At 45.6% G+C, this 72,089-nt stretch overlaps 2 protein-coding genes and 1 pseudogene across 2 annotated transcripts; 2 read left to right on the forward strand and 1 right to left on the reverse strand.

Moving 5' to 3' along the window:
- Positions 1-11,052: 11,052 nt before the first annotated feature.
- On the reverse strand, positions 11,053-22,442 carry LOC142578388 (uncharacterized; annotated as a pseudogene).
- Positions 22,443-28,056: 5,614 nt separating this feature from the next.
- Positions 28,057-30,685, forward strand: LOC142575505 (ixochymostatin-like). Its single transcript, XM_075684921.1, has 2 exons — positions 28,057-28,108; positions 30,486-30,685. Exons 1-2 carry the CDS (start codon positions 28,057-28,059, stop codon positions 30,683-30,685), a joined length of 252 nt encoding a protein of 83 aa, XP_075541036.1.
- Positions 30,686-57,440: 26,755 nt separating this feature from the next.
- Positions 57,441-60,087, forward strand: LOC142575497 (ixochymostatin-like). The gene is made up of 2 exons (XM_075684909.1): positions 57,441-57,492; positions 59,888-60,087. Exons 1-2 carry the CDS (start codon positions 57,441-57,443, stop codon positions 60,085-60,087), a joined length of 252 nt encoding a protein of 83 aa, XP_075541024.1.
- Positions 60,088-72,089: the final 12,002 nt, after the last annotated feature.

The following is a 72,089-nucleotide window of genomic DNA, read 5'->3' on the forward strand; positions in this document are numbered from 1 at the left end:
CGCCCGGTGTTGCACCTGGGTCGCAAGCCCCAAGGGTAGCGTTGGCCTGGCGGCCTGAGGTACAACTGGAAGCATCCGAAGGTCCCGGCAAAGCATGAGTCGACTGGTAACAACGAAACAACTTGTTTATTCTAACATCGCAAAGAGTTGGCGGTCAGGTTGACCGAAGTAGAGAGATGGGAGTGCACTTTACTCAACAGAAGAAATCGGAGCCCTCCTTTGGCGTCCGGGGGCAGCTGCTTTTATACTCTCGCAGTTGAGGGCACGAAAGTACCCCTCTATAGACGAGCACGTGACTGTGCCGCTCGGCTACAATGGGATAAGGTGACGCAGCCGTCGTGCCGGCGCCGTTCGGGCACAATGGGGAGGAGAAGGTGGCTCATACTGTCGTGTCGGCGCCGGTCGGGCACAATGGGCAGGAGAAGGTGGCTCACACTGTCGTGTCGGCGCCGGTCGGGCACAATGGGGAGGAGAAGGTGGCTCATACTGTCGTGTCGGCGCCTGTCAGACCCCCTCGCTTCACAGTTGTTGGGAGCTCCTCTCCCCGGCTGCCACGCTTCGACAAGCGTGGGCACCAATATGCACATACACTCACACACGCACATGAAGACACGTGGCATCGGAACATGCCTGGACGCGCTTGGCGGGGAGGCGTAGCGGCGGCGCCGAACGGGCCAAAATGTCTGCCGCTTTGTTGCAGCCGCGCCGGCTAAACCGCGCGTCGTAGGCGAAACGTAACAGACCGCCCCGCCGGGGGAAGGAGATCCCGATGGTCAGGGGACTGCATCCGCTGTCCGGAGGGATGTCGCTCGATGATGCTCATAACCGAAGTCGGGCGTCCCTCGACGTTTCTTGAGCGCAGCGCACAGAGAAGGCCTCGTTCTCTCGTTCAGGTTCGCACAGGACACTGCAAAGTGACTTCGGGAGAGTTCACATTTTTGTTCTCGTTCCCGGCAAGCGTTAGAACTACGCTGAAACTCAACCGCTCAGTCAGCAAGCACGGCACAACCCTCACTAAGCCCTGCCAGGCTCTTTCCCCTTCTATACCACTGCCTAGTTCCTTACAGTAGTCTAGCAGCACTCAGAACGCGTCCACAAATTGGAAAATTGCACTAGAAAGCATGTCATCACTTTGAAACACTAAACAAAAGCAATATGTTAAAAATCCTGCCTCAGGAAGAAAAACATCAGTAACAAACAATTTTGAGGCTGATTCCTACGTTAGGGGCTTCGACTTAAGCCATCGGCGTTACCGTTGAGACTCCCCTTTTTGTAACGCACCTCAAAGGAATATTGTTGCAAAGCGAGGCTCCAGCGCAGGAGGCGGCCATTTTTGGGAGAGATGGTCTGCAGCCATTGGAGAGGGCAGTGATCCGTCTCAATGATAAACCTCGAAGCCGGCTAGATAGCATGACAATTTCTGAACGGCCCACACGAGACACGCACACTCTTTCTCGGTGGCGCTGTACGCCTGCTCACGACTGGTCAGCTTACGACTAGCATACAGGACGGGGTGTTCTACTTCTCCATTTTCCCGTTGGCACAGTACAACGCCCATGCCTCGCTCACTAGCATCGCACTGAACAACGAACCCTTTTGTATAGTCAGGCGATCGTAGCACAGGCTGGCTTGTTAGGGCACTCTTTAGGGCGCTAAAAGCTCTTTCCTTTGTCTCGTCCCAGACGACTATTTGCGGCTCTGTCTTTCTTAGAGCATCCGTCAGGGGAGCCGCGATATCAGAGTACCTGGGGATGGACCTCTGATAGTAGCCGGCGACACCTAAGAACGACCGAATATCGGTCTTCGTGCGCGGTTGCGGGAAATCTCGCACAGCGGCCACCTTTATTTCAGAGGGGCGGCGACGACCCTGACCAATCACGTGACCGAGGTAGACAACCTCGGCCTGTGCTAACTGGCACTTGGGAGCCTTGACTGTCAAGCCCGCTTCGCGCAGGCGGGTTAGCACTGCCCGCAAGTGTGCCATATGCTCAGACCAGGATGCGGAGAATATCGCTACGTCGTCTAGATACGGTAAAGCGAATTCTTGCTGTCCCCGCAACACTTTATCCATGAGGCTTGAAAAACAGTATGGCGCGTTCTTCAAACCAAAACTCAACACTTTAGGACGGAATGTTCCCATTGGTGAAATGAACGCCGCATACCTACTGGCCTCTTCTGTAAGTGGAACCTGCCAATAACCCCTGACAAGATCTAGGGTGGAAATAAACTGAGCGCTACTAACTTTCTCAAGGCGCTCCTCGATGCTAGGGATCGGATAAATTTGATCCTTAGTGATGGAATTAAGCCTTCGGTAGTCGACGCAAGGACGAGGTTCCTTGCCCGGTACCTCAACTAAAATCAAAGGGGAGGTATAATCACTCTCACCTGCCTCAATAACACCGAGCTGTAGCATTTTCTTTACCTCAGCCTCCATAATATCGCTCTGGCGGGGTGACACCCGATACGCCTTGGATCGTACTGGCTCTGGGGAGGTAAGCTCTATATCATGAGTAAGGACAGAAGTCCTACCAGGCCTCTCAGAGAACAGACCTTGAAACTCTTGTAAGAGCTGGTGTAGTTCGGTTTTCTGCTCAGGCGACAGCGATGCTCCACTGACTAAGTCACTAATGACCTGATCGGTGTCTTTCCTGTTCGTCACTGAGCCTAGTCCCGGAAGCTCGACCGGAAGCTCTTCAGGAACGTTTACCATCATGCACACCACTGCTTCCCTTTGTCTATAAGGTTTGAGCAGATTACAGTGGTAAACTTGCTGTGCTTTCCGCTTTCCTGGCAGACTCACCACGTAGTTAACGTCCGACAGTTTCTGAACAATTCGTGCTGGGCCCTCCCACTGCACGTCTAGTTTGTTGTTTAGCGATGTGCGCAATATCATGACCTCATCGCCCACCTCAAAACGACGGGCCCTGCCTGTCCGATCATAATAAACCTTGGCCCTCTGCTGGGCCTTTGCCATTGCTTCACCTGACAACTCCTGTGCCCTTCTTAAGCGTTCGAGGAGCTTAAGCACGTACTCCACCACGACTGGGTCGTCGCCCCTGCCTTCCCACGATTCTCGAAAGCATGCGAAGCGGGGACCGAAGCGAGCGACCGTACACCAGCTCAGCTGGCGAAAACCCCGTAGCCGCATGCGGCGCGGTCCTTAATGCAAACATCACCCCAGGCAGACACAGCTCCCAGTCAGTTTGATGTTCAAAACACAATGCTCTCAACACGCGCTTCATGACGGAGTGGAGCTTCTCAACGGAATTCGACTGTGGGTGGTACACTGAGCTGTGTAACAGCTTTACCCCACACCTTTCGAGAAAAGTTGTCGTCAAAGCGCTAGTAAACACTGTGCCCTGATCTGATTGGATTTCCGCAGGAAAACCAACTCGCGCAAATATGGACAGTAGTGCATTGACTATCTCAACTGAGCTGAGTTCTTTAAGCGGCACTGCTTCAGGGAACTTTGTCGCTGGGCAGATCACAGTGAAAATGTGTCTGTACCCCGTGGCTGTTACCGGCAGAGGTCCCACTGTATGAATAACGAGCCGTCTAAAAGGCTCCGTAATGATAGGTACCAATCTCAACGGCGCCCTCGATTTGTCCCCTGGTTTGCCCACCCGCTGACAGGTGTCACATGTCCTCACGAAATGGTCTGCGTCCCGAAAACACCCTGGCCAATAGTACTCTTGCAAGAGACGGTCCTTAGTTTTCTTAACTCCAAGGTGTCCGGACCACGAACCCCCGTGCGACAAGCGCAACAGATCCTCACGATAGCATTGAGGCACGATCAGCTGACCGAACTCCACTCCTCTGCGGTCTAGATACTTCCGGTACAGGACTCCACCTCTTTCCACAAAGCGAGCATTTTTCTTGGCGATACCTTCCTTGACATTGCAGCGTATGTTTTCTAGGCTGCCATCCTTCTTTTGCTCGGCTATCAAAGCCGACCGGCTGACTTTTAGCAACCTATTAAGTCCGTCTGACGTAGGCGCGATGAGCAAATCTGCAGATAGCTCTTCTAACTTTCCCGCATCGGGAATTTCCTCTCCAGTATCTGGTGCCTTTAACGTTACAGACTCAAGTTTATTCAGTTCGGGCGTGCTCCGAATATCAGCTTGCTGCGCCTCTGACCCTTTTTCGTTGTTTGATAACGTCGGCCCCGCAACTACCGCCTTTGCAGCGAGCTCCCGAACCTTCGATCTGGTTAAGGCCTGAACACTAGCCTCACCAAACAAAAGCCCCTTCTCGCGCAGGAGGTGATCGGACGTGTTCGAAAATAGGTACGGGTACTGGGGAGGCAGCATAGATGACACTGCGGCCTCCGTCTCAAGCGCTCCGAAAGGTCCTTCGATAAGCACTTTTGCTACGGGCAGACACACGCTATGAGCTTCCACGGCTTGCTTGATCCATGCGCACTCGCCCGTGAACATATGGGGTTCTACGTAAGACGGGTGAACTATATCCATTGTAGCTGCGGAATCGCAAAGCACTCGGCACTCTTTCCCGTTCACGAGGAGGTCTCGCATGTAAGGCTCGAGAAGCTTCATGTTCTCGTCAGTGCTGCATATTGACAAAAACACAACTTTTGGTTTTGTTTCCGGACACTGCGCCGAAAAGTGACCCGGCTTCTGGCACGTATAACAAATGCGCGCTTGCCTCGTCTCGAACCGCTTTCTGCGTTCGGCTTCGGCTGCCGTTTCCTTTCGTTCGTTTTGCCGCCGTCTCCGTCGTCTCCTTTCATCCGCACTACGTGTGTCGCCCCTTTCTCTCATGGGCGTGAACTTCGGCCTCTCAAACTTCGAGCCAAATTCACCCTTTTGACCGTCCTTAGCTCCGCGAGCCCGACGCGTCACAAACTCCTCGGCTAGCTCAGAGGCTTTAGCCACCGTACAAACGTCTGGCCTATCCAAGACCCAGTACCGCACGTTCTCAGGTAACCGACTATAAAACTGTTCCAGCCCGAAGCACTGCAGAACTTTCTCGTGGTCACCAAACGCTTTCTCTTCTTTGAGCCACTCCTGCATGTTTGACATAAGCCTGTACGCAAACTCTGTGTATGACTCACTTCTGCCTTTCTCATTTTCCCGAAACTTCCGACGGAAAGCCTCCGCTGACAGCCTGTACTTTTTTAGCAGACTCGATTTCATTTTGTCGAAATCCTCTGCCTCCTCTCTATCCAAGCGAGCGACTACGTCGGCCGCCTCGCCGGGTAACAAAGTGAGCAAGCGCTGTGGCCACGTTTCCCGAGAGAACCCCTGCTTCTCGCACGTTCGCTCAAAGTTAACCAGGAACAAACCAATGTCCTCTCCAAGCTTAAACGGCCGCATCAGGTCAGTCATTTTGAACAATACGCGTTCTCCTGCACCGTGTGCCTGACTTCCATTACGAGCGCGTTCGATCTCTATCTCGAGACGCTTCATTTCCAAAGCGTGTTGACGGTCGCGCTCTTGTTGCTCTCGCTCTTTCTGTTCTTTACGTTCACGCTCTTCTTTTTCTTTTTGCTCTTTAAGTTCGCGCTCCTGTTTCTCTTTTTGCTCTTTAAGTTCGCGCTCCTGTCTTTTTGCAGTCTCCCTCTCCTCAATGGTCTCAAGGCATTCCGACAGCTCGTCATCCTCAACTTCTAACTCAAGAATAGCCCTTAGCAGTTCTGGTTTTCTGAGTTTGTCCGAGACATCCAGACCCAACTCTCTTGCAAGCTCCAGCAATTTCGGTTTGCGCAACGACTTCAAATCCATGGCTGCTCTGAATGCTGCTTTCTCTACTGCCTACTATTGTCTTGCCGCAAACTAACCCGGCAGCAACGACAACCACAATTACCAGCTCTGTTTCTGACACTAACAAAAGCCTGGCAAAGCTCAGAAGAAGAAAGTCCCGCACTCACCAAACCTCGCAGCCAAGAATTCAGCGCAGTCGTTCCGCTGCAGGCAGCCAGTCATCACACAGGGCTCGTTGCACTGCTCCCGGATCGTTGTTGAGCTGCTCAGCATACAGTCAACTGCATATCTTCGCTGCTGGCCTCCGTTGTCGCGATCTCACCGCTGGCAGACAGTTGTAATCGCACCGCTGGCGCGAGTTGTTGGGAACTCGGCGCTGACGCCCGGTGTTGCACCTGGGTCGCAAGCCCCAAGGGTAGCGTTGGCCTGGCGGCCTGAGGTACAACTGGAAGCATCCGAAGGTCCCGGCAAAGCATGAGTCGACTGGTAACAACGAAACAACTTGTTTATTCTAACATCGCAAAGAGTTGGCGGTCAGGTTGACCGAAGTAGAGAGACGGGAGTGCACTTTACTCAACAGAAGAAATCGGAGCCCTCCTTTGGCGTCCGGGGGCAGCTGCTTTTATACTCTCGCAGTTGAGGGCAAGAAAGAACCCCTCTATAGACGAGCACGTGACTGTGCCGCTCGGCAACAATGGGATAAGGTGACGCAGCCGTCGTGCCGGCGCCGTTCGGGCACAATGGGGAGGAGAAGGTGGCTCATACTGTCGTGTCGGCGCCGGTCGGGCACAATGGGGAGGAGAAGGTGGCTCACACTGTCGTGTCGGCGCCGGTCGGGCACAATGGGGAGGAGAAGGTGGCTCATACTGTCGTGTCGGCGCCTGTCAGACCCCCTCGCTTCACAGTTGTTGGGAGCTCCTCTCCCCGGCTGCCGCGCTTCGACAAGCGTGGGCACCAATATGCACATACACTCACACACGCACATGAAGACACGTGGCATCGGAACATGCCTGGACGCGCTTGGCGGGGAGGCGTAGCGGCGGCGCCGAACGGGCCAAAATGTCTGCCGCTTTGTTGCAGCCGCGCCGGCTAAGCCGCGCGTCGTAGGCGAAACGTAACAGAATCAAGTTCACGACACCATCGCGGTCATTCAACAAGGGCTCCATATGAGGAAAATTCATCTTAACAACTTCAGGTAGAGAAGTGCAGGCAGAACGTTATTAAAAATGATTTAGAAAACACTTAATTGAGTGCAGAACAACATTCTTCTTGCAGAACAACAACACCATCTGCATCAGAAGCCTTGACAATTTTCCAAATTTTTTCAGTATTATCAGTCAGCAGAGATGGAAGTGTGTTGTAAAAGAAAACGCGTTTAGTTTTTTTTATTGCGTTTTTAAACAGTGAAGAAACCTGCTTATACGCACGCCAGCTATTAGCTGTGTTCCGTTTTTTAGCGTGGCGAAACAGCCGTTTCTTCTGTTCAAGATATGTTTTAGAGATCTATTAAACCATGCTGATCGATGGTTACACCGAAAAAGTCGGAGGGGTATAAGTTTTTGTACTAATTCATGAACTTTATTTTTAAGAAGTGACCACTTCTGTTCAACGCTCTAAGTGTAGAAGTCCAGTGTATATTATTTTCCAAAAGCTTCAAGTTGTGCGTTCATTGATGCGTAGTTGGTCTCGAATGTATTTTTGTTTGCTATTGGGACGTTTGGCGTTTCCTTTAAACTGGAAATGAATAAAACAATGATCGCTAAGCCCGGGAAAATGCTTAAGAAGATTGGGAGCGGTAGTCTAAACTAAGTCGAGGATGTTAGCACTGCTTGGTGTAGTTCGAGTTGGTTGAGTAATCAGCTGAGTAAGATGGAAATCAAAACACAAATCGAAAAATGCCTTGCTCTCACTGGATAGGACCAGTTTATGTTGGCGTAATTGACATTCCCCATTAAGAAAATTGGCGAGAGTGGAAACCTTGTTACGATGGTATTAAGCAGGTCGTGAAGTTCAGCGCAAAAAGTAGAAAAAGCGCTCGGTGGGCTATAACATGAGCAAAAAATAACATCCCGGTGGTTGATTCTAATTCTTACGCAGACTGCTTCTAAACCGGAAGAAAGAGGAATGTGAAACGAATTGAGCCTGTCAGCCACTGCGATAAGCGCGCCGCCACCTAATCTAGTACCACGGTTACACGGATAGATACAATAATGTTGTTGGCATTCGAATAATTCTTTGTCGGATATTGTTGACGATAGCCAGGTCTCTGTTAAAGTGACAATGTCGGCAGTGCATGCATCGATTAGGGAAGATGTGTCATCACGTTTATTTACAACACTACGAATGTTAGAAAAGAGCAGATTACTATCAGGTGCAACGCGGGCGTGTCCGAGTTTAGCTATGCAGGAGCCTCGATTCATGAGCTTCGATTCTTGACTCGATCTCACAGACACTGTTAGTAGATGGATGGTACATATAAGCCTTCTTTTTTATTATCAATTTGTTGTATCGTACTGAAAATTGCTCACCGCTAGCTTTTCCAAGCTCGATTAGTTTTTTTGCGCGCCTTGCGGGTAGAAATGCAGAAATCTTCACTTACAGTGATACCTGTCGTTTTTATTTGGGATTTTGAGGAAAATATTTCGCTTTTGGTATTAAAACTGGTGAAGTTTGTTATTATCGGACGGCATTTATTTGGCGAAAGCCTTCCCAGTCTTTCGTAAAGAGATACTGTCTCATTTGACAGTTCCATTTTGAGCGGTGAAGAAATTATGTCCCGCACTTCTTTTCAGAATCAGCCCACGTTTTTGTGCGGTCATCAGCAAAGTCATAAAATATCAAGTTATCGCGTGTTGACCAATCTTCAAGTTCGTCAGAACGACTGTGAATGCAGGCCGTTTCCCTACCCACAGCCTCAGTTACTGCTCGGGCAATTTCTACCTCGGCACAGTTTTCAGATGCTGCTACTTTTTCTTCAACAGCTGTCAACCTGTCCTTTAAATCCGTCATTTGCTTTTCTAGATTCATCTTAATTTCCTTTACTATATAAAGTTCTGAGAGCACCTCTGCATGATTTTTGTTCATTTTAGCATTAAATGTCTTCATCAAAGAAAGAATCTCGTTAGATTGCTAGTGTCCTCCTTCGGAGGCCCAGGATTAATTTCGACATCACCCCCCAAAAGCAGAAGTTTCATGGCATACGCAGAGTAACAAACAATGCTAAACATGCTGTTTTGGCATGGAAAGAGCAGCAAGCTAGTATTGCTGGAGCGTTTACAGTGCAAAGGAGGGCCAGGATTGATCTGCACCGAGAAAGAAAGATTTGGGACGCCGGCATTGTAGCCGCTCTATCCTGCCCACCGAAGAAGAATGAGGAGAGCCCGGTCTTTAAAGGCCGCCGATCCGACGATGTGAGGGACCATGGCGATGCCGAATCCATGGTAAGTGAGGTGACGTTCCGAGGGTTTTCCTTCGATGTGGCCGGGCAACATTGTTCTGGCTGTAGCACTGGACTGCGCAGGGGCGAGCGGCACCAAAGGTCTGATAACGCATCAGGCTGCGGTGGTGGCTAGCCGATGACACACATCGATACCATCTGCATCGAGAAGCAAAGAAAAGCTGCATTCGATTCAGTGCTGGTTCACAGCACCACTTCTGCAAAAGTGCCACTGGTGCCGCCGCGGTGCAAATTCAGTTCCGTGGTGCAGGTGCAACGCGTCAGCAGCGCCACGCCTAATAGGTGCGGCAGTTTTCAATCGAGCGTGTGCAGGCGCAGGCCTCGTGGTCAGCACGCCGCCATGAGCGAGTGTTGACGTTTGTTGCAGTTGTAGTTTGGTTTTTTGTACGCTCGTTTTCGTGCATTATACGAGACTTCAGTTAGATATCGACTCCACCATGGACGACTGTGAAGAATTACTTTTTATGGAGTTCAGGGACTCTTTCGATGATGAAGATGAGGAAACAGACGCCATGCTGACATTCGCCGCAACTCACTTGATTCGGACAGACCGGAATCGAATTTCGAAGTACTACGACAACGTAGTTGCACGGTATTTCAACTTCGAGTTCACAAGGCTGTTCCGACTATCTGTCGGCTCTCGGCACGCTTTAAGTCTTCTCTGCATTTCCCAACGCCTCGAGGAGGGCGGCCACAAATTCCCGGCGAGAAGACATGCCTTATCGCTTTAAGTTACCTGCGGGCACACAAAACAGCATGTACCGAATTGCCGTCACGTTCGATGTGTCAGAGTCGTTGGTGTCCCTGTGCGAGAAAAGGGTATTGGACTTCCTGTTCGATATCAGCGCAGATGTGATCGTGTGGTCAACGGTGCAAGAACGACTAAAAATCAAAGAGCTACGGCAAGGGCCCAAGAAATACCATAGGGTGCATCGACGGCAGCCACGCAGAGATCAATTGAACAAGTGAATCGACGGCGTCGCAATATAAGAGAAAAAAGTACCCGTCCCTCATAATCTAGGGGATCTGCGATGCCGACAGCCGCTTTCTGAACGTGTCTGTCGGATTTTCTGGATCGGCACATGACGCTCGTGTGCTAAGGGAGAGCCCCTTCTTCAGTGACGCCGAGCAGAAGTGCGGTGCCGCCTACATCTTAGGAGATTCGGCCTACCCGCTTCTGCCTTGGCTGGTGGCACCATATAAAGACAACGGAGGGACGTTTCCCAGATGCAAAGAATAATTCAACAGAAAGCACAGGCAGCAACGCGTCGCTATTGAACATGCCTTTGGTCTCCTGAAGCAGAGATTCTGTAGGCTGTACTTCGTTGACGCGGGTACCATTGACAGGCCGTGCCAGATTATACTGAGGGCATGTGTGCTCCACAATCTGTGCTGCAACAAGCGGGACAATCTCAGTGACCCCAGTGACCGTCCCAAAGATGACGACATGGAGGAGTCAGAAAACACCAGTGCAGTTGCGAGCACTGCAGCTGCCCGTGCAGCATGTGAGCAGCGGAGGAAGACCATAGCTGAAAACTAGTGCTGAATTGTGCCACTTGCAGTGTCAAAATTGTTCATGGGTAAAATACCCTTGTGTTCTTTCTACACCATGACCGAATTCTATCTAAGAGGCAAAATAAATGTATTGACATGATGCTGTGCCTTTCTCTTATTCTGGCTCTCATGTCGCTGTTCTGGCACATGGCTCGCTCCTGGCTTTCTTGCTGGTTGGAAATGTGTACAGTATTTTAAGCAAAGTTCATGTGCAACAAATGCAGTCTACTATTTATTTTTTTGCTTCGTATGCTGAAACAAATCGTCCCATAAGCTTCATTTTGGTTTCGTGTCGGGCAGGCCTCTACTCTTTTAGTGCATCTAACTTCTCCAGGAGCAATGTGATAAGTGGCCCGTCACTTCTCCTTTTGGGAGGATGCCTTGAAGTGCAGGGTACTGCGTCAGGCTCAGCTTCGGGCTCAGCTTCAGGCTCAGCCTCTTCCTCTTGTGGCTGTCTGTAAAACAAAGAACAATATGGTGGTGTCATACTTCATAAGGCCTGATAGAAATAATGGCAATTTGTCCTTAGAAGTGCAGTAACGTCCCTGCAAAACTGTGCGATTTATAGTGCTCTCTTCTAGATATCATGCCAAAGTTCGCAATTGATACTAGTGTTCTCTTCGCAATATTGCTACACTGTCGATGTTAATGATTTCACATCTGATGATAACACTACCGTGAACTTTAACACCTCATCCAGCTATTGGCATTTCTGTGAGGAAGTTTAGGCCACATATTTCTAAAAGCATTGTCGTGCTGTTTTTTGCCTTTTGCAAGGGGCCACTTCCCCCAGTATTGTGTAGTCAAAAGATAAAATTTACGTCTCTTCGAAACACGGTCGAGCAATCCTGAGACCTGGGGCATAGAGCACTGTTGGGTTCTCGTGGTGCTCCCTTTCCAGGCCTTCTGCAAGTTCCTTAGAGTAAAACATAACTAGACTTGTAAAACACCAGCAACAAAAGACACGAAGCTGCTAACTGTGTTACGGTAGTAGGCGTATAGTGCAGCCTTTCAATATTTGTATAGCGGAAGTCTTGCTACAAAAGGGTCAAGAAGTGACACCAAGTCCGTGCAAAGATACACCACCGAAGTCATGGAATCATGGTTCCTTTAGGAGTGAATCAGCGTAAAACATCAACAAACAGCAATAGATGCAAAAGGTTGGTAATTTTAGGAAGGTTCAAATTTTTTTATGGTTAAGGGCTGTAAAAGGATTAATAACAATTGGGATAAGCTTCTGTGGGTACTGCATGCTTTCATAATATGGCCGTGCAAAGAAAACGATAGCATTCCTTGTTTGTTGAAGTACTGGCCCTAGGAAAGAGGTGACACCACATGCAAAACCAAAAGGTACAGATCCAATTCCTGTATAAAATTTAGTTCTTGCAGTAGCGCTGTAAACAAGTTCAAACAGAGTAATTAAAAAAAGATGAACAGCTGCACTGAAGTTTTAAGGAATATGGATACTCACATTCATATTAGTGTTGAATTGAGGCAAGTGGGAAAGTAGAGAACACTTACTCTTCGAACTCGCATCTTGTTGCTCCCCGCCCGAACTTCTCGTTGTGCTCCTTCGCTCTTTTGTAAGCGCGCTCGAGGGACTTCACTTATTGTGTACTTGCAGAGCTGTAAGCAGACATCAAAATTCTTCGTTCAGCGCATCTGCGAGTTGCTGCCACAGCTCCTTTTTGTATCTGCAAGACAAAACAAGGTTCTGTTTAACACGGGCACGTATAAATAAAGTGGTATTTGTCTGTACCGGAACCCGCCTCGCTCCTTCATCTCCTTATAAGCTCTTATCAAGAAGAGTGACCTCCTGCGGCTCCACAGGGCTTCCTCACAGTGACTTTTTTCTGCCGTCCGTTTGCGGCAGCAGAAAGGCCAGGGAGCGACTCACTATTGGTATCCTCACAGTCGCCCTGGCCACCGCTTGATGACTGTACGCGTATCATAGTAGCGCCGTCTGAAAAAAAATAATAACATTAATGTTCACATACACGCGCTGCCAATCCACCACCGTGGGGACCAGCGTTCCCCACAAGGCAGCAACAACACGGACGGCCACAACTAGGCCTTTGACAAAGTGGCAGCTACAACACAAACGCAAAGTTACTTGCTGTCGCGTAGATTTCTGCGCCATTCTCCCTCACGATGACGCCGGACCCATCTACGACAAGGCAAACTTCCCGCAACTAGCCGTTGATTTCAAGCAGCATATCTGCGTCGTCTGCACACGTCGCCTGCAGGCCGCGTCCAAGAGTGCACAACTTTCTTGCACCTCCTTCGAAGCTGGTTCCGCGGTTCCGTGCACCACAGCGGCACCACACTTGCACCTCGCTCAATCGAGGACGGCGGTTCAGGGGGCGCTATGAATCGAGGACTTGAGTGCAGCGCACCATGAAACGGTGCAAAAGGTTCAATGAACTACGGCTGAATCGAAAGCAGCTAAAGATTTGGGACATCCGCATTAGAGCCGCTCTTTCCTGCCCACACTGCGTTGACAGGCATGAGGCAGTGCATAAGAGTGAAGAAACCAGGGGCGAATTTCACTGAGAAGTTCGATTTGGAATAAATACATGACGATAGGAATTTGGTTCCTGAACACTCCGGTCATCTGCAAAAAGCTTACTAAAATTTCACCGACGATTACGGTATTCCCTGATGCGAAAATTGAGCGTAGTTCTATACGTGTTTTGATTTCGCGATATATTGACGCAAGAGACAGAGAGAAGTCATAAGGGAAAGGCAGGCAGGTTAACCAGGCTGAGCCTTGTAGTCTACCTTGCACGGGGGAGGGGCAAAGGGGATTGAAAGAGAAGGAAAAGAGTCGGTCACACTTTCAACAGTTACACAGACTAGCGTTCACCTCTGAGTTGGTCACAGGCGGTCATACAGGCTGGTGCATTTAAAAAAAACGCAGCAGCGCCTTTGTAGCCTTGCACATAAGACGCAGGAGGCCACGGGCCCAAGATCTTCTCCTCTGTAAAGCGCCTGTTATCTAAATTCCCCTAAAGTTGTCCGAAGGGCACTCGTCTCGTCTTCGTATGTGGGGCAGTCAACACCAGCTTCCCGCGCGAACGTCACTGAAGGGGCCACTCTCGTTGGTCCCGGCCGTTCGCAGCTCACGTCTTTCATATGCCGCTCCGCGTTCGCTCTTTCATCTTTCGCTGTGCTCGTACACTCGGTTAGAACGCCGACGCCACGGGCGCCGCCGCTAGCCGCAGGAAGGGGAGCTCAATAGCTGCGCTCTAAAAGAAGGCGCACTCGATCCTCGGCCTTCTTAATTATCTGAATCAACTGCCGGAGCCTATGCGGTGCATTGCGTACGGTTTCTGATGTGTCTCGCGCAATACTCAAACTTTCTTTTTCATTTTTAATTTCAAATTTCGTTTTTAATTTTAAGCCATAGGATGAAATAGGGTCGACTTTTCTAAAATTATAAAATTTCACTGTAATCGGTCGCTTATTTCCAGCAACGAAACCACCCAGTCTGTGGGCTCTCGCAATGTACGTGACACCCAAGTAGAGGTTATTCTTTGCAAAACTTTGCAACAATACAGTCGGACATTCCCAATTTTCGGATTGGTCATTGTCGGCAAGCCATAGAACAAAATGTTGGATCTTCATGATCGATATGCCAAATCGTCGATGTTGTCTTGCGTTACGGATATCTTTCCTAGGTGAGTGGAATCTGCCTGCGTATTCACTGAATCAATTTTTGACTGCAAAATGTCAACTCGACTGAGAATTTTGGTAACGTTTACATCTTTGGGTAGGCAAGAAAAATGCGTAGCTAGCGACATAAGTTTCGCGTCAATTTGAAATACTGCTTCCGCGAAATATTCATACAGTTCCGAAGTGCTGTTGTCGCAGTTTGAAGAGGATCGTCTCGACGACATAGACTCGAGATCTTCGAGATCTGATCCTCATTTAGCCAGACTGCTCGCCATTTTTTGCTTCAATATGGAGACGAAGGACCACATTCACAGCCTCTGAAAGGTTACCGTTGTGAGCGTCAATCCTTTGGACGCCCACGAACATAAATTTTAGTTTTTAATTTTATTATTTATTATTAAATAATTTTATTATTATCAAATTATTAAATAATTTTGAGGTTAGGTCATGTGACATAGATAGGCCTATACATCTCCGTCTGACAATAAAGGACGTCACAAAAACACAGAGATCGCATGAACACATTTCAAAGAATTACAACTTGTGCAGCCAGTTGTCCACTGAGCAGTTGCCATGTATCAGGGCAGTGTAAAAAAAAAAACTTTTAGCTTTATCTCCCCCTCTTCCATCCCTAAGTGTAAAATAACAAACCGAATTTTAGGTTCTTGTTAACCCCTCCTCACCTTTCTCTTTCCTTCCGTCTGTCTCTCCGGCAAGTAGTAGCAGGAAATCAATGGTGAACGTACCAGTAAAAGGTGGCCTCCTTCGGCGAGAACTTCTACCAGCGTGTATGTACATGAGGCGTCACATGATGCGAATGCGTGGAGATTTTAGTTTTCCCTCGGCGAACGCCTTTGGTGGCCGCCGATGGTTGTGGACGCAGAGTTTCATACAATAATTACTGGCGAGAACTCCGGCGCTAGTGTCTACGGGTGCTGCAATGGCGGTGGTTCAGCCAGCACTGTAACTTGGGAAGAGCGTGGACATGCCTAATCTTCGTCCTTCTGGCGTCAAGCGGCTTGGAGACGTCGTAAACGTGTCATTTTCGACAATGTACTGCATAATAAGTAATTAAATAAAGAGTAGTACAATTTTCCAACCGCAGGATTCGAACACAGGACCTCCAGCACAGACGCCCGATAGTGAAACCATTACGCCACGGACGAGTGCCACGACCAGCTACATATAACGCCCTTATGAATTTATCACGGGCAGGCCACTGCCTAGAGGCGCATGGCGCGTTTCGATCAGGCCACCTCGAGAAACTGAACCGCTGCAATTAGTAAGCATTGTGCATGTTCGCAGCGGCTTCTGTACTTAGAAAAGTATAGAATGGCCTCAAATTTGCGACAATGAAGACCCACAAAGCGTAATAAACGAATCCACAAGAACGTCTGAATCCACAAGCACGAAGATCAGACAAATCAATGTACTTCCCATCATTACCATGGTGGGTCGACGGCTGCTGCGCCTGAGTTCCCTCTAGTATTGTGTAGGAAACTCTGTGGTTGTGGATGCCCTTTATTATTTTCACGTGCCGTCGTGCCCTCGAAGGTAGCTATGTACATCGCGAAAAATGTGGTGTCCCTCGTTCTCACAGAGAGACAAGACGGGAAAGCCTTGTCTGACAGTCAGAACGTGTTATGCAGCGCAAGAAGAAAGAAACAAAAAGAAACATAAAGCACAGTACCAAAGCGGGCAACAACTCCAGTTGAAAAAGCTTTGCAGCGTATCACGAGCCCGAAATTTTATGGTAATGCAGCCACGCAACATGGAATAAACCATGAAGTAGTGGCACGACTGCAATTTCAAAAGGATTGTGGACTTGTTGCTGATCAGCGTGGAATATATGTGTGTAAAGAAAAACCATGGCTGTCTGCAACACCTGATGGAATTGTAGTATCTCACTGTGCAATTCTTGAAATCAAATGCCCGTTTACACAGGACTGCAAGGAAGTCATACGGAGTGGGAAGTACGATGTAATAGAAAAGTAAGGGGTACATACCTTAAATAAGAATGGCCCTAGCGGATATTATTCCCAAGTACAGTTCACTATGTTGTGCACTGAGAAGCAACTTTGTTTTTTGTATGTATGGTCACCAAAATCGGCAATTATCACAGAGGTACCATTTGACTCAAGTTATGGCACACATGAAATGCCACGGCTTCAAAGGTCCTATTTTTGTAAAATGCTTCCATGTTTGCAAGGAATGAAAATTGAAGGTAAAGTTGGCCTGTCAGAATATGAGAAATTGCAGAAATGTAAGGACAGCCGATTTAGCTGCAGTGCTAAATGTTCTTGAATGTAGAAAATATTTTCCCGATTGCTGTGCTACAACATACTGTGCATGAGGGAAGTTTTGTTGAGTTCTCCTGTATCTTTAATTTCATTTCATTTATTTACTCTCAGGGCCATTCGGGATTAAAGAGAGGAGTGAGTATACAAGAATTCAAGAATGCAAATGGGTATGCAAGAATACATTTGTCGTAGGCAGGTTAATGAAGATGATCATATACAGTAGACTTGACGGGTACTGCGATGGACACGACGGAGGCAGGAAAGTGGTTCCAGTCCGCGCTTGTCTTCGGAACAAACGAATCAAAATAAAGATTAGTCCTGCAGCTTGGGACGCCAATTTTGAACCGGTGGTCCATGCGGGATGAAAAGTAAGTAGGAGTAATAAAGAGTCATTGCTATAGAGCGTCATTGGTGAAATATATTTTGTGAAAGAGGCATAAACGAGAAATACGACGGCGTTAGGAAAGTTCAGGAAGATCTTATGTTTTCTTCATAAGTGTTGCACTGGCTGAACGAGAATAATTAGAAAGTATAAAACGAACAGAACAATTTTTGATGGATTCGAGGGCTCGTATGAGTGATTTGATGTGAGGATCCCAAACGGAAGAAACATACTCTAGTTTCGGGTGCACAAGAGTATTATATAGAAGTAGTTTTAGGGACACAGGAGCCAGGAAAAAATTACGGCGAAGGAAACCAAGTGCGCGGTCAGCATTATTAGTGATATGTGCAACGTGCGTTTTCCAGATAGGTTGGCAGTAATATATACGCCAAGATACTTATAATCAGAGACTGAAGTTAAAGAAGAGTTATTAAGGAAGTAGGTGCATGAAGACTGGTTAGGCGTCCGCGTTATTCTCATTGCTTTGCACTTACCAATATTTAGTTTCATAGACCAGGTGTAACACCAAGTGGAGATGTTATCCAGATCAGATTGAAGAGTGGCTGCATCAGAAGGTTCAGATATTTGTCTATATAATATGCAGTCATCAGCATAGAGCCTAATTTATGAGTCAATGGAATCAGGAAGGTCGTTATTATAAATTAGAAAAAGGAGAGGACCTAGTCCGAGCCTTGGGGAACTCCGGATGTTACGGGGCATACAGGTGAGTCACAGTCATTGATTGAAACGTACTGGGTACGGCCCTGCAAAAAGCACTCGATCCACTTCATCAGATTAGTATCAAGATTTAGTTGACTAAGCTTGAAAAGTAGTAGTTGATGTGACACAGTATCAAATGCTTTCGCTAAATCTAAAAAAAATGCAATCCACAAATGATGAACAATCCAAAATGGAAAAGAAATCATCGGTAAACACGACCGGTTGAGTTTCGCAGGAGTGGTGTTTGCGAAAACCATGCTGATTAGGTACGAAGAAACAGTTCGATTCGAGACGCGACATTAGGTTAGAATATATTATACGTTCAAGCAGCTTGCATGCAATTATTGTTAATGAGATAGGCCTGTAGTTGTGGGGGCTATAAACATCATCAGATTTATTCACCGGAACCACCTTTCCCACCTTCCAGTCGTCCGGCAACGTGGCGCTCTGCAGTGACTAAGAAAAGACATACGACAGTATAATGGATGAATAAGTCTGGGTGTTTTTCAAAAACTTGTAGTTAATATCATCGGTACCAGCTGACGATGAAAGTTTCTCAACTTGAATGAGTTTAAAAATGCCTACCCAGTCGATAAGGATAGGGTCCATTGAAAGAAGTCAGGTGCAGTAATAATAGAAACGGTTATTGGTGCAACATGTGAAAAAGATGATGAAAATGTGTCATTGAGTAAGATACAGCACTGTTTATTTGAGACAAAGAATCCTCGATCATGCTTATGGCTGTGCTCTCGTGCCTTGTTTATTAATCTGTTTGTCTTGCCATTCTTTTTTTTAATCATATGCTTGTGAAACAGACACTCTAAACCATCTCTTAAAGAGACACTGGAAAGGAATATTAAATTTTGAATAAATTGCACTTCTATAAGCACAAATGAATCTCAAAAAGTAAGCAGATACACGGACACCAAGGAGTAAACAAGCAATGGAGTACACATCACAATGCCCCTTTGATGTTCCTGTACCAGCTTTTCGCTGCAACTTTAATTTTAAATGTTTTATTCAATTCAATTTTCTATTGGTAAAGAAGTGTGACATTCCATTCTAAACAAACTAAATACTGAAATGGCAAATGTAGCTTTTGCATTGCCAAAATGATCAAATTAGGAGAAAATAGTCTAAAATGTGCGACGCGGCGCTTATGTAGCAGCGCTGAGCTGTGGGTATGGAATTGAAGAAATGGAAGTTTGGTTTTAGCTTTCTTTGCTTATGATGAACATTTATGCGTACAAATGAAAGCCGTTTTGAAGGACTGTTCACCACACTGATTTAGTGCATTTCTTTAGTGTCCCTTTACCATCTAGTGTGCTTGCGTATATTTTTTTCATTATTTGACCTGCCGTTCTGTTGCATTCTAATTCATACTGAAGTAGGCACTTGGGGAGCAAGTCGAATGTATATGTCTAATCTAGATGTTTTGCAGAAACTTTGCACTGCTCATTTTCCTCTGTCTTGTGTGGGTCTGTTGGGGAGCACTTTGGTGGTGATAAATGCTGTATTTGTTTATTTGCTCTTGCTTGGAATACTTGAACGTGTGCATAATACTGTCAAAGCCCTACTATACTAGTCAATTTTTTATTAAGTGTTTCTAATTATATCATGATTTTCTTGCTGTCTCTAAGATGTGAATAATCTCATTGCTCTAGTTTGTGAGCTGAAGCAGTTAATATATGTACATACAAAGAGGCAGTTAATACGCTGCACGTTCTGTGCAACATTGAATACATTTTCATATTATGTATTTAAAACACATTTTTTTGCCGCTATGGTACTCAAGTACAATTACCAGTTTTTTATAACCTTTTGTGTGCAGATGTTTCAATAAATTTGTGTTTGTGCTGGTACAGGAGAGCCACATATTTACCAGAGGCATCAGTGCAATAGTTTTCCCATCAGTCTTTTTGTGTTCTATGTGGTACAGTGTTGTCCATGCTTTTATGCTTCACTTGTACGTAAAATGACACATTCAATTATTTCAACAGTAAGCACTCCAAGTTAATAAAGTAACATTTTCATGTATGCTCCATTATGAACTTCTGCAGTGTGTTCACTTCTGCGTCTTGAACACTCAGTAAAAACAATTTCCTGGGTTGCACTATTTATTCATACAACTGCTTACATTTCCTGGCTAGTGCGACCATTTGTCTCTGCAATTAGTGGCGCCTTTCAATTACAGAGGCCTGCACACACAAAGATCATGCTGTGAATTGTGTCTTTGCACTTGATGCTCAATGCAGACTTGAACATTCCGTATGTCTTGATTCTATTTATGGCACGCATCACATGTATCCGTACTGATGCGATGCGCCGAGTTGAGATGACTTCCTGTTCAGAAAGTTGGCCCTTCCCTGAAATGCATAATAATTCAGTATACATGTTAGTGCTGTACTAATACCCTCATTTCTCAACACAGGAAGGAAAATATTGTGAATACACGAATACAACTAAATTGCAGCACATTAGGGCCCAGACATCCTGGACTCTACATAAGACTATTTTCACGAATGTCTCTCTTGCTACTCAGCATCGGCAGAAAGCGAGCTTCACTGGTAGGACAATGCGTTTGCACTGTTGCGCATAGGGAAACTGCACAGCATCGACTGAGTAGTCTCTTCTGCCTTATAACTAGAACAAAATACTGTGCGCAAGCATGGCCCAAGAGAAAAAACGGCATAGGGAGGACAACCCTTACAAGAATGCCTTAAATAGACAATATAACTCCTATAATAGGTCTGCCATCAGACTTGCAATAAAAGATGTTGACAGAAATTTGCCAAGGAGTAATTTCTGGAAGAAAGTCAAGCTACCTACCTTATTGCGTATTCAATTGGCGAAGCTTGTGCGTTAAGCCGAGCATGGAGCTGCACCTCAAATGTAAGGATTTACAACGTTTAAAAGGCAGAACACTCATACGGCTTATTTTCAGGAAAAGTATAATGCAGCCATTTCTTCCACCAGATTGCATGTCTCTTATTATCCATCGCCACGGCAAAGAGCAACAAGAAGTGCCATTAGAATAGAATTCCTAATTATCCCAGCCCAAGTTCCAATTTTTTTCACTGTAAAATAACCTTGTTTGCATCTTCCGATTGCAAAACCACATTTGATTTTTTTTCCGTGCAGAAAAAAAATGGGAGCTTGCTTTCACAATTGTTGCATCATTCGTGGGTTGTTCAACCTTGCTCACAATTGTCGATGCAAGAATGCTTCCCTTTGCAAATGCATATATCTGAAATTCACATGAGACAACAGTGAAGGCTTTGCGTCTAAACGAGTAGTGCTTAGCTGTTCCGGGTGTGTATAACTAGTACAAACTAGGATGACTGTGACAGCACAGATAGCCCACCAAGCCATGCAATGCCGACGTAGAATAGTGCGATACACAAGGGATAAGAAAGAAATGACATGAGTGCAGGTTAACAACTGTAATTTATTGTCAGAAACTCGAATATGTAAGTTTTTACACGAGTTTGTGCTATGCAAGATGCAATAAAAATGAGTTGTTAGTCTGAGGTCGTGTCGCGCTTCTTACTCCTTCCTTGTTTATCACGCTATTCTACATCAGTATACAGTACCAAATCGACCAGCACTTAGGATTTGTAAGCCTTGCAATGTGGGACTTTGCCACTTGCTCATGCAGCTTGCTCATGCAGTTTACAGAGCATCGAACTTTTGAGCTTGACAATTTCCAATGGTGATATGGAAGTCAGCCCTTTATTTCATGTAACAGGCCGACAAACAATAACTGTACATTCTCTCGCCATTATTTATGCACACAGCCCAATGTAGCATCCGAATAATCACCGAGTGCTGTCATTGGAATTCGGCAACCACAAGTACAATAGCCAATAGCAAACCATGCCTGTTTGATAATCATGCACGGTGTAGCACAAAGACAGCATGTGTTGCCTACTTTAATAGAATAGGTTAATGAATGGTGGCAGCTTTTTTCACCTTTGGTGAATGCTGGCATGTTCAATTTGATTTCCTGTGCTTCCAAGTAGGGGTCCAGAGTGAAGCCACTGTCGGCCATTATCACATCCCCAGGAACAAGGTATTCCTGGACGGCACTCTGTTTGACAATAAATTCGTACAAAGCACGGCCAAAAAATGCACGAGAAATGTACATAATAAGGCCATTTGGAGCAATTACCACAAGAAACTTTACAGTATTATGAGCTTTGTATGAACTGCAGGTTTGGGCTCGTGGCTTTTGTTTGGTTGTCCTTTCAAGTGCAACCTCTGTGCAATCGAATATGCATGTAGTGGTTCGTAAACCATTTTCTATGAATGCACCTGGCACAGTGCCCTGAATACGAGATTTCGGGAGCCAGATTACAACATATGTCATGATCTCTTTAAGGGATTTAAGTGATCTCTTTAAGTCATTTGAGGACATTCTTGAACATATTGCACACAGAGGATGGTGCAATACAAAATCTCGAGGCTAGGTCCCTCTAAAGAAGGCCAAGCCTCAAGCGCATCACTGTCAGAAGCAGCTGGTCTTCTGTGTGAAGTTGTGAAGGCCACAAAGGTGTCCTCTGGATGCACAGTGTGAGCTTCTTAAGTATGTCTGGTGATATTCCTGTGTAAAATCGTAGGTGGGCTGCAGTCATATTTTCCGAAAGTGGTGTTCTGATATTTACCAACTTTAAAGGCTCAGAATATGTGTGATGGAGAGTTGTCATATCTTCCCACTGTGTGGCTGCGTCCACTTTGCACACCTGGAAATAGTTACAGTTATGATTAACACAGAGCCTGAATGCAAGAAAAAATATACCACTATATAGGAAAGATGGAAGCTTGCTTTATGAAAGACCAACTGACTAAGCAAAATAATTTGAACTCACAATGAATAATAGAGGCAGGTACTTTGCAAGAAATGCACTACCTGTTTCTTTAAATAATGATCACAGTAAGGCCCCTCAACAGGCTTGGGCATTGCAAACTAACAAGTGCAGCATGTAGATCCTGTGTTGGAAATCATGCCTGCAAAGTATAAGACAGCTGCAAGGCATGAAAACAGCTTAAACTTCAAAGAGACACCACCTCGCCCTTCCTCTTGAGGTATCGCCGCGTACACCCAGCAGTCAAGGAAACACACTTGTGCCTCTACGTAAGACGCATTGCCTGCAACGTTGCAGATTATGCCACATGACTTCACTAAGTTGTTCAATGCATAACGCGACACTAGGAATGTGCCCCATAGGAAAAAACAAGGAAGCAGGGCTAGCGACATAAACCTGTCGCAGTCCCTTGGCTCTGGTATCAGAGAAGGCAGCAAAGGAATGTCACTTGCGGACGATAATCTAGGTACAGAAAGAGCCTACGCTGGCAGTGAAACTTGCCTCATGGCATCATGGTAACGGGCTATTTCAAGTTCTTGCATCTACTGTAATAATGAACCAATTTGAAAAATCCTTTCGGTAAGATGCTCCCTAGGGAGAAAGTGCCCTACAACTTAGTGTTTATGACCGAAATTTACAGTGAGGCTTCGTGAGGGACCCTTTAAAGTTTGAAGCAACTAGTTTCAAAGAATGCTTAAGGCTGGATTCATTGGGAAAATTTATAGAGACAATGCTGGAGTTTGAGACCCAAATTTGCTTTCTCCACAACTTAATGGCATCCCTATTGCTCACATAATTATCAGCAGTAGCCTATTTGATGTCCACTGCAAGGACGAAGGCTTCTCCCTGTGATCTCCGTTTAACCCTGTCCTGCGCCAACCGATGTCAAGTAGCGCCGGCAAATTTTCCAATTTCATCGCCCCACCTAGAGATCCGCCGTCCTCGACCGCGTTTCCCTTCTCTCGGCATCCATTCTGTCACCATAATGGTCCATCTAACCTACGCATGACATGCCCTGCGCAGCTCCATTTCTTTCTCTTAATGTCAATTAGAATATCTGCTATCTCCGTTTGCTCTCTGATCCACACCGCTCTCTTCCTGCCTCTTAACAATATGCCTAACATTCTTTGTTCTGTCACTATTTGCACGGTTCTTAACTTGTTCTCAGGCTTCTTTGTCAGTCTTCAAGTTTCTTCCCCATACGTTAGCACCGGTAAAATGCACTGATTTTACGCCTTTCTTTTCAACGATAATGGTAAGCTTTCACTCAGGATCTGACTTCTGCCGTCTGCCGTATGAGCTCCAACCCCTTCTTATTCTTCTGTAAATTTCCTTCTCATGATTAGGGTCTTCTGTGAGTAATTGATTGACCTAGATAAACACACTCCTTCACAGACTCTAGAGGCTGACTGGCAATCCCGAACTCTTCCTTTCCTTGCCCGGCTAATAATATAATTCATAATTATCTCTTCACGTGATGCATCTGGATCTGTTTGTGATAACATGGCACCATCACCAGGCAAAGTTCTAGGCTCCTACAAGTACATAATACTGTTATGACAATGTTGTTCAAGGCAGAATTAACTGCTACCTCTTCACATAGTCTATCTCTGGCTGCTTTTGGAAATAGAAGTGTGTTGTCAACAACAGTTTCAAGTGTTTGTAATTAAGTTATATGCTACACTGCATTGGTGCTGTCTGAGACAAATAATCAAGACAAATATGAACGATGTGAACTTCTCATTTGCTGCTGTCGACTTCTTGCCAAAGGTGAAAAAAAAACTGCAAAATTTCTATACCGCTGTCTTTTTCATTTTGCGAACATACAAGTGGTCTCTTGAACAAAACTACCATCCCTTCACATTTTGACCCAGGACATCTATAACCAAAAACTGTTACTACCGTTGCGAAAATAACCTAGGGACCATTGCTGCCATTGTGAAAATAACCTTGGGACGTAGACTTCAGTGGACCACGTGTCATTTTCCCAGCAAAACGGCTGCAAGTTCGGCTGCGGTGTAACTCTTTCACCAGATTCAGAAAGTAGATGCAGCTTTCTGCAAGGGAGGGGTTAGGATTGACATGATGTTTAGAAAATGTTTAAAGGTGGCAAGCACTCATGAATGTGCACTTTTTTGTCTCAGTGTTTCTTTTTATACACTTTCTTTGTATGACACATATAGTCTCCAAGTGTTATACTCAAGCTGTATCATTTTGACTTGCCTGATTGTCGCCTAGTGAAGGTTCCACACTTTCATCCGAGACACCATTCAATTGTGGCTGCAGATAAAAAAAAAGATGCATTAGCAATGAAGAGTCTGCTTTTGACTGCTCTTTTTATGTCGAAATGGGGCTCTGCAGCTCCAACTTCATCCTACACATCCGCATCCATGCTGTGGTGCAGCATGGCGTGAAACGGCAATACAAAACCAGTATTAGAAAACCACACAAAATTACTGACATGCTGGGTAGTAAGAATAACCTTCAATGCACCTGCAGACGCCGCAGAGATGTTAAAAATGGTACATCGTTGAGGTTGAAAGAACCTAGGCAAGGGTGAAAAATATAATTCGCTGATATTTTTTATGTTACCCTATTACATTTATAAAGTAGGGAAAAACTGATGTTATGCCTTTCTGAACCACAGCCTACTGTGTTCTGAGGTAAAGACACATACACCACTGCGTTTCGAGGGTTGTTCGTTGGCTCTCTGTAGCAGTCTTAAATGATCAGGGCAGGATTAAATAAAAATAAAGAATGTAGACTGAATAAATTACAGTAAACGAACCAATAAGATGAATTTGCAGCAGGCATCACCATAGAAAATCAATGAAAAATACGCTAAATGAACTACCCAGGCTAAGCGACTTTCTATCGCTTCAGAAGTCTGTAAATATCTGATAATTCAAAAAGGTAACTTTATTCATGTCAATGCTTGTGGATTAATTACCCGCTGCTGGTCATAGACTTCTTCAAATTGTGTTGAGTGCAATAAGCTCGATTTTGAGCATACGAAAGTTTGTATAAAAACAGGAGTTGGAACTCAGAAAATTTTTTTTAATGTGATGAACTAACGCTTTGCACTGTGACGGTGTACCTATTCTAAGTCACCTTGCTGTGGCGCAAGTTGTGGTGGCAAATGGCATGGCAACTTGCATGAGTGATGTAATGGGTACAATTCCACAAACTGAAGGCAGCACAACAACATGTAAAAACAGGTGCATTTGTTTTTGTTTACTAATGCGAGACCACAAAATAAATTTACTTTAGCACTGTTTGTTTTGGGCCTTAGGTCAAAGCATAAGCGAAAGAAATGCTTTTCTAGAGTAAATGTGTTACAACTGCTAAACAAGCTGTTCCTTGCAGCATGGGTGTGTGCCAGCTGTATAAATTTACAAAAATTAAATTCTGCAGTTTTACATACCAAAACAAAAATATAATTAACTTAAGATTAATTTTGAACACCTGGGGCTCTTTAATGTGCCTCCATAAGTTTGCGACGTTCCAATTAATGTAATGTACGCAATGATAGGTGCTATTAAATTACTTGTGCGCATGCTTGCACTGTTGCATATAATATTACTTACACAGTCAATGAGTGCGCATGGCTCCGGCTGTGCAGACTCCACTTCATCTCCAGAAAGCTAAGATAAAAAAAAGTTTAAAAAATCCGCGACGCAAACATCAAGATTACACAGTATCAAAGCGCGCTGTCAAAATGAGAATAACGGCTCCAACGATGTTTTATATCTAGTCATCGAAGTGTAATAAACAAAGGAGCTCACGCAATAGCCGCATAGGCGACAAAAAAGTTGTTTTACATGTGAGCGCTGTACACGCCTGAAAAGATATCGCGCTCAAAACAAAGCGCAGCACTGCCTCATAAACACACCAGTAAAATAATTGACACGTACCCTTCATCTCTTTGTAGGCAGGTAGTCGCCTCTCACTATTCGTCGTCGCCCGACTTTGACATGCGCAAGATATGAGTGTCGCTTGCGACTGTTTCTTCGTGTGATCGGGACAGAACCTTTCTTTTTTACTTTGATGAAACATTGCTACGGAATTCGCAAGGGTTTCATTTTTAAAGTGTTGCTCTACATGTAACATGCTGCGAATGGGGCATTGCATTCATACGGGATGCAGGTACACAAAAAAGTGAGCTTGATTTCTATAAGTTCCCACCATACAAAAATTCCTTTTCAGCATTTCCTAATTATAGATGCTGTTCTGACGGATGAGCAGGGGCGGCTTGCACGAACATTTACTAATGAAAGTATTAACGAAGTTAAGAACGCGTTCTTGTTCGGACTAGGCGCTGTCTATTTAACATTACGAAAAAGTTCTTAAATTCGTTATTATTTTCATTAATAAATATTCCTGCAAGCCACCCCAGGTATGTACGTGATGAAATAAGTAGAAAGAAAATAGAAAATTCCCTAGTTTATTTCCCTTTACCCAATAGGTTTTTAGGAAACACTGTTTTGGGGCAAAATTTTCTATTTTGTTCCAGCGGTCAATGAAGGTGGTTTTATTTTTAAAATATGTTATAGTTTCCGTCACTCACTGCAACAAGAACTCTTGCGGTAAACTATAAAGCAGATCTCGGAAGTCAGCAGTAATTGACTTGTAATACGCTCAGGGTTACTAGATTCAGGGAATCAAACGATTTGTTCTCACTTACTAACAAGGAAACGATCCACAATTTCCAACGCACTCGCATGCATCTGCTGTAGTCTGAAACGACGCATGGCCACGAATGCCGCTCAGACACAACTGGCCCAGAAAGGTATACCGGGCTTACGTGACTTCGCCTTGCAAAATATCTCAAGCTCAAGGCTCTCGGAAACCATGACATCGGAATGCAGGCGCTTGCGTTTAAGGTTCATAAACATTGGTAATGACTGCTTCTTTACAGAGGCAGTCTTGCGGTTGACAGGCTTAAAATTTTTGCCAACGGCAGTCAAAGGCCTTTTAGAATGACCTTTTAGAAAGGCCAAAGGCGTTTTAAAAAGGCCTTTTAGAAACTAACACTCCTTGTCTGCCACAAAGAGACTCGCTATCGGAGGTGTTGATGTGTACAGGGAAAAAATCTGCTGCACCAAGTCGATGTAGAGAGACAAGACAGGTCAGTCCAGTCTGAACAGACAGTCAGAACGTGTGTACGACAGCGTAGAAAAAAAATTGCATGAATCACGGTTTTGGCAGAGAAACCATCGCCTCATCGACACGAGCGCGCCGTGGGCACAACGCATGATAAGGTTGGAGGAGACTTCAGCGATACACAAAGCGACACGTAGCCTCTTGACAAAGCAGACAAGATGCGAACGCAGTGTATAAATACGGGGGACACTGGCTCGGTCCCTGTAGGAAAGTAGCCATCATGCAGCTGAAGGTTCTGGTACTGTTGGCAGGCGTCATTACACTTGCGTGTGGTAAGAGCAAGTATCTTCTGGTGTTTTTTTACTGTTTCTTAGGCTGCCTATGTATTCGTTTCAATTTTTTTCCAGCCTTGTCTTTTAGCGGTTATTGTTCCAGGAGCTGATGCCAATCCTCTGACTAATTGTCGAGCCCATTGTGAATGATTGAGAAGGAGTTAATGAAGTAGCACGACTGGTAAAATACCCTTGATGTAGCTGCCTCTTCTGTGATTTTGCAACGTTAACGCGTGAAGTGACAGATGGAAGTATTTAGGTAAATTCTCTGATAGAACTACATCTGGTTTCCTCACATATTAGCAGAAAAAGAGCTTGCAATGTATGAAAAAAAAAAAACAATTGGGATGGGCAAAGAGGAGGCGAAAATCCACATGGCAAACAGCGGCAGACGAGAGCGACCGGAAAGGCAGGCAAGCACAGAAGCACGTGTAGAGTTCGCTCAACTGTGCGGCCCTCACTCTGCCGGCGCTCTAGCTGCAAGCACGAACTGACACGATGTGAATACCCTGCGCAGGTGTGCCGAAAACTACTAGTGCCATTAAGCCCGAGTAATCTGCAGCGAAACAGGGCGATCTGTAATGTTGTCAGAACAAAAAAAAAATGCGCACATGCTGAACATTTTCGTGTTCCCTTTAACAAGGGACCGAATTGTACACCAATTATTGACTGCAGATGACGAGTGGTGCAATAAAGAATATGCCTCTGGAGCTACTGTTTTGACAAGGGGACTTGTCGGAAACGTGGCTCTAACCTGAGCCATCACTCGTTCGACCACTGTTAATCACATGAAGTCTCTGGACCTTAGTCTTTTTTCGGACCCTGAGGTGGTACCCAATAACGCTGTATGTTAGCGTAAGCAATAGAGTGAGCTTATTAATCGAACAAACCTCATTATAAAAGTGCGACACACCGTTGCGGCCGTCTGTATATTCAGGGAATAGGGGGAGAGGGGATCAAAGGGTCGCCCAGACATCGTGGAGCCCCGACGGCAACTGCTTTTTATTTCCACGCACCGGTGGCCTCGCCGCCGATGTTCGTGTTCTTTTTCGGGACATAAGATTCACTATGAAACACATCAAGTAAGCCTCGTCTGCTGACGCGCGTGACATGAAGCAGGTTCCGTTGGCGATGGGCATGTAAAGAAAGGTAGGGCCTCCAATGAAGACAGTGATTGCTCACGCGCTCCGACGTTGTGACGAAGGCGGCAGCGAAAGGACATACAACGAAATAAAAAAAAAGGTGTGTGGATTCCACGCATTACAGGAATCGGTGCATGTGTAAATGCTAGTGGTATTGCTTATGTGTTGACGTTATGAAGTGCTAAATTCATGTAGATAGTTTGTTACGTCATGTAACTGCTATCTTCACGTCACGCATGTGACCACGTTCTTTGTGTTGACGTAACACACGAGAATGAATTAGCCTTTACTCCTTGAACGATGTGAATAAAGTTCACTGCTTAACATTCGCTGATCGTTTGCGCCTCCCAATAAAAAAATTGATAAATGTCTTTTGGGTCACATTTAACTATGAGCCGCATTCCTTGCGTATGAGCCATCGCCACTACGCAAGTGCATCCTCTCCAAACTCGGCGAGACATTGACGCCACACTCGGAGAGAGAGGCAAAAAGGCTAGAATAGTGGATAACCAGGCCAGTTGTTGTAGTTGGTGTCTGGCAAATAAAGATTCATGTGTGTTCATGTATAGATCATTCATTGGTTTTGTGCGTTTGCTCTTCTAATCAACCGTGAATAAAGCTAGGTTCACATGCTTCAGCTTAGTAACTGTACTGTGAAAGCGATATCAGGATCAGCCTACCTCCGCATTTATTTGTAGTTATTTAAAGGCCTAAAGCTGCATTACAGGTGTGAGAGGCGCCTTAGTGGACCGCTCTTGCTTAATTTTGACCAGCTACAGGTTTCGTTCTTTGACGTGCGCTGTAAGATTACGTAGATGTATATTTAACTGCATTCAAACGCAATTAAATGCTCCAATCAAATATATCGATATAAGAGGCGTCGGTGCGTGGGCTTGGAGCTTGCACGCGTACCGGAACCGTACTCACACAGATGTTCCCTTGCATGTGGAAGGTCCCTGACGAAGAGGACAGGCAGTGGTAATCCGTGCTGTACGTTGCGTTGTCGGCTTTAGAAGAGTTGTGCGTCTGTTGTATGTAACGTGCCCTGTGGAGCTGTTTAGCAATGTCACGGATTCGGGGCCGCGGAGTCTGTGCGAAGTCTGTCAAAAGCAGTTGTTTCTTTCGCTACATTCCCATCGTAATGCGCTCGCGGCAGGGAGTATTTGTTCCCGAGACTCTGTCAGGTGTTCAGGGCCGAGTTTACACCGCTGTCTGTTTTGCTTCCTTTTCCAAAGCGCAAACGACGTCCCAGGACTGCGGGGAGAACGAGACATGGAAGGAGTGCGTGAGCAGCAGCTGCGCTGAAAAGACGTGTGAGAAGTCCGCCCTGGGACCCTGGTGCACTCTTGACTGCATGTTTGGCTGCTACTGCGCCGACGGCTTCTACCGCCACGAAGGGCATTGCGTCCGCCTGGAGGAGTGCCCCGGTCACTAGGTATATTATTCGACCCTGTTCTGTTGTGACGTTTCCGCACAGCGCATTCTGTTAAATAACAAATGTAGTGCTGACATCCTTCTGCGCGAACAGCCACATTTCTTTATTGTTTTTTCATGCCTTATTCCTTGAGTAGGAGAGGTAACACGTTCACTGTGCTTGGGAATTCCCTTTCTCGATCGTGGAGTGCGAGGATTCTCGAAAGCAGGCGTTAATATATGAATGGGGCGGCTACTGTACCCTGTCGCGATTTTGGGAGACGAGAGACTCAGTCTTGCAGATGGTGAAACAGAAGCGAAACGTTTATTCGCCTCTTTCTTAGACGGCGGTGGCCCCACGTGGTTTTTTTGGGAAAAAGCGACGCGATGATCAGCCTTGGTAGAACTTGCGATTGCTTCGTTTTCTGGCAGAGAAAGCAGTGTTGGCAACATGCCTTCTAAAGTGAGAGAAAGCAGATGTTGGTTTGCGCATTAAATCATCGAAAAAGAAAGGATTTCTCAATGATCTAGTGAGACACAAAAAGCCGCACATGGTTGCTACAACAGTGTGGCTCGTTGCATCAGGAAAGGTCCGCGATCAAGGAACCCGTGAGTGAGTGAGTGAAGAAACTTTGTTGTGAACGCCTGCAGAACGGTTAGCCTTCCCCTGTTAGGGAGGCGTTACCGTGACGCGGCCATGACCTCTTCGCGGCGTGTGGCGCCTCTACTTCGGCCGCGGCCGCACTATTCCCTTTGGTCGACAGCGCCTGCCCCTCTTTTGGGGTGGCAGCCTCCCTCCGGTTTCGCTCGGTTGTTGCCTTTCGAGGGCCGCCGAGATCTGCTGGACGGCCTGGGTTTGGACATCTTGGTCATAGCATCTCGTTGCGGCCTCGAGCCGCGGCGGGATCGTTCTTATTGTTGCAGCTTCATGCGGATTCTTAGCACAGTCCCAAAGGATGTGAGCTGCAGTGGCTCTTTCCTTTCGGCACACACAACACAGATCACTTTCATAAACACTTGGACACACGTGCCTCATCAGCACCGGAGTGAATAACAACCCCGTTTGAAGTTGTCGATATATCGATATAAAACTGCCTCCTTACGGGTCAAGCCCGGATGAGGTGGCGGCATAGTCCTTCGCTCTAGTCGGTACCATTTCACAATTTCGTTGTAGGAAGTCATTTTGTCCTTGGTTTCCCACCACCACGACGGGTCGGCTGTAGTAGCAGCGGCACGGTTGGTTAGTCCTCGCGCCGCCGCGTTCGCCGTCTCGTTGTGGTTAGCGTTGCCGCGATCCGACACATCACTGCCCATGTGGGCCGGAAATCACTTTATCACCACACACCGACTTTCACTCGCGAGATCGACCACACGCAACACACACGCGGCTTCACCACACACCCTTGCTCTGGCGTAATTTTTCACTGCCGTCCTAGAATCACAGAGCACAGTCGTGCTCTCGGGGTCGGCGATGGCCAAAGCAATGGCCACCTCCTCGGCTTGATGCGCCCCTCGAGTTCGCACACTCACCGCTGTTCTCGTTGCACCGGTCGATGCCCCGACGACTGCAGCGGCAAATGCCTTTCTGTCATGTGGATACTCTGCCGCGTCCACAAACACGGCACCCCTGTCTTTGGCATGGAGATCGATGAGCGCCTTGGCCCTCGCCGCCCGCCGCTCTTTGTGGAACTCAGGGTTCATATTTCTTGGCACCGGACATACCCGTAGCCGTCTACTAATTGCGTCCGGTACAGGAACCTCTGTATTTTCGGGTCCCATTTCCTTTGGTCCCAGGCCTAGGTCACGCAGCACGTGTCTGCCCGTTCTAGTTTCTGATAGCCGCGCGAGCTGAGCGGTCCTCTGCGCCTCGGCGATTTCCTCCAGGGTGTTATGCACTCCCAAGGCCAGGAACTTGTCGGTGCTTGTGCAGTCGAGAAGTCCGAGTGCAGCCTTGTACGATTTACGTATGAGCGCATTGATCTTATTTCGTTCGCACTGCCTCCAGTTGTGGAAAGCAGCAACGTATGTAATGTGGCTTATAGCGAAGGATTCCACTAGCCGGGTGAGGCTTTCTTCCTTCATGCCTGCGGTTCTGTGCGACACCCTCTTAATGAGGCGGATGGCCGTGGTGACTTTGGTCGCCAGACGGTTGACCGTCTCGCGGTTGACTCGTTTGCGCTCAATCAGCATCCCCAGCACTCGGATCTTCTCGACAACCGGGATCACTGCCTCCCCATATTTTTGACTGGTTTGCTTTGGTGATGGAGATCAAATTGTTTTCCCTATCCGTTGTTTTCTTTTTCCCTACATTCATCAAAAACCGAAACTGTAGAACCGAAAAAGAGACGCAATATTTTTTTTAGTTACTACTTTGTCTATACGCTAGTTTCTTCACTGCTAGCCGACTTCTTGTCCGAGTCTTACGCTGTTTTCGGATCAAGGGAACCCAATAAAAGTTGCTCTTGCTGTTCAGTCGCAAAGTGCAAAACACAATTATTTGATTACATTGCTTACACACGTGCCAAATCAACTTCGCTCCTTTCATCTTCACTTCGTGGTTCGTAGTGCAACACACGCAGAATTTGACAGCCCTCGACCAATACTGCAGTGAACGAAAAGCGAGGCAGCGGAACGAAGTACAAGAAACAACAGAAAGTGTATCATCGAGAACTTTTCTTACATTACTGCGCCGTGTGCACATTCATTTCATATGTTGTGAGAAACTACCATCAATGATTTCGCGCCACTGACGCTACTGAATGCTGTGTTTGTAGTATTTACAAATTTGTGCAGTTAAGTGCGTCATGTAGGTGCATTATAACAAAATATGATTGCGTCCCTGCAACCACAATAACACACATCAGAGAGGAACTGCATAACAAGGAACGGCGTCCTTCTACTAACGTATATCATCCGCCACCGTCACGATCATTTCAACGACCGCCATACGAGATGCACAGCCACACCACCTATGGGAAACCAGCGCTAGGGTCTTCAACGTACACGCAGCAGCCTCTTGCGGACATCACGGGTATATTTTAGTCATTCATGCAGAAGAAAATGGCCAGCGGCAACATATAGCGAGGGACGCAGAAAATCCGCGAAAAACAGCTTCGAGGCCGTCGTCATTTTGTGTGGGTAATTACAGCAACCAGCAAATCCGTAATACAGCCTTATCATTACAATATTGTTTTTGTACAAATGCTACGAGCATTGGTTCAGGTAGGGTAGGCGAGCCGGGTCAGCGCAGTCACAGCGCCTTCGAGTCACGTTCGCACGCCGTTTGAACTATTTCAACAGCTTCTGAGATGAAATTGAAAACTGGAAGATTGAAAGTGAAATCCGGAATGACTTTGAACATGTTTCGAATAGAAGAATATAAAGCCGGATTTTTCTTGCTAAGAGCAATATCAGTACGATCCCGCGCTTGTGTTTGCTAACATGTGTTAGGCCCTCAAGAAAAGAGCCATTATGTTTATTGCCATCTTCTCTCTGGCACGCGCCATCAAGAAAGGCTTATTTTGCATCTTCTTCAGCCGGCAGGCGCCAACTACCAAAGCGCGGCCGCATTAAAGCACATTTCAGTACCTCAGTACACGGCAGTTCTTTTCCACCTTATACGGATGCCTATCAATAATTTGACTGCAACGAATATCTCGTGGCCTTGGCTATGGAGGACGGTTATGCTTGCCCCCGGGTGCTGCTGTTCTTCCGGGCTCGGCAAGGAGGCAGTGGGTGCAGGCGCAGCTTTCGAATCCTCGTGTTGGTATTCGTTCAGTGCCGGTTCAAGTGTGTACGATGCCGATAGATTGTTGTTACGGTCACCTTGTTTGCCACCCATTAAGGACGCGTAGTTTTTTGCAGGTTCCTTGACACCAGCTTTGAAATGGAAAAAAATTCCATTTCATTCTTGACGCCAGTTATTTATTGCATTTGATTAACCGCTTCACTAAAGCTTCGGTTCACATAGATTCCAAGATGTGCGTGTTATCGGCATTATTTTCTTGTCGCGTCCTTTCTTTTACGCCCTATGAAATGCAGGTTTTACACCATGATCTTAAAGTTGTAACCCGGCTTTTTGCACGCCACCCAAACCTGCGGTATCTCGTGGAATACTTGAGAGGTCTGGTGATAGTGAGGAACTTTCGAGTTCTCATTGCAGACTACGAAAACGACAAAGCATGCATACAGATGCTGTATGTACGGGTGGTCACATAAATTTTAGGCACGCAGTGATCCAGGTATGTACTCCGATATTTCGCTGCGTGTTGAGTGAGGAGACATTTTCGACGTTCACTCGTAAAGAAAAATGCGCAAAGGTAACGGAGGGGGGATACACAGCGACAGTTTACTTGGTTCTCACTCCGGTCTGTAATCTTGTGGTCCTGCCCTTTTTTTGAAACACCCTTTCAGTTGTAAAAATTCTTGAACTTCTCGCTGAAGACAACGGAAAGACAAGTTATGGATAAACGGAAAGTGGGTGCATAGTTCATGGGCAATGATGCTATATGCGCAAACGCTTTAGTAACGTATCTTATCTGATGAAAAGGAACAATACAGGTATTACAGTACTTCTTAGGTATTAGTGCTATTGTAACGTGTTATGGCGAGTTCAGAATAAAATTTTGAAATACAGCAGGTTTCACAGAAATAAGTTTTGTTATCGTTATCACCGCTGATTTGTGAGCCACCGTAATTATTGTATGCGGAGCCACTCCTCTGTTAGTGAAGGCGCTTGGAGAAATTTGTAACTCACTACAGATAAAATGATGTCGTAGGGCGCTTGTCCATAGAAAACTGTTGTCAATATGCTTAAGAATTTGTGGTATAGTGAAGTTATACTTTCCGCGGTGGTTTAGACGATTTTTTGGGCAAAATATTTCACAGGTGCCTGTGCACGTGGCTTCTATGTTTTGTCCATAAATTTCATCGGTTGGTAATAACAGTTCAGTAATTGCGCATTATCTGATATAATTATAATGAAGGGAAACTGTCTCTTACGTAGAAGACAAGTGTAGAATAACTGAAGCTCTCTTTTCACTGATATGAAAAACAAAAAAAGGTTTAGTCACCTATAACGGTGACGGCAACATTTTTTCCCTGTATTAATATGAATGAAAAATATTTAAAATAGCGCAGAATAACAAATAACAGCACAGATTCAGGAAATTTAGAGCGTAGTTAGAGAAAAAAGCAAATAAAGCCCATGTATAGTTATAGATAGATTGGAACGCAGCGGGAGAAAACGCTGAGGATAGGTTGCACCGCACACTATACTGAGCCCCTACACGTACGCGTATAACGAGTTCCGGAATTGTACGCGATGCCACGACGCGGATAAGATGAAGAGGTGTACAGATTACGCCTACGAGGCATACAGGAGCCTTGAAACACCTACGCTTTCGGTGTAGAAGGGCACGCCATAAATTCATCAACTCGCACAAGGTAGTAGAAACAAATGTGCTGCAGTATTGCATAGTAAGCATTATCAAGCGAGAGACACGACTTCTTGCCTTTCACATAGCGCTAATTGTTCCCTTTGCAGGCACCAGAAGTCGAGAATTGTGGGTGACGGTGGATGTCGAGCAGCAAAGGAAGCAAACATCAAGTGAGATACGAGAAGAAATAAGGCATGCTGAAGCCTCTAGAGCTGCAATTGGATAAATAAAAATGTTCTTTTTCTTGAACAAATGGAGCCTTCAAATAAATGGAGACACTCTCTATCACATGTATCAGCATATGTTGCCATAGTATTTACATTTACGTTGCACACAATCAATGAACACAGTGAAAAGTTCTGGATATATCCATGCAGTACCTCTGGGGGCTTGGATATAAAAACAGGCACTGGAGGGTTAAGCTCAGCTTAAGTTTACGTCTGCGTCGAGAGGAACAGTTAATTCTGAATCCGGGATCGTTCCTTGGAACTGTCATACTTAGGCCCGAGACAGAGCACTAACAGAGCACTGGCCTTGAAGGTGTCAGGGCTGCGCGGGTCTGTGCAGCGGGAGCATATGTTCGTGTTAAGAGGACGCTTTAGCTCGGTTGCTCCTATCTAATTACATGTAAAAAGAGAATTCGTTTTTCTCGGCAACTACTGCATCGAATTTGACGACGTTTATTGCATTTAAAAGAAACACTTAAAATCTAGTGACTGTTAGTTTCGGATGTTTGATTTAGGTCGTCAATTTTTTATTAAAGATGAGCAAATATCGAAAGTTTTCAAAAAGCAAAACTATCAAGTTTACAACTCTGCAACTCAGCAACGAAAATTGATAACACAATTCCGTGAATTGCATCTAATAGTACATCCAGAGCGGACAAAATTTATATGTTACACATGAATCTCAAAAAGTTTATTAATATGGAAATACAGCTTTTGCAGAACCCTTGAAAACAACGCAACAAATTCACGTAAGATATAATATGACCTATCGAATTTGTCCGCTTTCAATGATATAATGGATTCCGTTGACAGAACCGCGATATCTGTTTTTTATGCAGAGCTATGAATCTGTATACTTCGTGCTTCTATTTTTTTCAAACTTTCAGATTTTTGAAAAATTTTATACCATAATTCAGGACCTACATTAGAATTCCATTACCAACAGTCACTAGAATTTAACTTTCTCTCTCAAATGCAACAAATTTCATTAAAATCGGTCGAGTGGTCATTTCAGAAGAACGTTTTTGCGTTTTACATGTATTTGAATAGGCCGCATCGGAGTTAACGAGCCCGAGCTAACGCTTCCTCGTAATGCGTAGACTGCTCACATATCTTAGCTCTATGTATTTTCGGTACTGGGGCGGTCCGACATGGAGGAACTAACTACGTCTCCAGAATGACCCCTACTGAGATACTACAGACGGGATTCGCTGCTTAAGGGATTAGCTTCCGACAATAAGTCGCCAACGAAGGAAGCTTGTATGCTTGTATGATAGCAGTTTTTTTATTATTAGCTCGCTTTTGAAGTACTGGCAAATTAACACTGTAAAAGCCTTGTTCATGCCGCAAATAACACCAGTGGCCAGGGGCGTAGTCAGGGGGGAGGGGGGGGGGCTTATGGGGCTTATGAGCTCCCCCCACCCCGAAATTTTTTTTTGCTGTCATGCGCCGCCGATCAAAACCACCCCCGGCGCCGGAAATCATTGTGGATTTTTTCTAGAATGTATTTTTCACGCTCGAAAACATTTCGGCACAAAGATTGTGAACTTGGGCTGGATTTCGTGGCAACACGCATTCACCTGGAGTCACATAACGCATTAGCCCCATCCGCGAACACAGTTTAACGGGCGTTTGAATGGCGAGCGGGCTCGTTCCGGCATCTCGCGGATGCCGCGGCATCTACGCAGCGCATAGATTTCAATTCCGAAACTTTATGGGTAAAAAGATCGCTTAAACTTTTGATGCGAAAGTTGCATTGACATTTCCAAAGTCGTGCTTTAGGCTCTCAATTCCGAATCTTTGAGGGTTTAATTTTATTATAAACATTGGACGCCTAAGGTGCATTGACTTTTCTAAAGTCGTACATCGAACCATACAACGAGACAATGGAAATCAACACACTATCAGACAAGTTGAGAATGCACGCAGCGAGGTCCCATGAGACGAAGCGTTGTGATGGTTCATTTGTGCCGTCATGTCACAGAAAAGAATATCAACATTTTTTTTCACCTGCGCCAATGCATCCATGTCAAGACACTAAAGCCAGCAAAAGTAACTACGTTCTTATTTATTTCTTTCTACTTTGACTTTTATTCGCGAGGACCACATTGAGCCTCTTCAATTTTCTTCTTCACACTAACCGTGGGCTGCCACAGCCAGCAAGAGCGCATGCGTGTTTCACGTGTTGCCCCGTCAACCGCGCAGCGCACCTGAGTGCGCGTTCGTTTTTCTCTGGCCGAGTGGACTTTGGCCTCAGAGAGTTTTGGGCGCTTTGTGGCAAGCAGACGGAAAAAAGAAGCAATGGTCGCTCGCCGCCACCACTGCGAGGACTCGACGGATTGCAACACGTTCGCTTGAGGGCATCACTTTCATTTCAATCTTGTCGCAACCTCTCCGGAAAGTCTTTTGACTCACCAGTGTAGGATAACGAGCAGCATGCATATGGTTCTCTGTGGACCAAGTGTCTCACGTTTTCTTCAATATTCCTTCGGTAGCCACATTAGGTGCCCCAAGTAGGCATTCAATTGTGCCCAACGTGCGTTCCCTTCTGTTTTTTTTTTTTCATTTCGGTGCCCCCGCCCCACAAAAGGAAAATAGAAAAGACGTTGTTCTGACGCATCGAATTGGCGCTGGGTGAAAGTTCGATTTCGTTGCTTCTTCTTTTGCGGAAAGTAATGGGCTCTTCACTTCCACTAGTCAGTTGCCGTATACTCTTACTATATTATTGCGGTAGCAATTATATGGCCATTCAAGGCGCATTCCTGTCATCACCGTCGCCGTCATGTTCTGTATTAATTCAAAGGGCGATAACATCGTCACCGCGTGCCGCGCGCCTTATGTGCCCGTGAAAGCAGAAGTGGGGGAGGGGGTGAGCTAAAACCCCTTCAACTGAGGGTGAGCCGATGACGGTGGGTCAGTTTTGTGTGCGCAACGGAGAAAAGCGGTGAGGAAACGCGCAGCCTTCCGTCGCGCACGATGCATCGGAGCGAGTGGAGGGATGGAGGGCGGGGGGTGTGCTTTAGGATTCGGTGATCTGTGAATCTGTGATTGCGCAACATGTTTATTTGCCTTGTTTGACGCACTATACAGGGTGTTTCAGCGCACTTTTGTATGCGGTGCGTCATGCTATTTCTTGTGTTTTGGTTAATTAGATGGTCAAGATGAATTTCCCGACTTCTGAAGAAACGAAGCTATGAAAAAAATGCAATTGGAAAGTCGCAGAGTGGTTTGCAAAGCGTCCGAATAAACCGTTGCTGTCTTTCTATCTATTAGCTATTAGTGTTTTTCAGCTTACTGCGGATGGGCCATCGAAATACAAAGAAAAATACAACGTGACATGCCCGCTTGGCCATCGTGATTGCACTGCTCCCAAGCGTTCGGCGCACAAACAGCCAGAGGTTACTGCAGCTTAAAAAGCCACAGGGTAGCGACGCAAGCGTTGGCTGTTCGATTTAAGCTAGCAACCGTTATCGCTTGCGCTGCGTAAAGCGACTTACGGACGTGGTGGTCGTGGTAGGTGGTAGTTCTAGACAGCGATAAACAGATTGCCGTGCATCGCTATTAAAGCGTGAGCAATTTTGTGATTGTCGGAAAAGCTAGAGGACATCGAAGGAATCAATCACTGTTTATGCGCGGATAATATTACCATATGGATCTCGCAAGGCATGGATGGAGAGACAGAACAGAAATTACAGGAAGCGGTAGATAAAGTGGAGGAGTACCTTTCATGCACGGGTCTTGAATGCGCTCCAGAGTATTCACAGCTTCTCCTTACAGACCTACCCTCAAAGGCAGGCCGCCCAAGGGATGCCTCAAGAAGAGAGATTACGAAGAGATACAGACACGGGGGGGGGGGGGGGGATTGGTACGAAGAATGGCGGCGCCATACCCATCGTTAAAGAAATTAGGATCCTGGGACTCAACATTGAGTTGAAGCGAACTAACGGAGACACTGTTAGAAAGCTCGTTAGCAAGGTCACTAAAGCCATTAGTTTGATCAGGAGAACCACGAACAGGTATAAGAGAATGAAGGAGGCTAGCATGGTTAGGATCATTCACTCTTGCTTTACGCCACATCATTTACGTAGCTGCGTACCTTTACTGGTACAAGGCAGAAAAGGATAAAATCAATACAGTCATAAAGAAAGCTTTTAAGCAGACCATGGGCTTACCCGGAAACACCAGTACTGAGAGAGTAATGTACCTGCGGATGCCTAACACCTTAGAAGAATCGATTGAAGCTCTGTAGATAGCTCAGTTGGAAAGACTTGGCAGCACCCGCACTGGCAGAAGCATACTCGATAAATTACGAATTAATTACCATAACCAGCCAGGACCCAAGGTTACGTTCGCCAGGGAGATTAGAAGCAAGATTCACAGCCCAAATTTACCCAAAAATAGGCACCCTGAATAACAGAGCTAAAGCTCTGCTCAAACAGTATAGCAATGACGAGGAAGCGCTATTCGTGGACGTCGCGGACTATTCAAATGACCAAGCAGTTGCAGCAGTAGCAATTATTACAAAGCAAAAAAGCATGCACACATGTCCAATCATAACTAGGGTACCTGAGGTTGCGTTGGAGGTTGCCATCGCTCTGGCGATCGCTTTTCCCAAATGTGGACACATAATTAGCTACTCTAAATTGGCTATACGAAATTAAGCCAGGGGACGAATATCAGCTGAGGCTTCAAGAATTCAAACAGTAAAGCCAAGCTCATATCATCTGAGGCACTTCACGATAAGAGAATCATCTGGTTTCCAGCCCATACTGCGTGCGAATGCACCACCACCTCAACCTGAACGAGTCTGCACATTGTGTTGCGCGAGGACTCATTAACAGCGCCCGATTAGTGGGGGGGGGGGAGGCTCTGATTAGCGGTGGCGTAGAGGCAGAACACCCGCCTCGCGTGCAAGAGGTCTGGGGTTCGAATCCCGGTGCCGGCAATATTAGGCCGGATTAAGAAAAAAAAGAATCCGCGTATTGATAAAATTGCAAAAAGAGGACTGGAGTGTGGCCTGATCCCGGTGACCAGAACCGGTAACGCACTCCCTCACCTCAGCAGGATTGGCCACTCTGGTGCAGTAGTTGGCCACAACCTCCTATATGAACACAACAATCAAACCCCGGCCTTCAGTCCCCAGCAGCTGCGAAGCTACTGACCATGGCGGCGGTCAGACCTGCGACTCAACAGAGGGTGCTAAGAATCCCTGGCTCCGGACAGGCCGCCATTGGAATATGAACCTGGCAATCGTTTAACACAAGAACGTTATCTAGTGAAGCGAGTCTAGCAGTGCTATTGGAGGAATTAGAGGGCAGTAAATGGGATATAATAGGGCTCAGTGAAGTTAGGAGGCCAAAAGAAGCATATACAGTGCTAAAAAGCGGTCACGTCCTGTGCTACCGGGGCTTAGCGGAGAGATGAGAACTACGAGTCGGATTCCTGATTATTAAGAATATAGCTGGTAACATACAGGAATTCTACAGCATTAACAAGAGGGTGGCAGGTCTTGTTGTGAAACTTAATAAGAGGTACAAAATGAAGGTTGTACAGGTCTACGCCCCTACATCCAGTCATGATAACCAGGAAGTCGAAAGCTTCTATGAAGACGTGGAATCGGCGATGGGTAGAGTGAAAACAAAATACACTATACTAATGGGCGACTTTAATGCCAAGGTAGGCAAGAAGCAGGCTGGAGACAAGGCAGTGGGGGAATATGGCATAGACACTAGGAATAGCAGGGGAGAGTAATTAGTAGAGTTTGCGGAACAGAATAATATGCGGATAATGAATAACTTCTTCCGAAAGCGGGATAGCCGAAAGTGGACGTGGAGGAGCCCGAACGGCGAGACTAGAAATGAAATAGACTTTATACGACTAGAAATGAAATAGACTTCATACTCTGCGCTAACCCTGGCATCGTACAAGATGTGGACGTGCTCGGCAAGGTGCGCTGCAGTGACCATAGGATGGCAAGAACTCGAATTAGTCTAACCTTGAGGAGGGCACGGAAGAAACTGGCACATAAGAAGCCGATCAATAAGTTAGCGGTAAGAGGGAAAATAGAGGAATTCCAAATCAAGCTACAGAACACGTATTCGCCTTTAACTCAGGAGGAGGACCTTAGTGTTGAAGCAATGAGCGACAATCTTGTGGGCATCATTAAGGAGTGTGCAATGGAAGTCGGTGGCAAACCCGTTAGGCAGGATACCAGTAAACTATCGCAGGAGACGAAAGATCTGATCAAGAAACGCCAATGTATGAAAGCCTCTAACCCTACAGCTAGCATAGAAATGGCAGAAATTTCGAAGTTAATCAACAAGCGTAAGACAGCTAACATAAGGAAGTATAATATTGATAGAAATGAACATGCTCTCAGGAACGGAGGAAGCCTAAAAGCAGTTAAGAAGAAACTAGGAATTGGCAAGAATCAGACGTATGCGTCAAGAGACAAAGCCGGCAATATCATTACTAATATGGATAAGATAGTTCAAGTGGCTGAGGGGTTCTATAGAGATTTATACAGTACCAGTGGCCCCCACGACGATAATGGAAGAGAAAATAGTCTAGAGGAATTCGAAGTCCCACAGGTAACGCCGGAAGAAGTAAAGAAAGCCTTGGGAGATATGCAAAGGGGGAAAGCAGCTAGGGAGGATCAGGTAACAGCAGATTTGTTGAAGGATGGTGGGCAGGTTGTTCTGGAGAAACTGGCCACCCTGAATACGCAATGCCTCATGACCTCGAGCGCACCGGAATCTTGGAAGAACGCTAACATAATCATAATCCATAAGAAAGGGGACGCCAAAGACTTGAAAAATTATAGAGGGATCAGCTTACTGTCAGTTGCCTACAAACTATTTACTAAGGTAAGCGCAAATAGAATCAGGAACACCTTAGACTTCTGTAAAGCAAAGGACCAGGCAGGATTACGTAAAGGCTACTCAACAATAGACCATATTCACACTATCAGTCAGGTGATTGATAAATGTGCAGAATATAACCAACCGTTATATGTAGCTTTCATTGATTACGAGAAAGCGTTTGATTCTGTCGAAGCCTCACCAATCATGGAGGCATTACGGAATCAGGGTGTAGACGAGCCATATGTAAAAATGCTGAAAAATACCTATAGCGGCTCCGCAGCCACCGTAGTCCTCCATAAAGAAAGCAACAAAATCCCAATAAAGAAAGGCGTCAGGCTGGGAGATACGATCTCTCCAATGCTATTCACAGCGCGTTTACAGGAGGTATTCAGAGGCCTGGATTAGGAAGAATTGGGGATAAAAGTTAATGGAGAATACCTTAGCAACTTGCGATTCGCTGATGATATTGCCTTGCTTAGTAACTCAGGGGACCAATTGGAATGCATGCTGACTGACCTGGGGAGGCAAAGCAGAAGAGTGGGTCTAAAAATTAATCTGCAGAAAACTAAAGTAATGTTTAACAGTCTCGGAAGAGAACAGCAATTTACAATAGGTAGCGAAGCACTGGAAGTGGTAAGGGAATACATCTACTTAGGGCAGGTAGTGACGGCGGATCCGGATCAGGAGACGGAAATAATCAGAAGAATAAGAATGGGCTGGGGTGCGTTTGGCAGGCATTCTTAGATCATGAACAGCAGGTTGCCATTATCCCTCAAGAGAAAAGTGTATAATAGCTGCGTCTTGCCAGTACTCACCTACGGGGTAGAAACCTGGAGGCTTACGAAAAGGGTTCTATTCAAATTGAGGACGACGCAACGAGCTATGGAAAGAAGAATGATAGGTGTGACGTTAAGGGATAATAAAAGAGCAGACTGTGTGAGGGAACAAACGCGAGTTAATGACATCTTATTTGAAATCAAGAAAAAGAAATGGGCATGAGCAGGACATGTAATGAGAAGGGAAGATAACCGATGGTCATTTAGAGTTACGGACTGGATTCCAAGGGAAGGGAACCGTAGCAGGGGGCGGCAGAAAGTTAGGTTGGCGGATGAGATTAAGAAGTTTGCAGGAACGATATGGCCACAATTAGTACAGGACCGGGGTTGTTGGAGAAGTATTGCAGAGGCCTTTGCCCTGCAGTGGGCGTAACCAGGCTGATGATGATGATGATTGTGATGATGATGCTCCGACTGAGGAAGAGATGGAACGGAAGGATAGGGATAGACTATTCTCATTCAGTGACATTACGCAATCTTATAGAAATTCGAGGTGTATATAGCCACCTCCTAGCCCAAAATTTGACTGGTCTCAGGCGGTTGACTGGAGGCGCCTTCAAACAAGAACTTACATGAACCCGGTACATGTTAGCCGCATGTTTCCAGAATTATACCCTGATGACAAATGTAAATTATGTGATGATAGAGGAGCCAGCCTATTTCGTATTCAGTGGGATTCTGCAATTATCCAGAGGAGAATTGCAGTCCCTCGGATGAACTAGAGGCGCGGTGGAGAGCTGCACTGACTAGCTCAGATCTTCAGGACCAAGTTTGGGCCATCCAGAGCCTGGGAAGCAACTGAGAGACAGGGCCTGTTTGCTCACCCCGGCGCGGCCTAGACCCAGGCCATCAATTGCAGGATAATCAATAGAGTTGTGACACACACGCGATAGATATGATATAAGAGCCTCAGTTGAGTTACAAGTTGAGTTACTGAAGTGTCTGTAATAATTATAATTCATTATAAATCACCGATTACAGCATACGAAAGCACAATATCACAGACTTTAGAGAGCCCCCCCCGTGAGCACGACTTTGGAGAAATTCCTGGAAACCGCTAAGGAGAAAGTGGAAGTAATTATGTCACTAATTATGTCGCACACAAGAAGGTGGTATGGTATTTAACGGGCTAATTAATGAAAAACAGTTGATTCGGGTTCGGTTCTTGCGTTCGTTTCTCCTAAATTTAAGAAGAACAACACCGACGTTCAAGTGTCACAAAAAGATAGGTAAGTCGAAATTTAGGGCCGTCTATCACATTTTTCGTGTAACGGTGGCTCCCCACAAATTAAGCGGGAGGAAATGGCATGTATGTGATAGCGCCACGTGTTGGCGATAATGTCAGCAAGTAAAGCTTCGAGATAGTCACATGACCCAATCGCGATTGCTGTAAGGCAGGCATGTTTCTCTTCTGGCCACCTCCATTAGTACTTGCGTTCTTGCTGCATGATGTAGCAATAAACTGTTTTGATGCTGTTCTACTCTCGTCTCCGGATCCCTAGGACACCGGAACTAAATGTTTACTTTTTATCTTCCGCCAAAAAAAACCCGCTGAATATATTCTCTTCGCAATCAACAAACGAATCTCTCCTTCAGCGCTTCATGAGAAAAAAAATACACGAAGTAGTACGAACTTGAGAGGGAACGCAGCTCTGCTACAAATTCAGAAATTGAATCACTCTTGCCTTGAAAGCGCCGATAATCTGACGTGCCATAATCTGCGAAGTTCATTAGTAACCATCGATGACAAGCCGCGGTAAAAAAACGGAGTTGGGTGGTTTGCGCAAGAACTGATACTTTTTATGGCGGATCTTTGTAACGCTGCCACGATTCGAAAAGGTGCCGCATTTGTCCTTGCCTGTGCAATCTATTTTTTTATTGTTAAAGGGCCGTAGTTGATCATTAAACCTGTCACATTTTTACCATTCCTAATAGTTAATGCAGGTATCAACCTATATATTAGATTGGTTAGAACGTTTTTAAGGAGACTCCAGTTATATGCAACTGTGCGTGTTAAATTACCCCCGAGAAAACAATTAGCAGAACGAGAAAGTTCGGAATCGATTGCAGCAAATTTCACCCTTCCAAACCATCACCATTGTTAGAAAATATTTTGGCGCTTCTTTAGTGGTCTACTCAGGTTAGCATAGCATGATAGGATACACCAGTAAAGTGGGTTATGTTTGAAATAACGCCAGGATCAGTTGTTCATACCAAATCTGGTACACTTGCAGATGTTGGAGAGCATGGTGTGAGATGGCTGATAAGTGGGGTAATGGAAATGTCTATACAAGTTTGAAGAAACGTATGGGGCTCGGCAAGGCCTGACGGAACGGAGTGCATGCGCCAGTATTCTTCTGCAAAGTATAGGTCTCCAAATATCAGAAATATAGAGTTTGAAAATTGTCCAGGATGACAATACTTAGCAGTTAAATTCATTCGCATATCGGAGGGCGGTAAACTTGGCACACAATTATATCACCAGAGTCGAACTCGATCAATACGAACACACGCTTTAAGAAGGAATCAGTACGAGTGTGTAAAGCAACAAATTTCATTTCTATGGCGATAAGGACGCAAGCTCCTCTTCTTTATATCATTTCGAAGAGAAAAAAAATTACGCTCGGACCAACGAGCTTGAAAAGTGCTATCCGATAATGTTTTTCTTTGCAACTACTTTTCAGTCAATGCCACGATGGGGGCAGAACATGATTTGGGAAATGATTACAAGGCAGCAGACTTAGGTGGTGCGATTCTAATATTCGGTTACAAAAAGAAAGCGCAAAGTTATCACAATAATTAAAGGGGCAGGGAAGCAGCGTTGATAGGCATGAGGCAATGCACAAGAGTGAAGAAATAAGAGGCGAATTTCTCCGAGTGGTTCAATTTGGAATAAGTACATGAAGCTTGACATTTGCATTCTGCACACTGCGGCCGTTCGCAAAAAGCTTATCATAAACATTCATCGACGATTACGGTACTCCCTGATGCGAAATTTGAGCGCAGTTCTCTGCTTGTTTTGATTTCGCGATAATTATAAATCATGAGAAAGAGAGAGAGAAGTCATAAGCGAAAGGCAGGGAGGTTTACCAGGCTGAGCCCGGTAGTCCACCCTGCACCGACGAAGGGGGAACGGGGACTGAAAGTGCAGAAGGGAGAGAGCAGGTCGCACTTTGCACATTTGCACAGGCAAGCGTTCATCTCAGATTTGGTCACAGGCGTTCATACAGGCTGGTGCATTTCAAAAAACGCAGCAGCGCCTTCGTAGCCTTGCACATAAGATGCAGGAGGCCACGGCCCCAGCATCTCATCCTCTGTAAAGGTCCTGTTATCTAAATACCCCGAAGTTGTCTGAAGGGCACTCGTCTCATCTTCGTATGTGGGGAAGTCGACACCAGGTACATGCCCGAACGTCATTGAAGGGCCCGCCCTCATTGGTCCCCGCCGTTCGCGGCTCGCCTCTTTCATATGCCACTCTGCATTCTCTCTTTCATCTTTCTCTGTGCTCGTTCACTCGGTTACGCCGCCGCCACCGGCGAGGACGCTAGCCGCATGAATGCGAGCCCAAGAGCTGCGCTCTAAAACAAGGCGCACTCGGTCCTCGTCCTTCTTCATTGTCTGAATCAACTGCCAGAGCCTATGCAGTGCATCGCGTACATTTTCCGAATACTCTCGTGCAATACTCAAACTTTCCTTTTTTCCTTTTTAATTTCAAAGTTTGCTTTTACTTTTAAGCCGTGGGATCAAATAGGGTCGACTTCATTAAAATTATAAAGTTTCACTATAATTGGTCGCCTATTTCCATTAACAAAACCACCCAGTATGTGTGATCTCGCAACGTATTTACACCCAAGTAGAGTTGATTCTTTGCCAAACTTTGCGACCGTACAGTTGGACATTCTCAATTTTCGGATTGGTCATTTTCGGCAATGCCATAAACAAGAGGTTGGATCTTCCTGATCGATATGTCAAATCGTTGATTTTGTCTTGCATTACGGATATTTTTCCCCGGTGAGTGGAATCTGCCTGCGTATTCACTGAATGAATTTTTGACTGCAATACGTCAACTGTACTGAGAATGTTGGTAAAGTTTACATCTTTGGTAAGGGAAGAAAAGTGCGTAATTGGCGACAGAAGTTTCGCGTCAATTTCAAACATTGCTTCTGTGAAAGATTCATACCGTTGCGAAGTGCTGTTGTCGCAGTTTTAAGAGGATTGCCTCGACGACATGTCCTCAACTTTAGCTTCGAGATCTGATTCTGATTTAGCCAGACTGATCATTATATTTAGCTTCAATATGGAGACGAAACACCGTATTCCAAGACTCTGTAATGCTACCATTTCGAGCGTCAATTTTTTGAACCCCAGCAAACATAAACTTTAGTTTTTTTAATTTTGAGGTTAGGTCATGTAACCTGGATAGGCCTATACATTTCCGCCTGGCAATAAAGGACCTCACAAGTACACAGCGATCACATGAACACATTTCTGAGAATTACAACTTGTCCAGTCAGTTGTCCACTGAGCAGTTGCTATGTATCTGGGCAGCGTAAAAAAAAAAACTTGTCTCTTTATCTCTCCCTCTTCCATTCCCAAGTGCAAAATAACAAACCGAATTTCAGGTTCTTGTTAACAACCCCCACCTCGCCTTTCTCTTTTCTTCCGTCTCTCTCTCCGGCAAGTAGTAGCAGCAAATCAATGGTGAACGAACTGGTAAAAGGTGGCCTCCTTCGGCGAGAACTTCTACCAGCGCGTAGGCACATGAGGCGACACATGATGCGAATGCGTGGAGATTTTAGTTTTCCCTCGCAGAACGCCTTTGGTGGCCGCCGATGGTTGTCGGCGTAGAGTTTCATACAGGAATTATTGGAGGGAACTCCGGCGCTAGTGTCTACGGGTGCTGCAATGGCGGCGGTTCAGCCAGCATAGTAACTATATGGTATTTGGATCCCACCGATGGCAACGGTTGTTGTGGTCGCACCGATGGTACGACCTGTTGGGAACTCGGCGCTGACGCCCGTTGTTGCACCTGGGTCGCAAGCCCCAAGGGTAGCGTTGGCCTGGCGGCCTGGGGTACAACTGGAAGCATCCGAAGGTCCCGGCAAAGCATGAGTCGACTGGTAACAACAAAACATCTTGTTTATTTTAACATCGCAAAGAGTTGGCGGTCAGGTTGACCGAAGTAGAGAGACGGGAGAACACTTTACTCAACAGAAGAAATCGGAGCCCTCCTTTTGGCGTCCGGGGGCAGCTGCTTTTATACTCTCGCAGTTGAGGGCAAGAAGGAACCCCTCAAAGACGAGCACGTGATTGTACAATGAGATAAGGTGACGCATACTGTCGTAGCGCCGCCGGTCGGGCACAAAGACTGGGAGGAGAAGGTAACTCCTACTCTCGTAGCGCCTTCGGTCGGGCACAATGGCTGGGAGGAGAAGGTGACTTCTACTCTCGTAGCGCCTCCGGTCGGGCACAATGGCACATACACTCACACACGCACATGAAGACACGTGGCATCGGAACATGCCTGGACGCGCTTGGCGGGGAGCGTAGCGGCGACGCCGAACGGGCCAAAATGTCTGCCGCTTTGTTGCAGTCGCGCCGGCTAAACCGCGCGTCGTAGGCGAAACGTAACAATGGGAAGCACGTGGACATGCCTGAACTTCGTCTTTCTGGCGTCCAGTGGCTGGGAGACGTCGTAAACGTGTCATTTTCAACAATGTAGTGCGCAATAAGTAATTAAATAAACATTAGTGCATTTTTCCGACCCCATGATTCGAACACAGGACCTCCAGCACAGACGCCCGATAGTGAAACTATTACGCCACGGACGAGTGCACCGACCAGCGACATATAACGCCATTATGAATTTATCACGGCGCTGCCTAGAGACGCATAGCACGTTTCGATTTGGCCCCCTCGACAAGCTGAATCGCTGCAATTTGTAGCTATTGTGCACCTTGGCCAGCGTCTTCTTCACTGAAAAAAGTATAGAATGGTCTGAAATTTACGACATTGAAGGCACACAAAGCGTAATAAACGAATCCACAAGCACGAAGATCAGACGAATCAATGTACTTCCCATCCTTCCCATGGTGGTTCGACGACTGCTGCGCCAGAGTTAGCTCTAGTATAGTGTAGGAAACTCTGTGGTTGTGGATGCCCTTTATTATTTTCACGTGCCGTCACGCCCTCGAAGGTACTTATGGACATCGCGAAAAATGCGCTGGCCCACGTTCACCCAGAGAGACAAGAGGGGAAAGCCTTGTCTGACGGCCAGAACGTGTCATGCAGCGCAAGAAGAAACAAACAAAAAGAAACATGAACCATATTTCTACCAGACAAGCCGTTGCCTGAAGCGCGTGTGTGTACCCAGATCAGCGCCGGATAAGGTTGGAGCTGACTGCAGCGATGCCCAAAGTGCTTCGCAGCATCTCGTCGAAGCAGTGAAGATGCGACTGCAGTGAATGAATATGTGGAACACTCACTGGGCTAAAGGTTATCGTACTGTTGGCAGTCGTCCTTGCACTTGCGTACTCGCGTGTGGCAAGATGATTTCTTTTTCGGTACTTGTCAGTATTTCTTAGTAGGCCGTTATGCACATTTTTTAGACTTTTCAAGGCCATACAGAGCCTTTGAGACTAGTTTTTCAGTCATTGTCGCGGTCAGTGTCAGTAAGTTCTGGTTCAGTAAGTTGTACAGACTTGCTGGCATAGAAGGACTAAAGCGCGCTAAAACGAGAGCGAAGAGCGCACATGGCGCCCCGTCCTGTCGATGAGTGTTCATTATCGTCGCTCTTTTGTCGCACTTTGATCGCTGTTTTTCACCTTGCAGTTCCCCCAGAATGGAAGCTATTGTCAGGATAGCCATCACTTGGAGCAGTGATCATGATGGCAATAATGTCGGCGCTGCTTTCCGCGCCGTTCCACTTCCTGGAGGTTGCCTCCTCGGTAGCTAAGAAATGAAGCCCGATGCTTCCTTTCCATATTGAAAAGGCTGACAATGGCTTTTGCAGAGAAGTAAGGAAAATATTGAAAAGAAATCCCACATCCTTGGTGACGCTCTACCCGGTCCGCTGCTGGCCCAGGCCTTTGCACAAGGAGGAGAGTTGACTATGGTTCGTACCAAGTGAGCCAATATAGCGGTGTGCTGGTGTTCATAACAATGCAGCTGGTGATATCAGATTGTCAGATGGTTAGAAGGAGTACGTTCGAATTGGGACGACGTAGAAGGAGTGCTTTTGTTGCGTAATTAATTCTTTTACGGCCAACACGTGTGCGTGCGCCACAAAAGGAAATGTGGGTCGGGGTTTAGGTTATAGCTGTGTGACAGTGCAGGAGGTGGCTTGCGAAATCACCGTCAAGGTCTGCATGTGGAGACCATGTGACGTGCGGGACTCATTACAAAGTGTTCAGGCACTGTCATTTAACAGCCACACTTGCTGTCGGCGAGCGTAGGGATCTACGCGATCTTAGGCCATAGCTTCCGCTACATTTATTGAGAAACAAATGGACTATGCAGTCTGTCGTCTACAGAAAACTGAAAGCGTTGGTAACGTAGTCATAGTGCCGGTGTGTAAGTTTCAGCTAAGGTTGATACATAATACATGGATGCAGCTTGCTGTTTTTTTCTGCACTTCGCAATATGGTGGCAGCGACTATGCATAACTTTAAGCAGTGATTTTCAGAAAGCTATTAAATCCTCAAGAACACGAAGAGCATTCAGTTAAGTTTTTTTTTACTTGAGCAATGTGTCTGAGTACTTTGAAAATGGTGTTGCCAAGGTATTTTCTACCTAAATCTGCTGACATCAATTGACCCATAACATAATATAGCACAACAGAAGTATGAAGAATGGATAGCCTATTTGCTCTGGAAGGAGCTGCATGAAACGCCGGCCCTATGAGCCCACCTCTGATTTAAAATGGGTAACTCGTCGTTGCGGCTATACAACATGGCGTAGTCTCTGTACTTTGGATCGCCAGAGTTATTTTGCTTTCTCTTAGTTTTCACCACCGCTTCTGGTGCGACGAACAGACATTTATGGAAACTAAAAACAACCCGCCTGCGTGTTGCTTCAAGACGCGCCAGCCTTATCTCGATGAACACGGTGGTCCCAAAAGGCTGCCGCTCTGTTCAGGCACCCGACAACTCCGTACGAGGAGGCGTGTTCCACTATCGTTTTTTTTACGTCTAGACAGCATGCGTTGCTACACGTGTCTACGGGAGACTCGTTCTCGTCCCTAGAATTCTCTAGAGGAACATGGAGTACGACGAAATTGTAGGCAGGCGCCTATCGCTCATGATTGCTCTGGGACTATAGTCAGGGTGAAAGATCTGGCAGAAGCCGACAATAAAACATCGGCGTCTTCGCTGATATGTGAATATATAACAGACGCTGTGTCCAGTGCTGTGCCCATCCTTCTTGCGTTCGTAATAGGCATTTTCTTGGCATTGCTGTCTGAAGAATCGATATTAAGTTCAGTGAAATGTTTCACCATGAAGACGGCATTTGTGGTTGCTTTTCTGTGCTGTGCCGCACTGACCTTGGCTTCCGATGGTGGGTGAAAAACCTTTTGAATGACTTTTTGTTCTGTTTAATTAACGGATCAGCACATACCCGCGGAACTGTGGTTTTCACCCAAAAGTCAATTTCTCCAGAATTGTCGCCGAGAGGAGCATTTAGAAATACAGTCTTACCCGAATACTCCCGGCGGAGCACCCTTCCAGAAAGGTTCAAAAGTTGTCGGTCGCTAGCAACGATGCAGAGCGGAAGTGCTAGTAAACGGGAGAGGTTTCTTTCACTTGATCTCACCCCCACTGTTCTATGCGCATTCGCCGTTTTGCTATAGCGACGGAAGCCGCGAGACGGTTGGTATCACGGGTGCGCCGTCGGCCTAAGCTAACCTAACCGGTCACCCTGTGGATGCACACTAAAGAAAATAAGAGAAAAAAAAACGCAACAAGAAACTTTCCCAGCACCGGCCAATCGAACCAGCGCCACCTGGATGAGAGCCGGGTATCCAAACTACTAAACCAAGCGAGAGACAACTTCTTGCGTTTCGAAGACCCCTATTTGAAGTCCATATTTGAAGAGGTAGCTTAGCGCAAATAAAACCACGGACACAAGGAAGACAGACAAGGACAAGCGCTACTTAACAAATTGCGCGACCTCCGAAGAACTTTTAACACGGAAAGGGTCATCCACTTGTAGCGTCTTAAAATATGACCTCTTCAAATATGGACGACCAACTAGCCCAACAGTCAACTCTTCTAGAATTCATTTCTCGTACACTGGGCAACTCCTTTTCTGTGTATCCTCTGCAATCCTCTGTCACCGAAGTTCTTATTTCCCACATCGTCGAAGCCACATGCCGGGCCAGGTTTTACGCCTACTGTGTCCGGAAAGGGTTGTACCCTCGAGATGTTTGTGTTCTGTTTGGTTTGGTGAAGCCGTCCTGGGGACACCTCAAGAGGCTTTGTAAACTTTTGAAGTCTGAGCTCTGGCGCCAAGTCCGACTTCTGCAAGACTTGCTGCGCGTGGTGTGCCACCACGGTAATCCGGAATGGATAGCAAGCAGTATGCTGCGTGAGTTTAGGAAACTTGCGGCTCAGATCACGGAGACAAGGTGGAGGACCATGCTGAGCTTCCTTCTGAGGTCATCGACTGCCATTCGTGCACAGGGAAAACCGGTGGTCGTTTTAGACCAAGTTTCGCTCCCCGGGGACGTTTCTAGGCTACTGGAAAAAGGTCCGAAGTATGCCGTTCCACCGTCCGTCCGGCCCCACGACCTGGTAGGTCTCAACCGAGACGTTTCTGCAAGGTGTAGCCAAGAGGACCATGACCAGTGCCTGAAGGAGGGACTTTACTTTATCTCAAGGTGTTCAAGCAGGGCTTCAGACGTTCATGCTAAAAAGAGCTTAGAAGGTGTCGTAAAGTATTTCAAGCAAAATGAGCTTATGCTGTTACAATCAGATAAGGAAGGAGGGTTTGTTGTGTTGCCAAAAGGTCGGTTTGACGAAAAAGCGCAAGCAGCGGTGACTAAGAATTTCGTTCCTATTAGTAAGAGTGCAGTTAGAGTCAAGTTGAAATTCATCGAGTTCTGCAAAAGTTTGAACTTGACCACCCTTGCTAAAGGTATCAAGAATAGCAAAGAAAGCTGTTTGACCGTGTTCTTTACCGCGAAAACGCACAAGCCCGATATTCCTTTCAGAACTATCGTTAGCGAGCGCGGGGCGTGGCAGCATTGCGTGAGCCTTTTTCTTTTGAATAAGCTTAAGACGCTACAAGTGGATGACCCTTTCCGTGTTAAAAGTTCTTCGGAGGTCGCGCAATTTGTTAAGTAGCGCTTGTCCTTGTCTGTCTTCCTTGTGTCCGTGGTTTTATTTGCGCTAAGCTACCTCTTCAAAGTGGTCTACAGCTGTGAGGATCCATCGTTTACGGCCAGTGGTTAAGGGTGGCGGTCCATAGAGGTCGAAAGCAACGACTGCGAAAGGAGCTTCAGGACACGGGACAGGCTGGAGCCGTCGAGCCGGAGGTGAGGTCAGTCGTGTGCGGTGTTGGCAGAGCGAACAGGAAGCCACGTATTTCGCTACGCTGGTTGCAAATCTAGGCCAACAGAAGCGGCTGTGAATTCGCTCGTAGGTTTTATGGAAACTAAAGTCACCGGCAGTGGGATTGTCATGAAAGGTCGCCAATATCTGGACCCGAAGTGATCGGGGAACGACAGGAACCCAACGGTGTCCTTCGGGAAGATCTTGAAGTTCTTCAACTGCCAACGGAGTCGAGCGTTAGGTGTGCAAGATGATACGCGAATACGTTCCATAACGGAGTGGCAGTAGGAGTCATTACGTTGGCTAGAGCGAAACGTATGAGAGTGGCTGGATGGGAGCTGATCGAGAGCTGCGACCGAAGGGAATGCAGGCGACGCCCTGCGGTCTCCTCACGGAAGGTGGTAAGCAAGCAGCGTTTGAAGACGATGGTAGGGGACAACGAGAGAGAGTATCGGCATCCTGGTGTTCCGTTCCAAACTTGTAGGTGACGGCGAAGTCGTATTCTTGTAACCGCAGTATCGAACGGCCGAGATATCTCGTTAAATTCTTTAGCGTCGCCAACCAGCACAAGGCCTGGTGATCAGTAACGACCGTAAAGTGGCGGCCGTGCAGGTAAGGCCGAAATTTTTGGACGGACCAAACAACGGCGAGACACTCTTGTTCGGTAATCGTATAATTTTTCTCTGCAGCTGTTAGCGTGCGACTTGCGTATGCAACCACGCGTTCTTCAGAATTTTTATGACGTTGCAGAAGAACAGCGCCGATACCGTGTCCGCTGGCGTCAGTATGTAGAAGAGTGGGTGCGGTGTTGTCGAAATGACAAAGGACAGGTTCGGACGTGAGGACGCGCTTGAGGGCGTCAAAATCAGTTCGGCATCCGTCCGACCATACGTAGGCAGCTCCAGAAGGAAGGAGTTGATGGAGCGGAGCCGCGATTGTGGCAAAGTTACGTATGAAGCGCCGGAAATACGAAGCTAGGCCAAGGAAGCTACGCAAGTCTTTGGCTTGTTGAGGCCTGGGGAAGCGAAGGACAGCGGTAATCTTGTCGGGGTCGGGTCGAAGGCCCTCTTTGCTGACAAGGTGTCCGAGCACTTTAATGGTTTTGCTGGCGAAGTGGCACTTTTTTGTATTCAGCTGAAGACCAGCAGCTCAGAGGCATGTCAGGACTTCGTCGAGGCGCTGCAAGTGCTGATGGAAGGTCGACGAAAATATGACGATGTCGTCAAGGTAGCATAAGCAAGTCTTCCACTTTAGGCCCCGTAGTACGGTGTCAATCATCCGCTCAAACGTGGCGGGAGCATTACACAGGCCGAAAGGCATTACGTTAAATTCGTAAAGTCCATCGGGTGTGGCAAAGGCGGTTTTCTCCTTGTCTGCTTCGTGCATGGGGATTTGCCAGTATCCGGCGCGTAGATCAAGGCTGGAGAAATACTTTGCGCCTTGTAATGAATCTAACACATCATCGATTCGGGGCAGTGGAGATACATCTTTGCGGGTTATTTTGTTCAAGGCACGGTAGGCCACGTAAAATCGCACTTAGCCGTCTTTCTTACGGACCAAAACGACAGGTGACGACCAAGGACTTGAAGATGGGCGTATTATGCTACGTTTCAGCATGTCGGCAACGTGGGTGTCGATGACCTGCCGTTCAGCGGAAGAAACGCGATATGGCCGCCGGCGCACGATGGAAGTTCCATCTGTGTGTATGCGATGAGCCGTCGCAGAAGTCTGTCTCAGAGGAGGAGAGTCGACGTCGAAGCAGTCTTTATGCTTGGATAACAACGCCGAAGGCCATGACGCTGGCCATCATGATGAATATATACAGATGAAGGAGATGAAGGGGTAATATAAGGCTCACATTATTTTCATTAATAGATGTTCCTGCAAACCACCACAGGTATGTACGCGATGAAATAAGTGGAAATAAAAAAGAAAATTCGCTAGTTTACTTAGCTTTACCCAATAGATTTTTTAGAAAACACTGTTTTGGGGCAAATTTTTCTATCTTCTTCCACTGGTCAATAAAGGTGGTGTTATATTTAAAATATGTTATAGTTCCCGTCACTCACTACAACAAGAACTCCTATAGTAAACTATATAACAGATCTAGGAATTCAGCAGCAAATGACTTGTAATGCGCTCACAGTTACTACAGCCAAGGAATCAAACGATTTCTTCTCAGTTATTAACAAGGACACGATCCACAATTTCTAACGCACTCACACGCATCGGCTGTAACCTGGAGCAACGTATGGCCAAGAATGCCGCTCAAATGCAATTATCCCGGAAAGTTACAATGGGCTTATTTGTTTTCACCTTGGAAAAGATCTCAAGCTCAAGGCTCTCCGAAATCTTGGCTTCGGAGTGCAGGCGCTCGCGGTTAAGGTACATAAGCATTGGTAATGCCTGCTTCTTTACCGAGGCACTTATGCGGTCGAGAGTCTTAAAATTTTTGCGCACGGTAGTCAAGGGCTTATCAGAATATTCTTTCTGAGGTATGAACTCAAATGAACCCTCCTTCGCCTCCACAAGCAGACTCGCTGCGGGAGGGTGCTGATGTGTACCGGGAAAAATCTGCTGCACCACGTCTATACAGAGAGACAAGACAGATCAGAGCAGTCTGAACGTCAGAACGTCTGCACGAAAGCGCAGAAAGAAAAAAAATTGCTTGAAGCACAATTTCGCCAGAGAGGCTATCGCCTCATGTGCACGTGCATGCCGTGGGCACAACGCATGATAAGGCTGGAGGAGACTTCAGCGATAGACAAAGTGACAGGTAGTGTCTTGATAAAGCAGACAAGATGCGAACGCAGTGTATAAATACGGGGGACACTGGCCCTGTCCTTGTAGGAAAGTAGCCATCATGCAGCTGAAGGTTTTGGTACTGTTGGCAGGCGTCATTGCACTTGCGTGTGGTAAGACGAAGTTTCTCCTGGTGTTTATCAGTGTTTCTCAGGCTGCCTCTGTATTAGTTTAAATTTTTTTCCAGCCTTGTCTTTTAGCGGTTATTGTTCCTGGAGCTCATGCCTATCCTTCGACTAATTGTCGAGTCCATTGTGAATGATTGAGAAGGAGTTAATGATGTAGCACGATTGGTAAAATACCCTTGATGTACCTGCCTCTTTTGTGATTCTGCAATGTCAACGCGTGAAGCGACAGATGGAAGTATTTAGGTAAATTCACTGATAGAACTACATCTGGTTTCCTTGCATATTCGCAGAAAAAGAGCTTGCAATATATGTACAAAAAAGAACAATTGGGATGGGCAAAGAGGAGGCGAAAATCCACATCACAAACAGCGGCTGACGAGAGCGATCGGAAATGCAGGCAAAGACAGAAGCACGTCTACAGTTTGTTCAACTGTGCGGTCCACACTCTGCCGGCGCTCTAGCTGCAAGCGCAAACTGAACCGATGTGAATACCCGGCGCACGTGTACCGAAAGCTACTACTGCCATGAAGCCCACGTAATCTGCTGCGAAACAGGGTGATCTGTAATGTTGTCAGATCAAAAAAAAAAAAAAAATGAGCACATGCTGAACATTTTTGTGTTCCCTTTAACAAGGGACCGAATTGTACACCAATTATTGACTGCAGATGACGAGTGGTGGAACAAGGAATATGCCTCTGGAGCTACTGTTTTGACAAGGGGACTTGTCGGAAACGTGGCTCTAACCTGAGCCATCACTTGTTCGACCACTGTTAATCACATCAAGTCTGTGGACCTTAGTCTTTTTTTGCACCCTGAGCTGGTACCCAATAACGCTGTAAGTTAGCGTAAGCAATAGAGTGAACTTATTAATCGAACAAACCTCATTATAAAAGTGCGACACGCCGTTGCGACCGTCTGTATATTCAGGGCATAGAGGGGGGGGGGGGAGGGGATCAAAGGGTCGCCCCGACATCGTGGAGGCCATATAGCAACTGCTTTTTATTTCCACGCACCGGTGGCCTCGCCGCCGATGTTCGTGTTCTTTTTCGGGACATAAGATTCACTATGAAACACATCAAGTAAGCCTCGTCTGCTGTCGCGCGTGACATGAAGCAAGTTCCGTTGGCGATGGGCATGTAAAGAAAGGTAGGGCCTCCAATGAAGACAGTGATTGCTGACGCGCTCCGAAGAAGTTGTGACGAAGGCGGCAGCGAAAGGACCATACAATGAAATGAAAAAAAGAAGATGTCTGGATTCCACGCACTACGGGAATCGATGCACGTTTAAATGCTAGCGGTATTGCTTATGTGTTTACGTTATGAAGTGCTAAATTCATGTAAATAGTTTGTTACGTCATGTAACTGCTATTTTGACGTCATGCATGTGACCACGTTTTTTGTGTTGACGTAACACACGGGAATGAATTAGACTTTACTCCTTGAACGATGTGAATGAGGTTCACTGCTTCACACTTGCTGATCATTTGCGCCTCCCAGTAAAAAATTGATAAATGTCTTTTGGCTCACATTTAACTATGAGCCGCATTCCTTGCGTATGAGCCATCGCCACTACGCAAGTGCATCCTCTCCAAACTCGGCGAGACATTGACGCCAAACTCTGAGAGAGAGGCAAAGAAGCTAGAAGAGTGGATAAGCAGGCCAGTTGGTGTAGTTGGTGTCTGTAAACTACAGATTCATTTGTGTTCATGTATAGATCATTCATTGGTTTTGTGCGTTTGCTCTTCTAATCAACCGTCAATAAAGCTAGGTTAACATGCTTCAGCTTAGGGACTCTACTGTGACAGCGATATCAGGATCAGCCTACCTGCGCATTTAATTGTGGTTATTTAAAGGCCTGAAGCTGCATTACAGGTGTGAGACGCGCCTTAGTGGACCGCTATTGCTTAATTTTGACCAGCTAGAGGGTTCGTTCTTTGACGTGAGCTGTAATATTATGTATACGTGTATTTAATTGCGTTAAAACGCAATTAAATGCTCCAATTAAATATCTCGATATGAGATGCGTCGATGCGTGGGCTTGGAGCTTCCAAGCGTACCTGAAGCGTACTCACACATATGTTCCTTTTCATGTCGAAGGTCCCTGACGAAGAGTACAGGCTGTGGTAATCCGTGCTGTACGTTGCGTTGTCGAGGCTTTAGAAGAGTTGTGCGCCTGTTGTATGTAACGTGCCATGCGGAGCTGTTTAGCAAAGTCACGGATTCGGGGCCGCGGAGTCTTTGCGAAGTCTGTCAAAAGCAGTTGCTTCTTTCACTACATTCCCATCGTGATATGGTCGCGGCAGCGGCTTTTTGATGTCAAGAACCTCTCGGTGTTCAGGGGCGAGTTTATGCCACAGTGGGTTTTGCTTCCTTTTCCAAAGCGCAAACGGCGCCCCAGGACTGCGGGGAGAACGAGACATGGAAGGAGTGCGTGAGCAGCAGCTGCGCTGAAGGCACGTGCGAGAAGCCCGTCGTGGGACCCGGGTGCACTCTTGACTGCGTCTTTGGCTGCTACTGCGCCGACGGCTTCTACCGCCACGAAGGGCACTGCGTCCGCCTGGAGGAGTGCCCCGGTCACTAGGTTTATTATTCGACCCTGTTCTGTTGTGACGTTTCCGCACAGCGCATTCTGTTAAATAACAAAGGTAGTGCTGACATCCTTCTGCGCGAACAGCCACATTTCTTTATTGTTTTTTCATGCCTTATTCCTTGAGTAGGTGAGGTAACACGTTCACTGTGCTTGGGAATTCCCTTTCTCGATCGTGGAGTGCGAGGATTTTCGAAAGCAGGCGTAATATATGAATGGGGCGGCTACTGTACCCGGTTGCGATTTTGGGAGACGAGAGACTGAGTCTTGTAGATGGCGAAAGAGAAGCGAAGATTTTATTCGCCGCTTTCTTAGGCGGCGGCGGCCCCACGCGGTTTGTTTGTGAATAAGCGACGCGATGATCGGCCTTGGTAGAACTGGCGACTATTTCGTTTCCTGGCACAGAAAGCAGTGTTGGCAACATGCGTTCTAAAGTGAGAGAAGGAAGGGATATTCGGAGAAAGCAGATGTTGGTTTGCGCATTAAATCATCGAAAAAGAAAGGATTTCTCAATGATCTAGTGAGACACAAAAAGCCGCAGATGGTTGCTAGAGCACTGTGGCTCGTTCCATCACGAAAGGTCCGCGATCAAGGAACCCGTCGTATTATTCCTAGTCTCAAGCGCCACGAAATATAATTTTCCATAATCCCTGAATTCGGCATCTCCTGCAGTCACTGTATCCCCATATTTTTGACTGGTTTGCGTTGCTGATGGAGCCCATTTTGTTATCCCTATCTGTTGTTTTCTTTTTCTTTGTACTAATATAATACCGAAACCGCAGAACCGATAACAAGAGGCAATTTTTTTTTAATTGCTACTTTTCCCATACGCTGGTTTGTTCACTGCTAGCCGACTTCTTGTCCGAGTCTTACACTGCTTTCTGATCAAGGGAACCCAATAAAAGTTACTCTTGCTGTTCAGTCGCAAAGTGCAAAACACAATTATTTGATTACTTTGCTTACACACGTGCCAAATCAACTTCGCTCCTTTCATCTTCACATCGTTGTTCGTAGTGCAACGCATGCAGAATTTGACAGCCCTCGGCCAATACTGTAGTGAACTAAAGGCTAGGCTGCATGCGGAATAGACTGCAAGAAAAAACAGAGAAGTGTATCATCGAGAACTTTCTTCACCTTACTGCGCCGTGTGCACAATCATTTCATATATTGTGAGAAACTACCATCAATGATTTCGCGCCACCAACGCTACAGGCTGCTGTGATTGTAGTATTTACAAATTTATCCATTTAAGTGCTTCATGTAGGTGGATTGTAACAAAATCTCATCGCGTCCCTGCCTACGCAATAACATACATCAGAGGGGAACTGCAGAACAAGGAACGGGCGTCCTTTTACTAACGTATACCTTCCGCCGGCGCCGCGATCTTCTCAACGACCGCCATACTAGATGCACAACCACACCACCTATGGGAAACCAGCGCTAGGGCGTTTAACGTACACGCAGCAGCCTCTTGCGGACATCACTGGTATTTTTTAGTCATTGAAGCAGAAGAAAATGGTCAGGTGTGGCATATGGCGAGGGAGCCTGAAAATCCGCGACAAACAGCTTCAAGGCCGTCGTCATTTCTGTGTGGGTGATTACAGCAACCAGCGAATCCGTAATACAGCCTTATCATTCCAATATTATCTTTGTCAAAATGCTACGAGCATTGGTTCAGGTAGGGTAGGCGAGCCGGGTTAGCGCAGTCACAGCGCCTTCGTGTCCCGTTCTCATGCCGTTTGAACTATTTCAACAGCTTCTCAGACGAAATAGCCACGGGAAATTATTGAAAGGGAAATCAAGAATGACTGGCAAAATGTTTTAAATAGAAGAATATAAAGCCGGATTTTTCTCTACATTGCTAAGAGCAATATCAGTAAGATCCCGCGCTTGTGTTCGCTAACATGTGTTAGGTCCTCAAGAAAAGAGCCATTATGTTTATTGCCATCTTCTCTCTGGCACGCGCCATCAAGGGAGGCTTATTTTGCATCTTCTTCAGCCGGCAGGCGCCAACTACCAAAGCGCGGCCGCATTAAAGTACATTTCAGTTCCTCAGTACACGACAGTTCTTTTCCACCTTATACGGATGCCTATTAATAATTTGACTGCGACGAATATCTCGTGGCCTTGGCTATGGAGGCATGGTTATGCTTGCCCCCGGGTGCTGCTGTTCTTCCGGGCTCGGCAAGGAGACAGTGGGCGCAGGTTTAGAAACGCCGTGCCGGTATTAGTTCAGTGCCGGTCTGCAGCATACACTTACAATTCGGTGGCGATGAACGCTAAAGCGAATTACCAGAATAGCACTCTACCGGGTATGTTGCTCAATAACCCAAGAAAATTTTGGAGCGGCATTAACCCCTCTGAAACGTCTAGAATAATACTAACGAATTCAAGTGACGAACCTATATCCGACACTGCCTGTGCAGATGCACTGAACGATGTTTTTTCGAGCTTTTTTTTCAAGTGGTGAAACTACGGATTTCCCTCAACTGGATCATAACAACTTCCTCCCAATGCACCCTGTAGTCATCCATCCTGATGGTATAGCTAAAATAATTGATAATCTTAAGATATATTCCAGTGCTGGTGTCGATTGCATTACTACAAAGTTCCTGAAAAGTACTAAATTGTATTCATCACTTGCCTTAACTAAAATATTTCAGCAATAATTGAAAAACCGTGAACTACCCGCCCATTGGAAGATAGGTAAGGTGCTTCCTGTACATAAATCTGGTAATAAACACTCGCCTTTTAACTACCGGCCCATATCTATTACCAGCATCCCATGCAAAATCTTAGAGCGCATACTCTTTTCACATATTGTCACTTTCCTTGAATCAAACTCGTTTTTTCATCCTTCTCACCACGGTTTTAGGAAGTCCTATTCATGCGAAACACAGCTACTCTTATTCACGCACAAACTTCACGCAATTTTAGACTGCCGCTGGATCGCCGACTGCATCTTTCTAGATTTCTCGAAGGCATTTGATAAGGTTGCCCATAATATTTTGTTACTAAAGCTGCGCATGGTAGGATTAGACACTAACATTCTAAAATGGCTTGAAGTGTTCCTCCCCCATCGTCAGCAATTTCTTTCCGTCAACAATGTTAATTCCACCCTTCACACTGTTCTTTCCGGAGTGCTCCAAGGCACCGTCTTGGGGCCCCTGCTTTTTCTTATATTTATCAACGACTTCTGTACATACTTTTGCCGATGACTGCGTCCTTTTTCGGCAAATAACAAATGATAGTGATAACCACATGGTTCAGTCTGACCTTAGCGCTATATCAACACGGCGCAAAACTTGGAATATGACTTTAAATGCTGAAAAGTGCAAACTTATGCGTTTCTCTCGTGTTAATAGTGAATTGCCAGTAAATACTCTTAATGGTGTGTTACTTGATCCGGTTACAAGGTACAAGTACCTCGGAATTCATATTACGTCTAACCTTAGCTGGCATGCGCGCATTGAGCACATCACTAACAAAGCTAATCGCACGCTCGGATATCTGAAACGCAACTTTCACGCAGCCCCAACTAGCATATAAGTTCTACTCTATACCACACTCGTACGTTCACAACTACAATATACTTCATCAATCGGGGACCCTGGTGTTAAGAGTTGGAATACTTGAATGCTCATGGAATACTTGAGAGGTCTGGTGATAGTGAGGAACTTTCGAGTTATCATTGCTGAATACGAAAACGACAAAGCATGCATACAGATGATGTGTGTACGGGCGTTGACATAAAATTTAGGAACGCAGTAATCGAGGTATATACTCCGATATTTCGCGGCTTGTTGAGCGAGGAGACATTTTCGACGTTCCTTCGTAAAGGAAAATGCGCAAAGGTAACGGAGGGAGGATACACAGCGACATTTTACTTGGTTCTCACTCCGGTCTGTAATCCAGTAGTCCTCCACTTTTTTTCGAAACACCTTTTTAGTTGTGCAAATTCTTGAACTTCTCGCTGAAGACAACGGAAAGACAAGTTATGAATAAACGGAAAGTGGGTGCATAGACTATGGGCAATGATGCTATATGCGCAAACGCTTTAGTAACGTATCTTATCTGATGAAGAGGAACAATACAGGTATTACAGTACTTCATAGATATTAGTGCTACTGTAACGTGTCATGACGAGTTGAGATTAAAATATTGAAATACAATAGGTTTTACAGAAATAAGTTTTTTTATCGTTAGCACTGCTTATTTGTGAGCCACCGGAATTATTGTATGCGGAGCCACTCCTGTGTTCAGCGAAGGGGCTCGGAGAAATTTGTAATTCACTATAAATAAAATAATGTGGTAGGGCGCATGTACATACAGAAGTGTTGTCAATATGCTTAAGAATTTGTGGTATAGTGAAGTTATACTTTCCGCGGTGGTTTAGACGATTTTATGGGCAAAATATTTCACAGGTGCCTGTGCACGTGGCCTCTATGTTTTGTGCATAAATTTCATCGGTTGGTAATAACAGTTCAGTAATTGAGCATTATCTTATATAATTACGTAGAATTACGTAATTACGTAGAAGACAAGTCTCTTACGCAGAAGACAAGTGTAGAATAACTGACGCTCTCTTTTCACTGATATAGTGACGGCAACAATTTTTTTCGTAACATTAAGAATAAAAAATATGAGAAATAGCGCGGAATAACAAATAACAGCACTGATTCAGGAAAACTAGAGCGTGGTTAGAGAAAAAATCAAATGAAACCCATGTATATTTAGAGACAGATTGGAACGCAGCGAGACAAAACGCTGAGGATAGGTTGCACCGCTCTCTATACTGAGCCACTACACGTACGCGTATAATGAGTTCGAAAAATGGACGCGATGCCAGGACGCGGATAAGATGAACAGGTGTGCAGATAAGGCCTACGAGGACTACAGTAGCCTTGAAACACGTATGCTTTCGGTGTATAGGGGCACGCTATAAATGCATCAACTCGCACAAGGTAGTAGAAGCAAATGGGCTGCAGTATTGCATAGTAAGCATTATCAAGCGAGAGACACGACTTCTTGCCTTTCACATAGCGCTAATTGTTCCCTTTGCAGGCACCAGAAGTCGAGAATTGTGGCTGACGGTGGATGTCGAGCAGCAAAGGAAGCAAACATCAAGTGAGATACGAGAAGAAATATGGTATGCCGAAGCCTCTAGAGCTACAATTGGATAAATAAAACTGTTTTTTTTTCCTGAACAAATGGAGCCTTCAAATAATTGGAGACACTCTCTATCACATGTATCAGCATATGTTGCCATAGTATATACATTTATGTTACACACAATCAGGGAACACAGGGAAAAGTTCTGGATATAACTATGCAGTACCGCTGGGGGCTTCGAGATAAAAACAGGCGCTGGAGGGTTAAGCTCAGCTTAAGTTTACGTCTGCTTCGAGATAAACAGTTAATTCTGAATCTGGGATCGTTCCTTGGAAGTGACATAGTTGGGCCCGAGACAGAGCAGTAACAGAGCAGTGGCCTTGAAGGTGTCAGGGCTGCGCGGGTCTGTGCAGCGGGAGCAGGTGTGCGTGTAAATGCGTAGACTGCTCACATATCTGAGCTCTAGGTATTTTCGGTACAGGGGCGGTCCGACATGGAAGAACAATCTACGTCTCCAGAATGACCCCCACTGAGATACGACAGAGGGGATTCGCTGCTTAAGGCATAACCTTCCGACAATGAGTCGCCAACGAAGGAAGCTTGTATACTTGTATGATATCGGTTTTATTATTATTAGCTCGCTTTTGAAGTATTGGCAAAGTAACATCGTAAATGCCTTGTTGATGCCGCAAATAACACTAGTGGGAACCTGTTTTGCCCAGGCAACATTGAGGTTTCAGGTTTGAGGTCTTATTATTAATAGACAAGATATAGTACAAGGCAGTATTATACAGGAGGAGGTCCCGAGGTCAAAGACTGTAATGGGACCTCCTGTACAGCGAATAAGTAAAAATACAAATAACAACAGTTGCAACAAATAGCGTAAAATATTCAAGATAAGAAATTTCGTATTGTTTTAGGTTTGGCAGTACTAAACGAATGAGCAGCAGACATGCTAGTAAAAAAGTATAATAATTATTATTACATTCGACTAATTACAGAACTATAACACCATTTTGAAAGTAAATGGATAATGAGACCTAACCAAATGAACTTTAATTTGTGTTGCGCAGCCAAATGTACATTTGGAGGGGAAAATATACTTATCTAAGCGGTTGCAGATGATCAAATGTGGTCTTTTAGTTGTCGTTTAAATTGAAATGATTTGCATGACTTGATAGTAGGATGTAGTGTGTTCCAGAAGGAAACGGACGAAAAATGGACACTGTGCTTACCATAATTTGTGCGAACCATGGGAAGAGTAAAGTTATTGTTCAGTGCAAATCGCGTAAGGTTAGTATTCATTAGACAAGACTGAGGTATCAGACTGTTGCGGTAAGCGTTATGTAGTTGTCGATATAAAAACGTCCCAAGACTAAAGTTAATAAGCTCGTCCACAGTAAGAATATTATAGTTATGTAATAAGTATTTGGAATTGAAATGGTTAGGACTAAATGTAATTATTCTAACAGCCTGGTTTTGTAGTACTTGTAATGATTGTAAGTGGGTACGATACGTATTGCCCCAACATGCAATGCAATATTTTATATGTGAATGGATAAATGAGTAGTATAAAGAGAGTAGTGTTTCCTGGTTAAACACATACCGAGCTTTTAAAAGTGTCCTTATTCTAACGTTGGCTATGTGTTGATGAAATTTAAGGTTAGAATCAAGTTCTACACCCAAGTAGTTACAGGAAGTAGTACGCGGGATAAGATTATTACCAAGGTAGAGCGAAGGAATGAATGCGGATGAGCGTTGGTGGGACGTGAATAAAACAAATTTAGTTTTAGACGAGTTTATATTGAGCTCGTTAATATTGCACCAATTTAACACATTGTTTAAGTCGGTATTAAGTTTAGAAACTAGGTTCCGTACACAAATGTCAGAGTTAATGATACTTGTGTCGTCTGCATAAAGAATGCAGTTAGAAGAAAACAGGCAATTAGGCAGGTCGTTAACATATATTAAAAACAAGAGTGGGCCAAGTATGGATCCCTGAGGTACACCCATGTTTGTTGTCATTGATTTAGAAAGAACACCATTAACTCTAACTTTTTGTATTCTATCTTTTAAGTAATCTTGTATCAAAGTTAATGCAGGACCTGTTATTCCGATAGATTCAAGCTTAAAGGATAAAATGTGGTGGTTAATTTTATCAAATGCTTTAGTTAGATCCACGAACACTGATCCAGCATACATGCCCTTGTCGATTGCCATTTTTAATTGTTCAGCTAGGGCGATAAGAGCAAGTTTGGTTGAATAGCCCTTGCGGAAGCCGAATTGGAGTGGTGAAAGAATACTAAATTTAGATATGTAATTAGTTAGGCGCTTTTCTACCAGCCGTTCAATAACTTTGCTAAAGAAGGGTAGAATGCAAATGGGTCTATAATTAGTATTCAAGGCACGGTCAGCTTTTTTAATTCAGGAGTAATTCTACCTTGTTTTAGTTCTTATGGGAAGGTTCCAGTCTTAAATAATAGGTTAATAATACTTGCGAGAACATCTGAGATTAGGTGGGCAATTAGCTTGATGTGATTTGAATGCATATTGAATGCATATGCATAGACCTGCACTTGTTGTTCTTACATTTCTTATAGTGTTTTCTATTTCCTGTGGTGTGGTTGGAAAAAGAAAGAATTAGTGAGGTAGGCGTCGCAATAAATTGTTATATTGCGTTGGTGTATGCGAATCGCTGCTAAAGAAAAATTCTGCAAAAGCATCAGCAATATCTTGTTAGGAGGTGTAAGCTGTGTCGTTATGAATAATTTCCTTCAAATTATCGCGATTGTTCCGCCTATTTAAAAAATCATTTACTATCTTCCATTTCTTACTACTGTCGCTTCCGCATTCTAATAATTTTTTCTGGTAATAAACATGTTTAGCTTTTTTTAGTTCGATAGCAAGAAAGTTGGAAAATTTTTTGTACCTCTTGGTCAAATTACTGTTAAATGGCCGTAATTTTGTTTTCGCGTACAGATTGTCTTTCTTCCGCATCAAGGCTAGAAGCTTATCTGACAGCCAAGGATTCTGTGGGGACGCAAACTTCTTTTTGCATTTCACTTTGTGGGTGTGGCAGTCAAAATAGGATTTTAGTACCGATATAAAGAACAAGAAGGCCGTTTGCGGATCTTTCATATCTGTTATAGCAGACCAATCAGCTTGGCTTAGTGAATCAATGAAATCTTCTTTGTTAAGTATCATCTTTGTGTAAGTGGCTTTTACAGAGTCTTCATTATTCTGAAAGCGTAAAAATATCGGGTAGTGATCAGTTAGATTTTGTAACAGGACGCCTGCGTCTGGTGGAGACGGCAAATTGGAAAGCGCATGATCGATTATTGTACCATCTGTATAGTTAGTGCACCGCGTAGGTACTTTTACTAAGCATTCGTAACCGAAGCTATTGAAACAATTTGAATATTGTAAGGCGTATGCAGACGAGCTGTCTGCGAGGTTAATGTTAATATCGCCTATAATTATAACGTTTATATTCTCGTCTGCAAGGATATTTAGCACGTCATAAAGCGCGGCGCAGAAATCATTCATAGACGATGAAGGCGAGCGATATACACAACCTATTATTAGATTTTTGTTGTCCGCATTAATAAAGTCACTATTAAGTTCGACCCACACTGATTCACAGTCACGTACGCCGAGACTTGCATACCAGCAAGGTCTGATATCTTGCACAAGTTGCCTAAGGCGGCCGCATGTTCGACATGTATGGCCAGGTCATTCTCGAGGGTTTTGCCTTTATTATGCTTCAAATTCAGCTGGAATGTTCTAGTGTTGTTCTTTCCTACGGAAGCTAGGCAGATCATAAAGCATGAACACGGGAAATAGATGTACGCAGAAGTGCACGCCTACATTTCGTGGCGTTGTCTTAAATCTTATTTTCACCGTAACTTACTGAATTGAGAGTAAGACAAGGAATGCCATGACAAGGTATTCTGGATCATCCATGAATCATCGGTATAGATGAAATATCCATCGGAATTCATGCGGCAATTAAGCCTTTATAACTTGGCCAAACCAGCCCACGTGGCTAAAAGTGAGCCCTCGATAATACGTTGAACCTAGGTTCGTGAATGGCACAGGCTAAAACACCCAGATCATGCGGCAATCCCGGAGAAGGTGTATGGAAGGACGGTCGCCATGTAGCTCGATGGAACAGGCTTGCACGCGTAATGCGGAATATGTGACGAGCCTATTCATTTAGGATTTCCTTATTAATGCGATTAGCATTCTTTGCCTACTTGAACCATTTGATCTATCTATCTATCTATCTATCTATCTATCTATCTATCTATCTATCTATCTATCTATCTATCTATCTATCTATCTATCTATCTATCTATCTATCTATCTCATCTCCTTACTCTTGCGCAGTGGCCCAAGGTCGATATGAGCTTGGGGCACTATGCATGTTCTCGTGATCACGATGCCGTGGTCATCGTTGTGTCGCCGTCATTCCAGCTTTGTCATCTGATTCTCGTCATGCCATAGTCGACACGCTATCATCGACATATAAGCTTCGCGATGCGGAAGTCGTCATGCCATTGTCGTCATACATTCCTAATCATCCTGTTGTCCTCATGCCGTCGTTACGCTGTCGGTATACCATCGTCATCCCTTAAAAATTCGAACGTTCCTGAACCTTCGCCTTTAAGGACTGAATGCGATAGCATTCAAAGATCGATGACTGCTTTTCACGCTTTCCGGCAACTGCAGCATGCGTAACCGTAACGTTCACCGGGAAACGCTGGCAGCAAACGCTATGCACGAAGGTGGGCTTTCTGGTAGAAACCCGACCTCTTTCGTGGGACGCCATGCGGCGGAGTCTAGCGCCAACTGGACTAAGCGGGCGCGCCACTCTGTGACCTTCAAGATATTCGCGCACCTGCACGCGCAAATGGCAGACGCCGTGGCCGGTATATGAATGGTAGAAACGCTGGAAAAGAGGTTTGGTTGAATTTTCACGTAAAAGAAGTATGTTTTCTCGTATATTGAAATTATAATCCGACGCTATCATGTCTGTACGTTATGGTTAAGTCGAAATTTACAATTTTTATACGTACTTTAATTTGAGAAATTCAACAAGTAACTAACATTCGTGCGCCACATAGAGGGCCTGGGTATGCATGGTAGAAAATTCTTTTTGCCCAAACGACACCTGAAGCTGGACGGCGTACGCCGACGCATGACGTCGACGCCTAATTTTCTACGACACGGGGCCCTTAACGCTGTCGCGCTCAAATCGCCATCTCATTGTCGTGATACTACCTTTGTCGTTCGATCGAAGTCGGTTCTTCGGCATTCCGTCGCCGTCACTCATTTGGCGTTACACAGTCGTTTTCATGCCGCCATGGCCATGGGCGGTCTTAGCTAACGAATGTCGTATGAGAGTGGGACCACACCGGAGTATGTCGTATACAACCGAAGAAATAGAATGATCAGAATGACCACTATCGATGTTAAATAAACGTGACTTCTAAAATATGGTGTGTCCCTACATTGCTGGAAAGCTAATCGCATTACCGTCGAGAGTCATCGGGTAATGAGTTCTGCCGTAATCACTTGCTTCGTTAAAGCTAGATATTAAATGCATGGGTACTTATGGAAACTTCAAGGAAATTAGGATTACTTCGTTATACAGATTGGTTGGTTATAAGCAGTTTTGCTGTAATGAGGTTTGACTGTACTTGTGTCCCAATGTATTCACATCTTTTCACATGTTTTGATAGATTGCGGATGAGCTGGAACTTAAAATAGTAAATCGTAAAAAGTTATATTTAAGCAGAACACTGGGAAAAGGAAGAGTAATAGAAATGCAAAGATTATTTCTCACGTATTTTTAGTCCTCGGAAGGAGCGAGGGCGCGTTACTTGTGCTGTGGTCTGTCAGAGCAAACGTTAGTGATAGGTTGTTCTGACAAAATGTTGATGTTAGATGCCAAGTGTGTGTTAAAGTTTTCTTGTTGAGGGCATTACATTGGGGGGGGGGGGCAACTACACAAGAAATGAACTGTACGATATATATGATTGCAGAAATTCTATCATTCATAGGTTATCCGCGCAGAGATATACAAACGTGTGTCACACACACACACACACACACACACACACACACACAACACACACACACACACACACGCACACGCACACACGCACGCACGCACGCACGCACGCACACGTACACCAATATTAATGTGAATCAAGACGGCAAGGTGGGCCAGCTGGTTGGGATTCATTCATGATTATGCGTCGGTTTGTCACAGTTGCCTCGGTGTATCTCTGTGTCTCGTGCATGTCATCGTTATCAACTGGCACCTATATATATGTTTGACATAACTTCAATAAAATATCAGTCGAGAGTCAGCGCCGTGTGATCGTTTAATACCTTCTTTTGTCCTTGTCTCGTGTTGCGCAGTAACGAACCTTACTATTAAGGTGAATGTTAAGCTGCTTCAATTTTGTTAAAAGCCAGTAGCATAGCACTCAGTCGAAAGCTTTCCAGTTGTCTAGAAAATTTGCATCTCCTTGATAACGTGGACCTATATCGTTGAATGACACTCATGCAGGCGAGTTGGCTGTCACATAAATATAGGTGCTGTTATTTCATGATAATTTTATGGTCTTAAAGGTGGTTAGTGACGTGATTATACATATGCACTACAAGTTTGCTATATGCTCTTCTGGTTAATGAAACCGGCTGATAGTAGAGGCGTGAACAATCACCAGTCTTAAGTACGCGGATATTTTTGCTATTTTCCAGTAATTTGAAACGGAACCAGTTTCTCATGAAGGTGAAAACAGGGCAGAGAACTGATCATAAACGAAGAAAGACCGAGCTGGTCTGGAATCACGGCAAATTACAGCGCGAAA

Source organism: Dermacentor variabilis, chromosome 1 (genome assembly GCF_050947875.1).
Source record: "Dermacentor variabilis isolate Ectoservices chromosome 1, ASM5094787v1, whole genome shotgun sequence".
Taxonomy (NCBI): domain Eukaryota; kingdom Metazoa; phylum Arthropoda; class Arachnida; order Ixodida; family Ixodidae; genus Dermacentor; species Dermacentor variabilis.

What these genes read in the sequence shown, in the direction of transcription:
- LOC142575505 (XM_075684921.1), top strand. Translation starts at nt 28,057, where the DNA reads ATGCAGCTGAAGGTTCTGGTACTGTTGGCAGGCGTCATTACACTTGCG. An exon ending in CGTCATTACACTTGCGTGTG is followed by an intron (nt 28,109 to 30,485) that starts GTAAGAGCAAGT and finishes CCTTTTCCAAAG; the next exon opens with CGCAAACGACGTCCCAGGAC.
- LOC142575497 (XM_075684909.1), top strand. Translation starts at nt 57,441, where the DNA reads ATGCAGCTGAAGGTTTTGGTACTGTTGGCAGGCGTCATTGCACTTGCG. An exon ending in CGTCATTGCACTTGCGTGTG is followed by an intron (nt 57,493 to 59,887) that starts GTAAGACGAAGT and finishes CCTTTTCCAAAG; the next exon opens with CGCAAACGGCGCCCCAGGAC.